The 72089-nt window shown below is 35.8% G+C and overlaps 1 protein-coding gene and 1 non-coding gene across 2 annotated transcripts; both read right to left on the bottom strand.

Annotated features, from left to right (window-relative positions):
- Nucleotides 1-26402: 26402 nt before the first annotated feature.
- On the bottom strand, nucleotides 26403-26509 carry LOC112534303. The gene has a single exon (XR_003078599.1). It is a non-coding gene; the product is annotated as a small nucleolar RNA R71 (small nucleolar RNA).
- A 3662-nt stretch (nucleotides 26510-30171) lies between these two features.
- Nucleotides 30172-31308, bottom strand: LOC125369768. Its single transcript, XM_048372833.1, has 4 exons — nucleotides 31050-31308; nucleotides 30735-30995; nucleotides 30411-30622; nucleotides 30172-30366 (listed from the first exon to the last, which is right to left on the bottom strand). Exons 1-4 carry the CDS (start codon nucleotides 31306-31308, stop codon nucleotides 30172-30174), a joined length of 927 nt encoding a protein of 308 aa, XP_048228790.1.
- Between the last annotated feature and the right edge of the window lie 40781 nt (nucleotides 31309-72089).

Genomic DNA, 72089 nt, shown 5'->3' with positions numbered 1-72089 from the left:
TCCACCAATAGTTCTCTCGCAATGTCCTATTCATCTTTGTACTCCCTAGGTGCATTGAATAAGTAGAGGAATAAGCTTCTTCTATGATTTTCCAGTTTAAAGCTTCTTATTTGGTACGCAAAGCATGTTCCCAAATATAAGGGTACCATTTTCAAAAACCAAGAAGTCTATTCAAGCATTATTTTTCACTTCCTCTACAACCTTTTTAAACTCATCATCTTGTTCTCGAGCCTTTTAATCCTATCCACCAACACTGATCATATTTTCAGGTGGCCAGTAATACTCCTTGATTATCATATGTTAACTTTACATTCATAGTACGAAGATCAAGAAGCAATGGAAGCTTACAATTCTGATGTAAGATAGAGTACCAAAGGATTTATAACTAAGGGCATTTGCCACTGCATTCGCCTTGCCTGGGTGATATTCAATAGTAAGGTCATAATCCTTGAGTAATTCTACCCATCTTTACTGCTTGAGATTTAATTCCTTTTGGCTGAGGATATATTTTAGGCTTTTATGATCTGTAAAGAATTGACATGTCACTCCGAATAAGTAATGCCCCCAAATCTTTAAGGCAAACACAACTGCTGCAAGCTCCAAGTCATGTGTTAGGTAGTTAAGTTCATGAAGGCGTAATTGCCTTGAGGCATAGGAAATTACTTTACCTTGTTGCATAAATACACACCCTAAGCCATTTTTAGATGCGTCACTATACACAACAAACCCATAATCATCTCTTAAAAGAGTCAAAACTGGGGTTCAAATTAAACATGCCTTCAGAGGACCTAATTGTGAGTACTACATTCAATCATACACTAATGTTTAGCAATCAAAATGTTGTCTGGGTGTAATTATATTTAAAAGTAAAACAATCTTGAGAACAAAGATTAAAACAATTGGTAAGTTTATCAAGAATAAAAGTCTATTTAGATAGTGAATCCCCCTAATAAGTTAATTATTTCATAAAAGAAACAATAATTAATTCAAATCAAAAGTTGAGTTAGCATTCCATAAAATTAGGTTTAAACCTTTCTTAAGTAATTAAACCTCTAATTCCTAAGAGAAGGAGAGGAATCTCTTCTTAAACCCATCCACTTAGGTCATGCAATAAGATTAAGGAACTATTAAACCAAAGGATCTTGTAGATCTATCTCTAGTATCCTAATCAGTCCTCAATCCTTAAGATGTGATCAATTCATAAAAAGTTATCTCTAATCAGTTTATGAAAACAAATGCCAATCAATACGTCGACTTATCAATTGAAATAGATAATTAAGAAATCAAAGGAATAAAACAACTCGTAGAAAAGATTAATTTCATTAACTTTGAATCATTATATATAAAACAAATTAAGGTTCATCAAAACCTAAATAGCAAGAAAATTAGTTCCTAGACATTACAATAAAGAAATGAAGATTAGGATAAGAAGATCTCAAACTAGTCATGGAAGAGTAGGGATGAAAATCTTCAATCTTAGATAATAATGAAGGAATTGATTTTCTTCCTTGAGAAATACCAATTAAAACTATCAAAATGAAAGGAAAAGTGAAGTTTCTAAATGTTTCTCTCTCTAGAAAAAAATATGTCGGAGCTCTTTAAAACAATCCTAAAATTCCCTTTAGATATTATATTTTTATAATTGATAGTGGGACCACATACGCACCACATGATTGTGTGATGTCCTTAGCTTTTTGTAGCTTAAATATGTGTCTCTGTCTATTCTTTCCTTTTCAGGCTATTTTAGGGCATCTTCAAAATTGAATTGAGGCTTAATTTCTTCATCAAATTGTAGCTTTTGAATAGTAGTTCATTTTAGGATTTTGAATCACCTCAATCAGACCTCTATAGCTCTAGATAAGGCCCAAACATTGAAACTCACGCAAATAAAAACAGACTGCATAACATCTGACTTCGACCCAAGTTTTATCATCCTTTGAAACCTAATATGGAGTTGAGCTATTCATAATGATTATAGCTTAGGTTTTCCTCTACAAATTTGATGAAGATCACTTTTTAATTCTAGACCTGTAAGATCATAAAAAACTGCATTGAAGCTAATGCGATCAAATTTGCGGAATGTTGAAATTCGCTTATCAATCTGACACGGGAAGCACACGGCCGTGTGGGCTTCTCGTGTGGACCCTTCATGCAATCTGCCATTTATAACTCACACAGAAGGCCACACACCTGTGTGGCTTCCTGTGTCAAACTCAACTTTGGATAAATATGCCTTTTCTTTGCCCGATTCTCAAGCTTTTCGATTCTATTTAACTCCTTGACATGTATTATCTTCAAAGTGCCTAAAAGAACTAAACATCAAGCTTGAATAAACAAATTAAACTCAATTGAAGGCAAAGTTAATATAAATGAAAGCTCAAAAGTAACTGCCTTTAGCACTTATCAAATTCTCCCATATTTGAGCAATTGCTTATTCTCAAGCAAATTGAATAGAATTAAAAACAGAGAAATGATGAACTCTCACTTCAATAAATAGATATCAAATAATATTAAAGCTAATCATTCATATCATCACAACCTAGAAGCCAATAATCGATCCTTAAACAAAATACCAACATATAAGGCAATCTCATAATAGGAAGCAATGAAAAATTGAAACCTTGATATCTAAAGTTAGGGGAATGAGCATTCCTTCCAAACAACCTAAAATTTCAAAAAAAATTGAGATAAACATTTCCCCCTGAGTACAAAAGAAATTCTCATAAAAAGTAATTACTTATGTCTCTTTTTTTTCCAATGATCTATGCATATTCGAAATTGTCATTCTAGCCTTTTGACGTGAGTGTAGACATTGGTGATGCCAACCCCCGGTTACTCAACTAGAGTCATAAATCTAAATAAACTACTCATATTCTCGGGTTTCCTTAAATCTTTTTCTTTTTATTTCAAGCCCTTTTGTGAATAGCGGAAAAGAGCGAAAAACTCTTAGCATTGTACTTTTTTACATTCATTTCTTTGACATCTCAAAAGAATAAAAGAGTACAAAGAGGTATTGGATGTGTCTACTCGACAAAATTAAGAGAAACTTGAAAACTTAATGCTCTTAAACATAACTAAAGTTTGAAGATATAAAAGATAATGTGACGCTATGAGTCAAAAACCTAGCATGCATACCAAGTTCAATTCACAATTCAAAGCCAAATCAACTAAATCGCAATTCAATAAACAACTAACCAAATTCATTATTTTGAATCTACAAATTTGAGAGAGATAAAATCATAATAAGTAATTAATTAAACTCATTAAACTTATAGGAAATCAATCGCAAAAGACAAAAAATAACCCTTCCCCCACACTTAATCGACACATTGTCCCCAATGTGTTTGGCATATAACGTATAATAAAATAAAAGGAGGAAGTGACTTCCCTGAACTGAATGATTTTCATTTTTTTTGAATCCAAAATCCATTTTAATTCACAAGTCATCTGTTTATCTATCGAACAACTAGGAAAAAAAGGTAAATGTGATAGCATACACAGTCATCCAATAATAAGGGAAAACAAAAACACCAAAATCAGAAAATCGCAAATATCCTAATTAAGTACAATCATCTAAAATAATATAAAAGACATAAAAAAATCAAAAATTCCAACTCAAGTACTAGAACAAAGGGGAGGTTCGGTCCTCCATACTACCATCTTCATCATCCCTCATTAAGGAGCTTAACATCTTCACCAAAAATGTATATTTAAATGAGATAGGAACTGCTTAAGCTTCAAAGTTGGCAGGTATTTAATAGGAGGCTTCATTCTTTCTTTGTTGGGCATCTCAATAGCTTTCGATGTTCTCAGTTTTTCCTTTTTTGCATAAGACACAATTCAAGAGGATCCTTAGCAACAATAGATGAAATTAAATTAACAGTTTCATACTCTATCATATCATCACTAGAATCCATATCATTAAGTGCAAGTGGGTGTTTTATACCATTGAAGGTTTGAAAGGTCAATTGTTCATCCCCTACCCTAAAAATGAGCTAACCATCATGAACATTGATAGTCTATTTATGCAACCTACACCTAAGGTAGTGAACCTACCGATGCAGCCTAGCACTAGTGAGTATCAAGGTCGTATCCTTGGAGATCGGGTGAACCTAGAGTTACTACTGTTTGCTATGTTATCTAGTCTGAAATAGGGTGTGAAAGTTCTAACGTTACCAGCTAATGGTTATGAGTGCAAATAAGTAAATGAAGGACAACGAACAATCAAAAAAACAATTGCAAAGAGAGAAACAAACCCAAAAGGGGGCCTAAGTGATGGAATTCTAAAGATGGATTTTATGGATTGCCGATGTTGCTTACCCGTGCCTAAATCCTGAATTGAACCCGGTTCCTCTCTCGAGCTTACCGAGTTCCTAAACCTGCACTAACCTAATGGAATCTCTTCCTATCGGATTACTACAGATTAGCATTAAGCATGATTTAAAACTATTAAGAGTTATTAATTCTTAATTCGGTGAGTAAATCAACCTTATCTCTAAGTGTTAACTACCAGTTCTTACTATTCAATGTCCAGTTGTAACAAGCATTTCTCAATGTCAAGAAACAACCCACAAACAATTAATTCAACGTCTCAAATTAACTGAATCAAACTTTTATTACTAAATAGCAAGAAGATTGCAAGAATGACAATTACAAATCTAACAATTAAGCATAATCCATCAACAAAGGTGAACCTCAATGGGTTCCAAAGATCTCGCTACTCATGTTCATGGTTAAAGCAATTAAGGAACAAAATAAGGAAAAGAAAATTAAAGGCATGTACACCCTTCTCTTTCAAGTTGAATGAGAAACCCTAAATTAGCAAATTCGAAATCTCAAACCCTAGTTGCCTCTTGAATGCTCCCAAAGTTTGTCTTGATCTTCAATTCGATGTTGGAACAAGTGAAATCCCTCCTTCAATTGATGAATTTGATCTCTCAAGGTCTACAATTGAGGTATAGGAAACAATTGATTAAGTGTGTGTCTTGGAATTGAGTCCAAAATTCGTGTCTTTTCCAAAAGAACTCAAAATTGCCTATATAGTTGATTCAAGGCATGCATTTGAGTCTAAGTGTGACGATTCACCTTGCGGAGTTCGAGCAAGGTCTTGAATCTGTGGAATCTATTGTGCCGACTCATTCCAAGCCGTGCCTGGCCGAGCCACCACAGCCGTATTGGAGGCCGTGGTGGCCGGCCGTCTTGAAATGGCACAATTGGGGATAGCTTCTTGGCAATCCAAAGGCCGTGAGGTCTAGGTCATGCTCAACCCTCGGGGTGCTAGTCCTCGCCCAATTTGATGGATTTTGGTCCGTAATCACACGTATTTCCCTCGATTATTGATGGTGTCCTTCGAAAATGACCTGAAATGAGAAAGGAACAAAAGACAGGTGATTCTAGCATAAAACGGGATAATCATGCATAAAAATGTAAACAATCGGGCATGAAAACATGTGTAGTATGATGCTTATCAAACATCAATAATGGCTCTAGCTGTAGCAAGAAAGGGTCTAGCAAGGATAAGGAAAACATCAACATCCTCATCCATTTCCATGATCATAAAATCCACAGAAAAAATAAACTCTTGAACCTTTACCAACACATCTTCAATGATAGCTCTAGGGTATACAACAGATTTATCAGCTAGCTGAACACTCATGAGTATTGGTTTTGGTTCTCCTAGTCCTAGTTTCTTAAACAATTTATAAGGCATAACACTAATGCTAGCCCCTAAATAAGCCAATGCATTATCAACATTTAGATTAATAAAACAAGGAATAATGAAACTCCCTGAGTCTTTTAGCTTCTTTGGTAATCGCCTCTGAATGATCGTCGAACTCTTCTCAGGCAGTTGTACTATTGATACTTCCTAAAGCTTCCTCTTGTTAGAGAAGAGTTCCTTTAAGAACTTAGCATACTTGGGCATCTACGATAGAGCTTCTACAAAAGTTATGTTAATATGAAATTGTTTAAAGAGTTAAAAAAACTTACCAAATTATGTATCCAATTTGTCCTTCAGAAGACGGGCTGAAATGGTACCCTTGGTTTATACTTCTTCATAAAAGGGGTAAGCTTTGGTGTTGCTTCTACTTTTTTTTTTTCATTTTAGCCTATATACCCTTCTCTTCTTCAGGTACCTCTTTAACTGCATCAAATTTCTTTTCTGCTTGCTTTCTTCTGGTTCCTAATTGTTTTCCACTTCTCAAGGTAATGACCTTGAGTTTCTCTCTAGGATTTGTCTTTGTGTTGCTAGGCAAGCTTTCTTGGGGCCTTTCACTCAAAAGCTTTGCAATCTACCCCACTTGATTCTCTAAATTTTGAATCAAAGCTTGTTGGCTCCTAAGAGCAGTTTCTGGAGATTGAAACCTTAATTCAAAAGCTAAGATGAATTTCTTCATCATCTCCTATAAATTACTCCTTTTAGGAGGAGCCTGCTATTGTTTTTGTTGTTGAAATCCTGGTGGTGGAGGTCTCTGCTAATTCTGATTTTCCTAAAAGAGATTCGAATGATTTCTCCACCTTGGATTATAAGTACTGCTGTAGGGATTGTTCTATAGGCCTGAAGCATTACCCACATAATCAATATGCTCCGGCTCAAAAAGTATTGCCATTTTGGCAATCTTAACTTTGATGACCACCCCACACCAATCACAAGTCATAACTTGTGCTTATCTTCTAGATGAAGACATTGTGAAAGCATCCATCATTTTACTCATGGCCTCAAGCTATGCATTTACAACTACCATAGGGTCTATCGCATGAATTCCAATCCTTTTGACTCGAACTTGCTCTCTTGGATTCTGCCATTGATAGTTTGTGATTGCCATATCCTCAATAAGATCCATAGCTTGCTCAGGTGTCTTATTGTTATTGATCCACCTACTATAACATTAATAGACTATTTACTTGTGTAACTTAATCCATTAAAGAATGTCTAAATTTGCAGCCATAAAGGTAAACTATAGTGTGGATAGCTCCTTAGTAAATCCTTAAAATGTTCCCAACAATCATATAGAGTCTCATTCTCTTGTTGAAGAAATCTTGCTATGTCATTCCTCAACTTGGCTGTCTTAAAAGGTAGAAAATATCTCTCCAAGAATTTCTCAGTCAACTGATTCCAGGTTGTAAATGTCCCAGCTAAAAATGACTTTAACCACTTTTTTTGGCTTATCCCTCCATGAGAATGGAAAGAGCCTCAATCGAATAGCATCATCCGATACACCATTAATCTAGAAGGCATCACAAATTTCTAGAAAATCATCTAAATGGGTGTTTGGATCCTCATTAGGAAAACCATCAAACATGCAATTGTTTTGTACCATTTGAATAATGTTGGGCTTGAGCTCAAAGTTGTTTGCCGTAACATTTGGTCTCATAACATTTAATGTAGTTCCATTAAGAGTTGGATGTGCATACTCTTGCATGGTTTCCTCCCTGGGTGGAGCTGCCATTTTTAACTGTTTCCTTTATTGGTTTAGCTCTCCTTTTTGATTCTGATTCTGTAACTCCACCATCATTTCGTCTACAGCTCATTCTCATTCTTCTTTTTGCTGCTTTCTTAAAGTTTTTTCTAACTCTAGTTCATAATTGAATAGTTCTGTCGAACTAGCTCGAGTCATACATAGATTTAGGTACCTAAAGCAAATACAAACACAACAAAGATAAATCAAATGAAAAATAAAAATATTAAATCAATAGCTTTTGAATTACTAATAATATCACAATAGAAAAGAATCCCCAACAAAGGCGCCAAAAACTTGATGCGCACTATCCGCACACGACAAAGTGCACCGATCGTATCAAGTAATACAATGATGAATAAGAGTATTGTTCCACTAGGGACCAAATTGTGAGTACTAATTTCAATCATACACTAGTAATTAGCAATCAAAATGTTGTTTGAGTGTAATTATATTTAAAAAGTAAAACAATCTTGAAAACAAAGATTAAAACAATTAGTAAATTTATCAAGGAAAATAGTCTATTTAGGTAGTGAATCCCCCTAATAAGTTAAGTATTTCATGAAACAAACAACAATTAATTCAAATCAAGAGTTGAGTTTATATTCCACAAAATTAGGTTTTAAACCTTTCTCAAGTGATTAAACCCCTAATTCCTAAGAGGAGGAGGAGGAATCTCTTCTCAAACCCACTCACTTAGGTCATGCAATAAGATTAAGGAACTATTGAACCAAAGGATCTTGCAGATCTATATCTAGTATCCTAATCAATCCTCAATCCCTAAGATGTGATCAATCCATAAAAAGTTATCTCTAATCAGTTTATGAAAACAAATCCCAATCTATACGTCGAATTATCAATTGAAATAAATAATTAAGCAATCAAAGGAACAAATAACTCATTAAAAAGATTAATTGCATTAACTTTGAATCAATCCATACAAAATAAATTAGTGTTCATCAAAATCCAAAGCGCAAGAAAATTAGTTCCTAGACATTGCAAGAAAGAAATGAAGATTAGGGAAACAAGATCTCAAACTAGTTAAGAAAGAGTAGGGAGGAAAATCTTCAATCTTGAATTTTGAATCTTGGATACTAATGAAGGAATTGATGTTCTTCCTTGAAAAATACCAATCAAGAACCTAAAAATGAAAGGAAAAATGAAGTTTCTAAATGTTTCTCTCTTTAGAAATGAAAATATGATGGAGCTCCTTAAAACAACCCTAAAAGTTCCTTTAAATAGTCTATTTTTATGATTGACACGGGCACCATATGGTAGTGTAATGTCCTTAGCTTTTCGTTGCTTGAATATGTGTCTCCGTCCGTTCTTTACCTTACAGAATATTTTAGGGCATCGCCAAAATCGAATTGAGGCTTACATTCTTCATCAACGTTGTAGCTCTTGAAAATTAGTTCATTTTAGGATTTTTGATTGCCTTAATCAGACCTCTATAGCTCTAGATAAGGACCAAATACTAAGACTCACCCAAATAGAAACAGATTGCACAATATCTGAATTCGATCCAAGTTTTCTCATCTTTAGAAACCTAATATGGAGTTGAGACATTCATAATAATTATATCTTAGGAAGTCCTCTACAAATTTGATGAAGACCACTTTTCAATTCTAGACCTAAGATCATGAAAAACTGCATTAAAGCTAATCCAATTAAATCTGCGTAATGCTGAAATTCGCGTGTCAATCTGACATGGGAAGCACACGGCCGTGTGGGCTTCCTGTGTGGACCCCTTCATGCAATCTGCCAATTTTCACAACTCACACGGGAAGGCCACACACCCGTGTGGCTTCCCGTGTCAGACTGAACTTTGGATAAATATGCCTTTTCTTTATGTGATTCTCAAGCTTTTCGATTCCATTTGACTTCTTGACATGTATTATCTTGAAAGTGCCTAAAAGAATTGAAAATAAAGCTTAAACTAACAAATCAAACTCACTGAAGGTAAAATTAATATAAAATAAAGCTCAAAAGTAAGTGCCTTTAGTGCTTATCAACATTCCTCACTCCAAACAAAGTGCATATTTTAATGAAGTAATCTTGCTAACGGTGAAGCAATGATGGAGAAATTTTGCAAAAACCATTTGTAGTACCTAGCTATGCCAAGGAAACTTTGCACTTCATGCGTCGTTTTAGGAGGTTCCCACTTTACTATTGCTTCTATCTTCTTAGGATCGATAAATACTCCTTCGGCCAAAATTACATGTCCTAGAAATATCACTTGGTCTAACAAAAATTCATACTTGCTGAACTTAGCATACAATTTCTTCTCCCACAAAATTTGCAACACAATCTTCAAGTGCTCAACATGGTTTTCCCTATTATGAGAGTATACAAGGATATCTTCAATAAAACAATCACAAAACTATCTAGATAAGGCTTAAACACCCTGTTTATCAAATCCATAAAGGCTGCAGGTGCATTAGTTAACCCAAAATGAAATACTGAGTAAGTAGACTTAACATTAATGAAAAGAATAATAATAATATTAACCAATAAATATTTCCTTATGTTCTTGGAATATACATTTTCAAAATAACTTTAATAAATAAGAATTTAAGAACTCATTTCTTAAATCATATCATAGCATAAAAATACTCATATTTAATGAGTTATAAACTCAGGATATAAACAATGTACATCATCTTGGCATTAACCCATCTAGTGTGTTAATCCACTAAGAAGTCATATCATAACATAGGCGGTAACCCATTTGACATGTTACTCAACCTTGACTTCTGTTCATACATGCATGTAGAATTACCCCTGAATGGTAACAACCAAGTAAATACCGCAAAGGCATCATGTGTATCCCAACACTATCCTAAAGATAGTATATCATATATCATATTTACTCACCACATCATCATTAATTCATTATCATAATAAGAGTGTGCACCATAAAAATAATATTCTGCATACTTGCTACTTAAACATTTTAGTAAGATATACTTACTCTCAATAATTAGAAAATCTATATTCAAAATGTACACAAATCTATGTGTATAACTTATATAACATCGCAGGGAAAGCTTTTAACAAATTTTAGTCCTTCAAATTCATAATCATAAATCAAGATAATTTTATAAAAATTTGCATTTGAACAAAAATTTATTTATATATTTATTTTAACTGAAATTTTAATAACAAGTCTACTTATCTCGGTGACGAAAGCCAACATAACAAGCAAAAAACATATGTACAATGCCTAACACTCAAATTCCTTGGCTTAAACCTTCATCCTTACGAGGCTCACTTTGATTAACTCTTAAATTATCATTAAATTCACAACTAAGAAGCTAACTTAGGTGAAATGAGGAAATGATGTGATCCTATGCATGTTATGCATTTGAATACACATATAAATCCATTTTAATAAATTTAATGGTAAGAGGATTATAAGAACCTTTGGGAAGTCCCGAAACTTATCTTATTTACCTTACTAAATAGTTATACTTTGGCCTGAAATTTTACCATGATTTTAGCAGCATATTGAACTAATTTTACACCAAAAATGAGAGTAAAATACCAAGAATAAGGGCCTCAAACAAGACTAAATATGTTGTTGTCCTGGAGCAGGTTTAACTTGAACAACATGCATAAATTAGTCCATAGGTCAGATTTTACACATCAATATATTATGCCATTTTATACACATATAATATACATATAAGGCTACAACATATTCGAAATCTAGCTTAAAAGGAGGTCTCTAACCCCTTCAAAGGAAAAAATCTTCTGACAGGTGTAAATCAACCTGTTTATACCAAACTTGCTTCTTTCATGTTCATAGTAAAAGAAAGTTAAAATATCATAAATTTTATAGCTTAAACTCATTTGAGCAAGAGATAGATCATGTAATAGACTTATGAAAATGAAAGATTAAAACTTAGCTTTAGCCCTTTTTAAAGCATTTGGGTTTAGGGGCATTACTGCATGTGGATAGCTAGAAGAGTATGGAGGAGAGAGGAGAAAGACTTGAAGGGTATAATGCAGGATCTTATTCAAAAGACCTAGGAGCTATAGTGTAAAGAGGAAGTCCTTCAACTTACTTCTAAGCCTATAATATATAACAGTTTATATGAGAAGATCTTAGTTGGTAAAGTCATGACCTTTATTTAAGAATCTTTCTGCCGTTACGATCAAAAGTATTCTCTCCATGCTCTAACAACTTTTTAGGGAGCTATTGGTTCAAAAGCATAATTGGTTCATATTTCAGTTTCACTCTAAACAAGATAAGGAATGGGTTATGGATGGAGCTCTATGGCTGATCTCTAACCTGTGAATGGTGCTGGATGAGTAGCCTTTTGATACCTCTTTGAATTGGTTAGACTGTAAGAAGTGTCCTTTTTGGGTGGAGGTCCATTATTTAGCTCCTGATGAGTTCAACCAATGAAATGCCTATGATGTTGTTAGGGGACTTTATTAAAATGGAGCAACCTCCAAGTAGGATAGGGTACCTAAATATTATGCGGCTTCATCTCTCTGTTGATGTAGAGCAACCTTTGGCCCTAGACTTCTTTAACAACAGGAGTAGGAAGAGGTTGGGGTTCCATGAACAGACTAGATTCCTTTCTGCTATGCAATGCTCCCTGAGTTTTGTTTCTTATGCGGGCGACTTGGGCATGTGCTAATGATGTGGCCACATCAAGATTACGAGGCTTATCAAAGGTTTCAAAATCTGAAAAGTTCAAATGTGGAGCCTGGATTAAGAGCTTAGCTAGTCCAGGCCTTTTGAAGGACTTAAAATCCAGTTCTTGGAGTGAAGACCAAGACTAGATCTAGGAGAAATGAAAATAGTAACTCTACTAAGGTCCCTAATAGTTCGAGTGTAGTCGTGTCACATCCTAATCTCAATATCATAGCCAATTTAACTAAACTACTGTAAACATTTTGTATTTTACATAACCATCATTCTTGTTGACAAATATATACATGTAAACTCCATAAAAACTTAGTTTATATATATTCACATAATCCTAACTCCAAAATATTTTAAAGAAATACAAACTATTAAGTTAATGTTGGCACAACCTTTAAATCTACATGTAGAAGGGAGTTGGAAAAGATGTCTCCAAACTATCTCACTCCTGCTAATTCAAAGTTTAAAATTTGAAAACGTGAGTATGAAAACATTCAGTAAGTAGATTTAACATCAACAAAAGAAATAATTATTATATTTACCAATAAATCTTTCCTTATTTCTTGCAATTTACATTTCCAAAATAATTGTAATAAATAAGACTTTAAGAATTCATTTCTTAAATCACATCATAGCATGAAAATACTCATATAAAATTAGGTACATACTTAGGATATTAACAATGTATATCATCTTGGGGTTAACCCATATAATATGTTGATCCACCAAGAAGTCATATCATAGCATAGGTGGTAAACCATCTAATATGTTACTCAGCCTAGCCTTCATGTTATACATGCATGTAGAACTACTCTCGAATGGTAACCACTAGTTACATGTTGCAAAGGTATCATGTGTATCCCAATGCTGTCCCAAAAATAGTATAACATATATCACATTTTTCACACCACATCATCATCAATTCATTATCAATAACAAAAGTGTGCACGTAAAAATAATATTCTGCATATTTGCTACTTTAAACATTTTAGTAAAATATAATTACTCTCAATTAATTAGAAAATCTATATTCAAAGCGTACTGAAATTTATTTATTGAACTCATATAAAATTGCAGGAAAAGCGTTTAACGACTTGCAGTCCTTTGAACTCATAATCATTAATTAAGATATTCTTATAAGCATTTGCATTTGAATGAAAATTCATTTAGATATATTATTTAAGTTAAAATATTAATAATAAGTCTACTTACCTCGATGATGAAAGCTAACATAACAGGCAAAAAGATATGTACAACCCCTAGCACTTAAGTTCCTTAGCTTGAACCTTCGACCTTACGAGACTGGCGTTGATTAACTCCTAAATCATAATAAATTCTCAACTAAGAAGCTAACTTAAGTGAAATGAGAAAATGATGTAATGCTGTGCATGTTATGCACATGAACACACACACAAATATATTTTAATAAATTTACTTATAAAAGAATTATACGAGCAGTCCTAAAACATAGTTAATTCACTCTACTAAATATTTATAGTTTGGCTTGAAATTTTACCATAACTTTAGCAACACATTTAACTAATCTTTCACCAGAAATGAGAGTAAAATACCAACTATAAGGGCCTCAAACAAGACCAAATATGTTGTTGTCCTGCAACAGGTTTAACTTGAACAGTAGACATAAAGTAGTCCCTAAATTAGGTTTTACACATTAGAAAATTATATTATTTTATAAACATATTGTACACATAGAAGGCTAAAATCATAATTCTTAATACACGCCTTTTCCACATAAAAGGAAATATTTTGTTATAATAGAACCAGAACTGATGAAGATTATTCAAGGATCGAAGTTGATTTGCTATATATAAAGAAGATACCACAACATATACAAAATCCAACACAAAAGGAGGTCTCTAACCCCTTCAAAAGGAACAATCTTTAGAGAGGTGTAAATCAACCTACTTGTAACAATCTTGCCTTTTTCATTATTTTCAGTAATTGAATATGATATTGTGATATTATTGGGTTTTGAGTTCGATTAGTTTAATGATTAGGGATATTTAATTAATTTGTGTTTGTTTGAATTAGGTTTTTTGGTTTATATAATTGAAATTGGAATGTGCTTTACAATACCATATTTGCTGCTGTCAAGTTTGATATTTAGAGTTCATATATTTTTAGTTTTCTTTGTTAAATTTTATGTTTTTTATGTTTCTTATTGCATTTTACATGTTTTAATCATTCTTTTATCCTTTCTACATGTAAAAGTTAGCTTCTAAGTGTGGAAAATTGAGAAAACTTACGAAAAGACCTTTCAAGCCTCCTAGAGCTAATCGACTCAATGCAGAGCTGATTCGACTCTGCATTGAGTTGATTGACTCTATGCCCTTATCCAAATTTTTGAGTTTTGATGTATTTTCAATGATTTTATGTTATGTATTCAGTATTTAGGTGTTTTTCCCTTGTTTTAGTTGTAGAGAAAGGTTGTAATAGGTAGGATTTACTTTCTACACTTTTATTTTTTACTTTATGTTTGATGAATGTCAAATAACTGTAAAGTGATTACTTAATTAAAATTTGGACACATAAACCTAAGGTTAAAATTAGTATAATAGGCCTAATGGGTCTTGCCATGCTTTAGTTATTATAATTGGGTTATAATTAAGTTTAAAATCACATACTTAGGTCTTTGCATAAAAAGTAGCCCATATAGGCTTAAAGCCTTGGAACTAAAACATAACTCGTAAATTGGACTAGACTAGGAAGGTCTTATACATAATTAATTAGTATAATAGGTAAATTAAATTTGGGTGGGCTTAATAAAATGGGCTAGACTTAGGTGCACCTCACATGTTATAGTGCTTAATCTGTAGAAATATGATTGTTGCATTTATAGGGAATAGCCTATTAAACAATAAAATGAAAGACAAAAATATATAATTAAGGAAGTTGCCTTTCGGATCCATCTGTGGATGTGGTAAAGTTTTCTTATGGAATCAAGAAAGACCACTCAGTTAGAAAAAGTGTCCCGAAGATTTACCTGGGTGGTGACTCCCACCTCTATGCTAGTCTTTGTGACTAGTTAGCGTGATTCCAATTAGGTTGAAAAGCCTTTACAATGCTGTAGTCGTTAAAGATACTTGGGTGTGCATCCAAAAGTTTCGCCCTATAGTGACGACTCCACTAGGGATAAGAGAAGCTCATTTTAGTGTATGTTTGTCTTTAATTTTATTGTTTAACTGATTCTTGCATCATTACCCCATTATCACACATTGTGCACTTGGTCCCTATAGCCCTGATGGTGTCAGTTAGTGGTTCTTTAGTTCCACTTGAACCTTATAATTGCGACACTAGGCAACAATCACTCATAAGTAATGAGTGACTTTTCTTTGTTACATGGACCTTTGAGTGGGGAGATGAGCCAAGGAAGAACACTTTTATTTATAGGGGCCTTTTATCCTTCCTTAAGACTTAGCTCACAGTAATGATAATAGTAATCTCCTTTAGGAACTCTATTGCTTGCTACTTGAGATGTTTCTCTTTATAAGTACTTTAGCCCACATATTAAAAAGCCTTGGCCCAAGAACATGTGCAATTAGGCTCTAGGCAAAAAATATGCAGACTTACACTTACAATGAGAAATATTGCTTTGTTTGTTTACATTTGTTTGAAGAGTTTATGGAATGCACCTCGGGCCTACTATCCCTTATTCATAGGAATCCCAATCCCAAATCCTAGGGAAGAAAGACCCACCATGAATCATGTGTGAGAGAAATAAGGTCATAAGGATGCTTTCTATAATAACTTTATGTATGCTAACCCTTTTTCTTTGTGTATATCATGTGCATCATGCATCACATACACCATAAGAAACCTTTTATTTTTTAGCTATATAGACATCCTTTTGGTTGGAAGAGGAAAGATAGTGGGAGGCTGGAGAGAATACCTATCTTATTAAGAGTCCAAACTGTACTAGAGCTCCTTTGAAAAATCAAGATTCAAGCTTGCACAAGTGAGACTAAAGCTACATCTGAAATGTCCAATAAAAGAGCTGATTTGAAGGGTGTGATTCAAGAAGAGCTCTAACAACTTTTGGCTGGGATGGCTGAAAATCAAGCCCCACTTGCTACTCCAATTGCCTCAGTTGCTCCGTTAGCTAATCCTCCTATAGTTAATCCAACTGTGGTTGCCAGTGAAACTGCTGCTGCTACTACTGTCCCTATTGCAGCTATTGCCAATGCTAATACTAAAGACCCTACTAGAAAGGGAATGCCCCAAAACTTCTAGGATTTTGATAAGTTTGTGTTGGACCAAACTAAGAAAGAGACTGCCATTACCACTAATGAGGCTGTGAATGGCTTAAGTGCTAGACTTGACAAGATGCAAGGCATGCTTAACATTAAGATAGAGAAGCATCTTAAGCCTTATAAGCTAGCTTGGTTTAAGAAGGCTGGTGAGATAACAGTTTTAAAATATGCTCTTGTTTCATTTTTCTATTAGTATGAAATATAGAGAAGTTGTTTAGTGTTAAGTGCTGGTTATGGATACATGCCATTTGTTGTTAGGCAGACCTTGGCGGTATGATAGAAAAGTAGTTCATGATGGATTGAATTACGTAAGTAAACAATCTATTAATGCAACATCAAGTGCATCATTGAATAATAAGACTCTAGAGCAAGCTATAGATCTTATTGAAGACATGGCAGTCACGAACTATCAATGGAAAAATCGAAGAGAGTAGGTTCAATTCAAAGGAAATGGGATCCATGCCCTATGGTAGCTGTAAATGCACAGTTAGAGGCCATAAGCAAAAAGATGGATGTTTTGACTATGACTTTATTTAGAAGACAAGCATAACTTATGACTTGTTATTGACATGGGGCAGTTATCAAAGTCGAGATTGCCAAAATGACAATGTTTTTGCTAAGCCGGAGTAAGTAAATTATGTGGAAAATGCTTCTAGGCAGCATAACAACCCCTACAACAATACTTATAATGAATAATGGAGAAACCATCCAAATTTCTCTTGGGGAAGTCAGAACCAGTAGAGACTTCCATCACTAGGATCTCAACAATAAAACCAACAACACGCTCTTCCTAGGAAGAGTAACCTAGAGGAGATGATGGATATGTTTGTATCAGCTTCTAAAACTTGATTTCAATCTACAAAAACTACTCTGAGGAACTAGTAGGCTTTGATTCACAAAGAATCAAGTGGGGCAGATTGTTAAATTATGGGCTGAAAGGCCTCAAGTAAGTTTTTCGGTAACATAGAAGTTAATTCTAAAGAGCAACTTAAAGTTATTACATTGAGAAGTGGTAAGGAACTAGGAACTAAGGTCAGAGAAGTAGAAGAGAGTTCAACTACAGTTGAAGAGGTAGTTAAAGAAAAGAAGGGGAAGAGGTTGAAGTGGAAGAAAAAGTAGAAGTATCACCAAAGCCTACCCTTTCAATATCCATTTTCTGAATCTAAATATCGAGGGAATTACGTAAAATCTTATGATGAAAGTTACTGCCTTCTCAGGTCTCGAAACATGAAGGATGGGCGAATATGAGGTTAGGGTTAAGGTTAATCTAAAAAAATAAAGTTAGAGTTAATTGTCAAAAAATAAAGTTTTAGGGTCAAAACAATGAATTTCGCAAGTTGAGTAACTTAATTACAAATTTTTATCAAACTTACCATGTATAAAGCCGATCGGCTTTACATAATGCCGATTGAGATTTTCTCACTTCGACGTCATTTTTTCTTGATACTTTTACGTCTAGATACAAATTCTAGAAGGTATTTGACGATAATCATGGATTTTATTGATATTTATTCAAATTCTAAAAAATCAATATTGGATATTTACTAATTCATTCTTTGAAAGACTGAAGATTATCTGATTCCTTTATGGTTTTCTTTGAAACCCTATCTCTATAAATAGAAAGAGATGCATAGGGTTGAGGGGGTTGACAACAAGAAAGAAAATATTAATAGAAGCTAATATCTATTTGGGGAAAGAGAAAAACATTGACGTTCATTACTAGGCAGAAGAGTTTTGGTCACTAAGAAAGAAGGTCACTAAATAAAGAACTGATTTTTGGGAACTTCTTTTTGAAGTCGACAGAAGCTTTCCCAATACCATGATGCGTGCAAAACATGACTAGCAGTCTATAGGCAAGTGCACTTATTGAATGTAATCTAGCTATGGCAAGTATTAATATCGTATCCCACGGGAACTAAGAAACTACTACTACTACACTATTCCTATTACCTAACTGATCAATAGGTGGTGAAGATTGTTAACTAAAAATGATTGAGAATGCAATTGAAAGCTAAATTTTAACAAAGAAAATGAGAGTTGAAGAAGGACAATAAGATGAGTTAACCCAATTGGGGATCACTTAATTAGCCGGCTTACAAATAATAAATTATGAATTAATTGATTAAGAATTGCGATCTGTGGATAATTTCTTGAATGAATTGGCTTCTCTCTCGAGTTAACCAATTCCTAACTCTAAAGATCTAAAGTCGGAATCTCTTCCTAACAATCAATTTTAGAATATCATTAATCTCTAAATTACCGCTAATAAGAGGGTCTAGTTCTTATTCCAATAAGCTATTACACTTATCTCTAGGATGCAAATCACCTAATCACACAAGTAGTTGTTCAAACTCAATCGAATTTCTCAATTACAAAGGGGTTCTCAAATTGATTCAACAATGAAAAAGAAACAATAAATTTTATTATACTTAAATGAAAACTACAATCTTAAATTAATAATCCAATCATTTAAGCACATAACAAGCCTAGCATGGCTAAACATCACCGCAAATGGGTTTAATAGAATTAGTTACACATGTTCATGACTAAACTAAAATTGGAATTGAATACAAAGTAGACAAGAATCGAAAAGAACATGAACACCATTTTCTCAAATGGTGGGATGTTATCCCCTCTTGAATAACTTTGTATCAAAACTCTACAGCTTAAGATCTCTTTCTTCTTTCCTCTGATTCTTCGATCCAATCCTCAAGAGCAGCTATCTTGATGATATTGAAGTGGAATTCTTCTCCGTTTTCCTCTTCTTGATCCTCTGAAAGTTAGCTCTCAGGGTCTATCTTGAGTACTCTAAAGTTCTCTTCTTCTTTTCTCCGCAGCTCCTTCTCTCTTTCTTTTTCTTTTCTTTTAACTTAGGTTTTGGGATTCAACACAGCCTAGATTTGGTGTCGTGTTGATCTAAAAGTGTACACTCGGCCTTCTTCAACACAGCTTGGATTTGGGTCGTGCTACTCAGCACGAACATGCTCCTAGGCTGTGTCACTCTTGGAAACCATGTTGCAAATCGCTTCTTTTCGCATAGGTAAGGCATTTCAGCATGCCTTTTGACCCTGACTGTGCTCCTCAGCACGGGCATGTTGGCAGGATGTGTTGAACAGTCTAACACACCCGATTCATTCGTTTCTTCCCGATTCTGGTATGATTTCTCTCTAACTTTGATAATGTGCCTAGAAAAGCACTTGAGACAAAGAAAACTAAAACATGGTGATTCTAATACAAAAACACATAAATTGTTATAAAAATAACTCAAAATCAAGCATGCGAACATGTATAATATCAAGGATATCAAATCACTCCATACTTAAGCTTTTGCTTGTCCTTAAGCAATCAACAGTTTAGATCATAAGCTTGTAACCAACCCTCCTTAAAATTCATGAATTGGATTGCAATTAAGCAACATTCAATCTATCCCAAATCAAAGCTCAACTAAAAACTAAACTAGCAATCTAAACAAAAGTAATTATCATGTTAGTGTATGAAGAAATTAAATAGTACATTCAATATCAAATATTCAAGAAACCATATGCCTCACAAGGAATCACTCTATGCACTCAGTGTTTAAAAGGTAGTCATCAATCCCTCAATGCAATTACATTCAACCTACTCACCATAGGCTTGCTCATAAATCCCATTTCTGCTACTTCAAACAATCAAATATCATAATCAAAGGGTCTTCATAAGGGTTGTAATGGGGCTTAGGTTTAAGTATAGAGATTGGAAGTGAGGTGTAAATAATTTTAGGACTTTTGCAATGCCTTACCCATAATTTCAGCTAAAAAATGACTAAATGCCAAACAAATATAATTAAATTCACTATAGTTCCTAATTCTCTAAAACAAGATGCTCAAAGAGTGAAAAATGAATAAAAACTCAATAAAAGAATGTTTTTCTTTTCAGAAATAAATAATGTAACAGAATTATTTTGGATTGAAGGGAGCATCTAAACCAAATTTTTTTTAAAGGACTTAGTGAATTCGAAGTATAAATAAAATTGGCATTTTATTCAACAACTCAATGAGCATATTGCAAAAATTCCAGAAATAGGGTAGGGATGGACCAATGAAAGGCTTACCGAAGTGTGATGATAAAACAAAAATGATAAAAATGGCTCAACTTGGCTAACTAATGGAAAATATTTACAGGTTGGTGCTTGGCTACAATAGTGAATCCTAAGTGCTCTTATCATTTCACCACATTTGATTATTCATGTGACCTCAACAAGCATTACCGAGCAAGTTCTACAAATAAGAAGAGTACAATGCACACTTAAAAAAGAAAAAAAGGAGCATTTATGATGTATGCTCAATTAGGTTCAAAAACTCACAATTTAAGTGTGTACATTTGCATAAGGTGTCCAAACACCATCAATCAAATCATCATTTAATCAATTTATACACAATAACTAATCAAATCCAAATTAACTAACTTAAAGAATGGTAAAGTAACACTAGTTTAACCCAACCACTATGATAAACTAAAAATTGCTCAATAATATTCCAAAAGCAACAAACAACAAGGAGGAAAAATCTCATGCTCATAATTGTAACTATCAATCTTTCGAAGATAAACAAGAAGCTAATAAACAGCCTAAGTATCCTAAATATTTACATCATCAATAATACAATAAATAATAATAAAAAAACATAAGAAAAAGAAAAGCCAAAACAATAGCTTACCTACCCGACACTTGAAGGACACACTGTCCATAGTGTATACAAGAGTTGGGAAGCAACATATTAAGTACTCAAAAAGAAAGAAAAATAGATATTGCCCTATTCATCTTGTCGGGCTGCTGATGGTGGCGGAGGTGCATCATCGGCAGCTAGAGGTGGAAAGAATTCGTCAAAATCAGCGAAGTCAAAATTGTCCATCCTATTCTGCTGCAAGGCTGCCAATTTAACAAAAGTGACAAATTAGAGAAATAACAAAATTAACAAAGACATTAAAAATAAGAAACAATATCAATAATCTTAGAAATAATGAACTAAATTACATAAAATAGTAAAATAACATACCAAAATGGAGTATTGAACAAAGTTAAGGAAGAAACTTACTTGATTTGCCGGAAAAACACTTGAAAATTAAAGGAAAAGAGGGAGAGGATATCAGCCTATACATGTGAAAAGAGAGGAGAGTGAAAATTTTGCTACTTGCGATATAGCGCAGCTTATATAGACGTTGAGGCTAGCACGCTCGTGTTCCAACCCGTGCTGATCAGCAGGCCAATCTCCCAGCACGTGTTAGTCGCGAAAAACGTGCTAAAGTCCATTTTTTTCAGTCAACATGGTTTGGGTGCCCAAAACATGGATGTGTTGCCTCATATGACCCGTGTTCATAACTCATGTTACTCTCAGAAGACGTGCTGAATTCCCATTTCAGCTCAACACGGTTTGGTTGCTCACAACACGGGCGTGTTGTTTGGCACGATCATTTCCACAAATCGTGCTATTCCCGGAAGACGTGCTGAAATTACATGTTTCTCTCAACACAGTTTGGTTGCCCACAACACGTCCGTGTTGACCAGCACAGGTGTGGTCACAGCTGTGTTGAGCCACCAAGACCGTGCTGAAACCCAGAATTCATTTTAGGCACTTTTTCACGTGCAATTTCCTACAATTCTTAACAGTTAAACATTCAAGTTACCTTCCACATATCTCTAAACATTTAAATGGCATATAAAACTTGAAAAGAAAACTAAATGAAAATGAAGACTAAACTAGAAACAATAATGTTCCAAAATCAATGATCAAAATGTTTAAATAAACATAAAATAAAAGTTGGGGTGCCTCCCAAAAGCGCTTCTTTTTCTCCCGGAGTCATTTAGCTGGACTCATAATGCTTAAGCTACTCTTGTTGATACAGCACAAGGTTGACTCGCTTCTCGAGCTCTAATGAGTCACCATATTAATGCTTCCACCTATGCCCATTGACCTTGAAGTTTTCCTTATTTGGATAGTGCAATTCCATTGTGCTATACAGGAAAACTTGTTGGATGGTGAATAGTCTTGACCAATGGTTCTTTAGCTTCCTAGGAAAGAGCCGGAGTCATGAGTTATATAATAACACATTGGAACTCCTTTGGTGCTCCTTAGCCTCTTATCAAGTGTAGATTAAGGAGTTGCCATATGCTTGGTTACGCCACTCTTCCAACTCATTAAGCGGCCACTGTCTATATTTACCTACATTAACAATATCAAAATTGCAAGTTTTCAAAGCCCACAATGCTTTATGCTCAAGTTCAACAGGCAAATGGCATGCTTTCCCATAAACTAGCCTATATGATGTAAAACTAGTTGTAAGTACAATAGGCCGTCCTAAATGCCCACAAGGCATCATCTAGCTTCTCTGCCCTGTCCTTCCTACTCACTCCTACAGTTTTCTCTAAAATCCATTTCAAACCCTTATTAGTGCACTCCACTTGCTCACTAGTTTGTGGGTTATAGGGTGTAGAAACCTGTGAAATACATCACAGCGTTTAGGCACCTTTTCTAACTAGGCATTACATAAATGAGTCCCCCTGTCACTAATAAGAGCTCTAGGTGTCCCGAACCTAGCAAATAGTCTTTTGAGGAATCTTGTAACTACCCTGGCATTATCAGTGGGAAGATCTTGCACTTCGGCCCACTTAGAAAAGTATTCAATGACAACCAAAATGTATTTATTGCAATAGGAGGAAGGGAAAGGTCCTATGAAGTCGATGCCCTAAACATCAAAAATCTCAACAGCTTCAATGTTTGTTTAGGGCATCTCATTGCGAGTAGAGATGTTACTTGATCTTTGGCATGCATCACAGACCTGAATAAATGCTCTAGCATCCCTAAAGATCATCGGCGAGTAGAATCCAAAGTCTAACACCTTCCTAGTTGTGTGATTGGCAGCTTAATGACCTCCTGTTGGTCTTTCATGGCAATGCTTCAAAATCTGGAGGATCTTCTCCCCATGTACACATTGCCGAATAACCTTATCTGCACAAACTATGAACAAGAAAGGGTCCTCCCAAATGTAGTATTTCAATTCAGAAAAGAATTTCTTCTTTTGCTGAAATTTCATATCCTTTGGAAGGACTTTAGCAACTAGATCGTTTGCAGAATTAGAAAACCAAGGGATATCAGAATTAACCTGAACTGAGCATAGGAACTCATTCGTAAATTTGTCATCAATTGCACTTTTATCAAGCACCTCCAAAGTCAGGTTTTCTAGCCTAAAAAGGTGGTCTGCCACTAAGTTCTCAGCACCTTTCTTATCCTTGATCTCAATATTGAACTCATGCAATAATAGAATCTAATGAATAAGTCTAGGCTTTGCATCATTCTTGTTAAGCAAGTACCTGAGTGCTGAATGGTCCGTGTAGACCATAGTCTTTGATAGCACCAAATTAGATATGAACTTGTCAAATGCAAAAACAATAGCCATAACCTCCTTTTTAATGGTGGCGTAGTGCTCCTAGGCATCAGTCAATGTCTTGCTAGCATAGTAAATTAGTTGGAACTTCTTATCTTTCCTCTGTCCTAAAATAGCTCCAACTACAAAATCACTAGCATCGCATATAAGCTCAAATGACAGTTTCCAATTAGGTGAAACCATAATCGGGGCTGTGGTTAGTTTCTCTTTCAATAACTCAAAATCCTATAAACAATCATCAAAAAATACAAAAGGTACATCCTTTACAAGCAATTGAGTTAAAGGTCTAGCAATCTTAGATAAGTTCTTAATGAACCTCCTATAGAATCCTGCATGACCTAAGAAGCTCTTAATAGCCTTAACTGAACTAGGTGGGGTAATTTAGCAATAGTATTGATATCCTTGATATTACATATGTTTGCATGCTTGATTTTGAGTTATTTTTAGAGCAACTTATGTGTTTTTGTATTAGAATCACCTTATTTTAGTTTTTTTTGTGTCTCAAGTGTTTTTCTAGGCACATTATCAAAGTTGGAGAGAAATCGAACCGGAATCTGGAAGAAATGGATGAATCGGGCGCGTTATACTATTCAACAAACCCTGCCCACACGTGCGTACTGAGGAGCACGGTCAAGGTCAGAAGGCATGCTGAAATGCCTTACTTATGCGTAAAGAAGCGATTTGCAACATGATTTCCGAGAGTGAAACGGCCTAGGAGCATGTTCGTGCTGAGGAGCACAGCCCCTGAATAAGTTCGAAAGTACACTTTTAGATCAACACAGCATGGATTTGGGCCATGCTGACCAACACGCCCAAATCCAGGCCGTGTTGAATCCCGAAACCTAAGTTAAAAGAAAAGAAAAAGAAAGAGAGGAAGAGGCCACGCAAACAGAAAAAGAGAACTTTGGAGTATTCAAGATAGACCCTAAAAGCTAACTTCGGGACGATCAAGAAGAGAAAAACAGAGATGAATTCCACTTCAACATCATCAAGATAGCTGCCCTTGAGGATTGGATCGAAGACTCAAAGGAAAGAAGAAAGAGATTTTGAGCTGTAGAGTTTTGTTACAGTGTTATTCAAGAGGGGATAGCATCTCGCCATATGAGAAAAGGGTGTTCATGTTCTTTTCAATTCTTGTCTACTTTGTATTCAATTCTTGTTTTAGTTTAATCATGAACTTGTGTAACTAATTCTATCAAACCCATTTGGGGGCGATCTTTAGCCATGCTAGGCTTCTTTTGTGCTTAAATGATTCGATTATTGATTTAAAATTGTATTTTTCATTCAAGTATAATAAAATTTATTGTTTCTTCTTCATTATTGAATCAGTTTAAGAATTCTTTTGTAATTGAGAAATTCAATTGAGTTTGGACAACTGCTTGTGTGATTAGGTGATTTGCATCCGAGATATAAGTGTAATAGCTTACTAGAATAAGAACTAGACACTCTTATTAGCAGTAATTTAGAGATTAATGCTATTCTAAAATCGACTGTTAGGAAGAGATTCCAACTTTAGATCTTTAGGGTTAGGAATTGGTTAACTCGAGAGAGAAGCCAATTCAGTCAAGAAATTATCCACAGATTGCAATTCTTAATCAATCAATTCATAATTTATTGTTTGTAAGCCAGCTAACTAAAGTGATCCCCAATTGGGTTAACTCATCTTATTGTCCTTCTTCAACTCTCATTCTCTTTGTTAAAATTTAGCTTTCAATTGCATTCTCAATCATTTTTAGTTAATAATCTTCACCACCTTTTGATCGGTTAGATAATAGGAATAGTGTAGTAGCAGTAGTTTCTCAGTTCCCGTGGGATATGATATTGGTACTTACCAAAGCTAGATGACATTCGATAGGTGCACTTGCCTGTAGACTGCTAGTCGTGTTTAACATGCATCAAGTTGTTGGCGCCATTGCTGGGGACTTTGTTTTGAGAAATATTGTGAACTGTGTGTTCTTGTTAATTTAGCCATTTATTCTTTATTCTTTATTTATTTTTGTTCAATTTTATTCTTTTATTCATTTGTGTTGTTGGTTATTCTTTGTTTCAGGTAGTGTATGACCAGGAGGTCCAATCCTGATCGAGTAGACCCTCTACTAGAACCAGAGCGATCCCTCAAGCAGATGAGGGAGCGAATGAACATAGAGGAGGAAGAGATCCAGGTTGGGAAAGCAGTACACGAGAGTGAATCAGAAAACATTACAGTAAAGATGGCAGATGCCAATGATAACAATGAGAATAACCGAACAATGTATGATTTTGTGAAACCATTACTGGAGGGGATACGAATATGCATTATGAGACTAGCTGTTGCCGCGAATAATTTTGAAATAAAGCTTAATGCGATTCAGATGGTGTAGTAAACGGTTTAGTTCAGAGCTTGCTAGATGAGGATCCTAACGCGCAAATATCGAGTTTCTTTGAGATTTGTGATACCTTCAAGATTAATAGGACAACAGATGATGCAATTCGTCTCCGCTTGTTTCCATTTTCTTTTAGAGCAAAACGATGGCTACAGTTGCTACCTCCAAACACTATCACTACTTGGGATTCTTTGGCAGAGAAATTTATGTTTAAGTACTTTCCTCTAAAATAACTGAACTTAGAAATGACATATCTACTTTTGTGCAGTTTGACGATGAGTCAATGTACGACACCTGGGAGAGGTATAAGGACTTACTGTGATGCTGCCCACACCATGGACTACCAATCTGGTTACAGGTACAAACTTTTTATAATGGTTTGAGTTTGGCTACTAGGCAGATGGTAAATGCAGCTGCAAGTGGTTCTTTGAGCAGCAAGACACTAAAGCAAGCCCAAAGCTTGATAGAGGAGATGGCCACAAACAATTACTAGTGGCAGACTACTAGGAGCATGACGAGACGTCAAAGGAGTGTACACCAGTTGGATGCCACTGTAGCCTTGGCGGTTCAAGTGGAGTTATTATCCAAGAAACTTGATTAACTCCAGATGCCTGTCCAAGCAACTTAAGCAAGTTATGAGTTTTCTGGTGGCCCGCATTTTAGTAATAACTATTTTTCGAGAGGTATGTTTGCTTCTTCTTCATCTAACCATGAAAAGGTGGAGTATATGGGGAGTCAGCCTACGCAACAGAACAACCCGTATAGCAACACTTATAAACCGGGATGGAGAAATCATCCGAACTTCGGATGGAGGAACAACAACAGCCAGGGGCCACTAGGGTTTCAGCAGCTACATCAGCAACTGCAATAATTTATTCTCCCACCTCAGTCTCCTCAGACTTAAGAGAAGAATCCTAACTTAGAGGAGCTGATGATGAAGTTTGTGTCCACTTCAAACACCAGATTCCAGTAAACGGACACAACTCTTAGAAATCAATAGGCCTCCTTTTATAACTTAGAGAATCAAATAGGCCAGGTTTCTAAGATGATGGCTGAGAGGCAACTAGGGACTTTCCCTAGCAATATAGAGTCCAACCCAAGAGAGCATGTGAACGCAATCACTTTACGGTCAGGTAATTATATTCCTGGTTCTTCTCCTATTTCTAATAATGATGTTGATGCATAGGTAGAATTAAGCAGAAAGGTTGAAGATAACAAGGTGAAGGAACTAGAGAAGGAAGAGGCAAAGAAGATTCCACTAAGGGAATACCAGCCCAAAATTATGTACCCTGTTAGGTTGAAGCAAGCGCAAGTCGAGCAGCAGTTTGGTAAATTTCTTGATGTATTTAAGCAACTGAACATAAACTTACCTTTTGTTGAAGCTATTTCGTAGATGCCTAGATATGCGAAGTTCTTAAAGGAAATCCTTAGCAATAAAAGGTAGTTTAAGGACTTGGCATTCATGACGCTTAACGAGGAACGTTCGGCGATTTTCCAAAACAAGTTACTGGAAAATCTAGGGAGTTTTACTATCCCTTGTGTTATAGGTGACTTAATTATTAGTGATGCTTTAGCTGATTTAGGAGCTAGCATTAATGTAATGTCGTACAACTTATTTGCTAAGTTGGGGCTGGGAGAGACAAAACCTACTAAGATGAGTATACAACTAGCTGATAGGTTAGTCAAGTATCCTATGGTATTGTAGAGAATGTGCTTGTTAAGGTGGATAAATTCATATTTCCTGTTAACTTTATGATCTTAGACATGGATGGTGAGAGTAGTGTACTTTTGATTCTAGGTAGACCTTTCCTTGCAACATTTAGGGCAATTATAGATGCTTGTGATGAAAAACTTGAACTTAGGGTAGGGAATGAGACTGTCACCTTTGACTTGAATAATTCCATGCAATAGAATTTAGATCATGATGATGTTGTGTATTTTATTAATGTACTTGATGATGTTGTTGAGATACAGTTGCAGGAAATATAGGTTGAAGACCCTCTACAAGTTACTTTGCCAATGGAAGATGAGCATGAGCTATCAAATAAGAAAGTGTTAGAGCAGCTTGAATTTTTGTTAGCAAATGAGCCAAGCGAAGAAGATAATAAGTTTATTGTATTTGACAGGGTAGGTGTGCAGAAGTTGAGACCATCAATTGAGGCACCACTAGTTCTTGAGTTGAAAGAGCTCCTAAAGCATATCGACTATGCATATCTAGACAAAGACAACAGTTTGCTTGACATTTCAGCAGCAGTCTTGACACCTGAGGTGCGGGAGATGACATTGCCCTCTCTAAGGAAGTACCAAAAGGCATTTCTTAGAAGAATGCTGACATTCCAGGGATTAGCCACACTTATTGCTCACCCAATATTCTTATAGACGATATCCATAACCTGACACTTCAACCGCAGTGCAAGGTAAACCTGCACATGAAAAGAGTGGTCAACGGGTCTAGCTAAATGACTCGGGGAAAAAAGAAGCGCTTTTGGAAGGCATCCTAACTTTTATTTTATATTTTTAACATCCTGATCATTGATTTTGGAACATTTTATAGTTTTAGTCTTCATTTTTATTTAATTTTTAAGTTTTATATGCCATTTCCTCTAGCACCACCACCTCCATCACTAGCCCAGCAGGATGAGTAGGGCAGTATTTCTTCGTATTTATCTCTTTTCCTTTTTATAATTATTATGTTGCTTCCCAACTCTTTTATACACTGCGGACAGTGTGTCCTTCAAGTGTGGGATGGGTAAGTCATTGTTTTAGCTTTTCTTTTGCTTATGTTTTTCGATTGTTATGTATTGTATTATTGATGATGTATATATTTAGGATACTTAGGATGTTTATTAGCCTTTTGTTTATCTTCCCAACTCTTATATACTTAGGATGTTTATCAATTCTCATTCTCTTTGTTAAAATTTAGCTTTCAATTGCATTCTCATCATTTTTAGTTAATAATCTTCACCACCTTTTGATCGGATAGATAAGAGAAATAGCCAGGTAGTAGTAGTTTCTCAGTTCCTATGGGATACGATATTGATACTTGCCATAGCTAGACTACATTCGATAGGTGCACTTGCCTGTAGACTGCTAGTTGTGTTTAGCATGCATCAAGTATCCACCTTGGCCCTATCGACTTCCATCCCCTCATGCGAAATTTTGTGTCCTAGCACTATACCTTCCCTAACTATAAAATGACACTTTTCCCAATTAAGAACTAGGTTAATATCCACACAACGCTCAAGCATGCATTTTAGATTGTGTAAACAGTGAGTAAAAGAGTTACCAAATACAGAAAAATCATCCATAAAGACCTCCATGGACTCCTAAATCATATTGTGGAAGACTGCCATCATACACCTTTGAAAAGTTACAGGTGCATTGCACAATCCGAATGGCATCATCCTATAAGCAAACGTACCATAGGGGCACGTAAAGGTTGTCTTCTTCTGTTCTTCAGGTGCAATGGAAATCTGGAAGTAACTTGAAAAACCATCTAGAAAATAATAAAACATATGCCTAGACAACCTTTCCAACATTTGGTCAATAAAAGGAAAGGGAAAATGGTCCTTCCGAGTGGCATCATTTAGCCTCCTGTAATCTATACACACTCGAAAGCCTGTTACCATTTTGGTTAGTATAAGCTTGTCCTTCTCATTTTTAACCACAATCATCCCTCCCTTCTTGGGAACTACCTGCATAGGACTAACCCAGGAACTATCAGATACAGGGTAAATCAAACTTGCATCAAGAAGTTTAATTACCTTCTTTTTAACCACTTCTTTCATGTTCGAGTTCAGTCTACACTGTGGTTGCACCACTGGCCTGTGACTATCCTCCATAAGGATCTTGTGCGAGCAGTAGCTAGGACTAATCCCAGGAATGTTAGAAATTTTTCAAGCAAATGCCTTCTAGTACTTCCTAAGAGAGGCCAAAGTCATCTCCCTCTCTTCAAGTGTCAAGTTTGCTGCTAGGATGATAGGCAACCTATTATCCTCACATAATTATGCGTAATTGAGGTGTTTTGGGAGCTCTTTCAACTCAAGGACTGGTGGTTCCTCAAGTGATGGCCTCAATTTCTGCACACCTTCCCTATCAATCTCAATAAACTTATTAGGATTCTTGCCTGGTTCATTAGCTAACAAAAATGCAAGCTGCTCCAACACACTCTCATTAGATAGGTCATGCTCATCCTCTACCTGCAATCATCAAGCAATATCTCTTGTAACTGTGTATCAATAACATCATCAAGTAAATCAACAGAAAACACAACATCATGATCTAAGGACTGTCTCATAGAATTATTAAAATCAAAAGTGACAGTTTCATCTCCTTCCCTAAGTTCAAGCTTCCCATCACAAACATCTATAATAGCCCTAGACGTTGCAAGGAAAGGTCGACCTAGAATTAAAAGTACGTTACTCTCACTATCCATGTCCATGATCATAAAGTCAACTGGAAATGTAAATTTGTCAACCTTTATAAGTACATCTTCCACAATACCCCTAGAATACTTAACAGTCCTATTTAGCTAACTGTATGCTCATCTTAGTGGATTTTGTCTCACCCAGCCCTAACTTGGTAAACAGACTGTACGGCATTAAATTAATGCTAGCTCCTAAATCAGCTAAAGAATTGCTAATTGGTAAATTACCAAATACACAAGGGACATTAAAACTCCCTGGATCACGCTTCTTCTCTGGCAATTTATTTTGAAGTATAACCGAACACTCCCCATTTAAGTTCACGATCACCAAGTCCTTTGACTTCCTTTTGTTGCTAAGAATTTCCTTTAAGAACTTTGCATACCTAGGCATTTGTGAAATAGCTTCAACAAAAGGTAAGTTAATCCATAATTATTTAAACAAGTCAAGAAACTTACCAAATTGCTGATCGACTTTCTCCTGCTTCAACCTAGCAGGATATGGAGGACTTTTCTTCCTGCCCTCTATCTTCTCTGGCTCCATCACCTTGCTATCTCCATCTTTGCTACCTGAATCTTCTTGCACAACATCATCATCATTAGAAATAGGAATAGAACTAGATAGTTGTTTACCTGATTCTAAAGTGATAGCCTTCACGTGCTCTCGAGGGTTGGACTTTATATTACTAGGCAAAGTCCTTGGCTGTCTCTCAGTCATCATCTTAGAAATCTAGCCTATCTGATTCTCCAAGTTCTGAATAGAGGCCTGTTGATTTCTAAGAGCTGCGTCCATCTATTGGAATCTAGTCTCTGAAGTGGATACAAACTTCATCATCAGCTCCTCTAAGTTAAGCTTTTTCTCTTGAGTCTAAGGAGATTGAGGCACGAGAACAGATTATTGTAGCTACTGATGTAGTCGCTAAAACCCTAGTTGCCCCTGGTTGTTTTTGTTCCTCCATCCGAAATTCGGATGATTTTTCCATACCGGATTATAGGTGTTGTTGTACGGGTTGTTCTGTTGCCTAGACTGACTTCCCAAATAGTCCACCTATTAATGGTTAGATGAAGAAGAGGAAGCAAACATACCTCCCAATATACAATTACTACTGTTGTGCGGGCCACCATAAAACTCACAGCTTGCTTGAGCTGCTTGGACAAGCATCTAGAGTTGATCAAGTTTCTTGGATAATAACTCCACCTGCCAAAGCTGTAATGGCATCCAACTGATGTATATTCCCTTGACGTCCCGTCCTGTTCCTAGTAGTGTGCCACTAGTAATTGTTTGTGGCCATCTCCTTAATCAAGCTTTAGGCTTGCTCTGGTGTCTTGCTGCTCAAAGAACCACCTGCAGCTACATCTACCATCTGCTTAGTAGCCAAATTCAAACCATTATAAAAAGTTTGTACCTATAACCAGATTGGTAGTCCATGGTGTGGCAGCATCGCAGTAGGTCCTTATGCCTATCCCAAGTATCATATATCGACTCATCGTCAAACTGCACAAAAGAAGATATGTCATTTCTAAGTTTAGCAGTTTTAAAGGGAGGAAAGTACTTAAACAGAAATTTCTCCGCCAAAGAATCCCAAGTATTGATAGTGTTAGGAGGTAATGACTGTAGCCACCGATTTGCTCTATCCCTCGAAAAAAATGGGAACAAGCAGAGACGAATTGCGTCATATGATGTCCCATTAATCTTGAAAGTATCACAAATCTCTAAGAAACTTGCTATATGTGAATTAGGATCATCATCTGGCAAGCCTTTGAATTGAACCGTTTACTACACCATCTGAATCACATTAGGCTTTATTTTAAAATGTTGGTGGCAACATCTGGTCTCGTAATGCGTGTTCGCGTCCCCTCGAGTGATGGTTTCGCAAGATCATACATTTTCCGGTTATTGTCATTTTGTCATTGGCGTTTGCAATTTATATTGTAATATTTCCTGATTCACTCTCATGTACGGCTTTTCGGACTTGAATCTCTTCCTCCTATATGTTCAATTGCTTCCTCAATTGCCTCCTCAATCGCTTGAGGGATCGGTCTAGTTCTAGTAGAGGGTCTACTCGATCAGGATTGGACCTTTTGGTCATACACTACCTGAAATAACAAATAACTAACAACAAAAATGAATAAAGAATAAAATTGAACTAAAACAAATAAAGAATAAATAATAAATGGCTAAATTAACAAGAACACGCAGTTCATAATATTTCTCAAAACAAAAGTTAGGTCCCCGACAACGGTGCTAAAAACCCAATTGAAAAATGATTCAGAATGCAATTGAAAGCTAAATTTTAACAAAGCGAATGAGAGTTGAAGAAGGACAATAAGATGAGTTAATCCAATTGGGGATCACTTTAGTTAGATGGCTTACAAACAATAAATTATGAATTGATTGATTAAGAATTACGATCTGTGGTTAATTTCTTGAATGAATTGGTTTCCCTCTCGAGTTAACTAATTCCTAACCCTAAAGATCTAAAGTTGGAATCTCTTCCTAACAATCGATTTTAGAATAGCATTAATCTCTAAATTACCGCTAATAAGATTGTCTAGTTCTTATTCCAGTAAGCTATTACACTTATCTCTAGGATGCAAATCACCTAATCACACAAGCAGTGGTCCAAACTCAATTGAATTTCTCAATTACAAAAGAGTTCTTAAATTGATTCAACAATGAAGAAGAAACAATAAATTTTATTATACTTGAATGAAAACTACAATCTTAAATCAATAATCCAATCATTTAAGCAAAGAATAAGCCTATCATGGCTAAAGATTGCCCCTAAATGGGTTTAATAGAATTAGTTATACATGTTCATGATTAAACTAAAAGATGAATTGATTACATAGTAGACAAGAATCGAAAAGAAGATGAACACTATTTTCTCAAACGGTGAGATGCTATTGATGTGCATAGTTTTACATATATTTGCTTGCATATTATTGCGTATGTTCTTAGCAATTATTGTGCTTTTATTCCCAGATCACCCGTGTTTTGTGTTCTTTTGCATTTCAGGAACATATATAGGACCATCATCGGTGTTTAAGTAATTATAGATCAATACGTGCGGAAACGGATGAGAATTCATCAAGATCGGACAAGAGCCTGCAATGCATACATTGAGCACGGCCTGGACTCTAGCCGTGCTCAACCATTGGCTTTGATTCTTGAAATTTGCACTTTGGGCACGGTTTCCGTAGCCACCACGACCTTGGCCGGCGTGGTGGCCAACACGGGGGCTGCGGTAGTGGTGAAACCCTACTTGGTGAGATCCACAGTTTCAACATGGCCTGGACTTCGGCCGTGCTGACCAGCACGGCCTTGAACACGGCCATGCTGAGTTAAATATATAAGAAAAATGAATTTTTCTTAGAAAGGAGGGAGGGGGAAGAAGTGACATAAAGCCTGGCGGTGGTTGGTTTCTGCGATGTGAGTGCGAGAGAGAGAGTTGCGGGGAGTAAGAATCCCGGAATCGCAAGGTTCCGAGTGCAAAACCGTAGTGGAAGCAATTCAAGAGGCAGTTTGGGAGATTAATCAAAGTGTAGATCCAGATTTGGAGCTGTTCATCCAATTCGAGAAAAAAGGGTGTACATGTTTTATTTTCATTATTCTTTCATTGTAATTGATTTCCTAGATTGTTTTAAACATGAACATGTTTAGCTAGACTGATTTAATCCATTGGGATTTCTTTACTATGTTGGCTTGATATTATATTGTTGGATTGTTTGAGTTGGTTTTGTATTCTTCTTATTTTCAGTATTAATAAGATTATGCATTATTCATGAGACGTTGTGAATTGTGATGTTTAGATTGCTTTATGAGATTGAGAAATCTATTTGGCAATTGGAATTTTGAATAACAAGAACTGGTTAATAATCGCTTAGAGATAAGGATAATTAACTAGCCGGATTAAGAATTAACAAAGCTTAATAGAGGCGGATTAAAGCTTAATGCTAATTTAAGAATCAATCGTTAGGAAGAGATTCCAACTTTAGGTTATTAGGTTTAGGAATTCGATTATCTCGAGAGAAACCGGAATTCGGTTAAGAGATAAATCACGGGTAGCATAATTAGACTCACCGATCCTTTATCTTTTGTTCGGTTGCCAACTAGTTTAGATTCCCTTTGGGTTTGTCTTCTTGTCTTGATTATTTCATTTATCAATTACTCCTGCATCTCCCTCAGAACTTAGCTTGTAGTTAATAGTTAGTTTAGAATTTATTCATTATCCATTTTAGGTTAATATAACAAAGAACAAAGGAATAACTCTGGGCTTTCACTTTCCCGAGGAATACGACCTTGATACTCGCCATTAGTGCTAGACTGCATCGGTAGGTTCACTGCCTTAGGTGTAGGTTGCATAAAGAGCCCATCAAGTTTTTGCGAGGAATGTTTGAAAACTAGAGTGAAATTTGCTATTTGTTAATTTAGCCATTTTTTTTCTTTCTTATTATTTTTTGATTTTTATTTTTATTTGTTTAATTATTTTATTTTATTTGTACATATTTATTTAGTTTAAGTTTATGATTCAGATAGTGAATGATAAGGAGGTTCAATGCTAAATTCAAACTCTTTGTATGACACATTGGAAAATGGGATCAGGAACCAAGAGAGTGCTAAAAATTGGGATGCCCATGCATCTTTAGATGCTCGAGTAGAATCGTTTTGCAGGGCTATCGATCAACTCTCTTCTCCTATCCTTTCATCTCAAGTCTTTTGTGAATTTTGTTGTGGTTTACATGTGTGTAATGATTGTCCATTGTATAGTGATGTTGCTCATTGTTCTTATAGCGTGAGCGAATTGAATTATACGGAAGTTGGCCAAATGACTCGTATGGAAGCACCTACAATCAAGAGTGGAGCACTCATTCACCCTTTGGATGGAGCTTAGATGGCCAAGAACCACTAGGAATTCGTGACTACATCAGTGACCCTAATCTTGCACCTTCAACTCAAGATGAAGAGTTAGTGTCGGAGGAGCGATGATGAGGTTCATAACAAGTATTGAGGAAATATTCCAACAAACGGAGAGGGTACTTAAAGGTCAACAAGCCTCAATTAAGAACATAGAGCATCAAGTAGGCTTGATCTTTCGATTCTGTGGCGAGAACAATGGGGAACTCCATTCGCGCTACTAAATCCGAGGAGCATTTGAGCGCCATCACTTTGCATTCAGGTAAGAATTTTTCTGGTTTATCTACTATGTTTGACGATAATGCTTCTGTGCAGGACGATTTCTTGAATATGGAGATGGAACCGGAAAGGAAAACAAACATAATCCTCCGAAAGACTACCAACTGGAATGTCGATTGATGATGTTGAGTTGTGCAATTAGAGGAATTATTGGTAGATTTTCCACAAGTCCCTTCGATGATGGAAGATGAGCACGAGTTATCCAATGAAGAAGTCTTGGAGGAGCTCGAGTTTCTCCTAGCAAGTGAACCAAGCCAAGGACTGAAGAAAACCCTCAACACTCCTGAAGAAATTGCCCAACTATCAATCTTTCCAATTGTTGAAACTCTAGCTTTCAAATTGGAAGAGCCCTGAAACATCATGACTACGTGCAAATATATGAGGAGCGAGTTTTGCCCATCATCTTGGCGGCCTTGCTTGGTCGGGAAGAGGAAGTTGACGATTATCCCTCTAGCGGATATTTGAAGCCATTTGCTTGGAAGAAGGATGGATGGTCGCCAATCCCCAACGTTTGCTTTTCACCATGAGTCCAAATTTGAAGACTCATCACGTAAAGAAGCGCTTTTGGGAGGCACCCCAAACTTTATCTTTAATCTTTAATATTTTAACCTTTTGTTTTAAAGCATTTTATTAGTTTTAGTTTTCATATTTTCAGTTTCGATTTTATTTCTTTATTTTATTATTTTCAGGATTCTGAGGATGCACCTTTGAATTTCCACAACATCGGCCTCGATGGATGATCAGGCGATCCCCTAGATCTTTTTATTTTTCTACATTTATTTACTTTATTTTTCATACATGTCATGCACTTAGATTGTCGCCTTTGTTTTCTTAGTTGAGCATTCCATGTGGGGTATCCATAACATTTTACACCGAGACGATGTGTTCTTCAAGTGTGGGGTGCTTATGGGTAAACCTTAATCTCTTATATGGATTTTTAATATATCTGAAATTGCTATGGCTAGGTGTTGTGTATTTTTAAGGGATGTTAGGACACCGTGTTTTTATGCACTTGAGTATGCTATTTTTGAGCCGATTGATGACTTGATTTATAGAATTGTAGTTACTTTTCTTTCTTTGTTCATTGTCCTTAGAAAACAATTTATGGTGTTTTACACATCAACCTACTTAGGGTTAAACCGGTATTATTTAATTGTTTTTCGAATTGTCGAATTTTAACTTAGAACGTTGATAATATCATATGCATGTGTTTCTTAAGTAATGATTCAATTAATGATGTTGCGAACCAACTGCACCTAATACCACACCGAAAGTGAGATTTTGAGCCGGTTGAGCATTCATTATACTTATGCTCTTTATATTTCTTGTTTGAGTGTGCATTGTACTTAACTTTGCTTCTAGAACTTGTTTTGTAATGCGTGTTGAAGTTACATGAATATTGTGAATACCATGAGATGATTTGGGCGATTTAGGATTCACCACATTTGACCAAAAGCCTATCACCTTATATTTCCATTAGTTAGCCAGTTTTGAGCCTTAACCTTTTCTTCATAATCTACACCTATACACTTCAATTATACCATTCTTTACATTTATCTTTCCTTTACCCTTATGTTTGGAATTTCTTTCCGTGATTTATTCAACTTTATGTGGGATTAAAATGCTAGTTGCTATGTTGGTAAATTCACTAAATCTTTTGATATTTTAAATGCTCCCTTTGATCCAATTTGTATTTGTTATTCTTTATGTTTATTCGAGTTGTATGCGTGATGCATTAATAATTTGCTAGTTCATTATTATAAAAAAAAAAACCAAAAAAAAGAGAAAAAAAAGAAGAAGAAAAAAAAGAATATATAATAAACAAATCTCTTTAATTATTTATCTTTTATTGGATTTAGAGCATTTGCGGCGTTATTCTATGAAGTAGGGATTTTAGTGAATGATTCTTTTTGTGATCTTAGGCATTTAATCCTTTGAGCATATACTATTGTTTATCATGCAATTCCAGCCTTTCACACTTCTATCAAATCTCAGTACCTTTACCTTAGCCCCATTTCAACCTTGGTAAAGACCCTTTGATTTTGGTATTTACTTATTCACGATGGCGAAGATATGATTTATGAGCAAGCTTATGGTGGCGGGCCTTGTGCATTTGCTGAGGATTTGTTATTCACCTAATATACACTTTGAGCGACTTGAGTGATCCCTGTGAGGCATTGGTTCATGATGTTTGTGTTGAGTTGTCATTAAGTTACTCATGCATTAATATTATTTCCATTCTTTGTTAATGATTTGTAATTTGATTTATGATTGAGTATCCTTTGAGATGTGTTGAATACTCTCTGTTGTGGACTAGGGCATAAACCGAAGAATTGCTAACTCTAGTTTTATGGGGTGAGTTGTTAATTGCTTGAGGACAAGCAATAGCTTAAGTGTGGGGTAATTTGATGAGCATAGTTTTACACATATTTGCTTGCATATTATTGCGTATGTTCTTAGAAATTATTGTGCTTTTATTCCCAGATCACCCATGTTTTGTGTTCTTTTGCATTTCAGGAACATTTATAGGACCATCATCGGTGTTTAAGCAATTATAGATCAATACGTGCGGAAGCGGACGAGAATTCATCAAGATCGGACAAGAGCCCGCGTACGCCATTGAGCACGGCCTGGACTACGGTCGTGCTTAACCATTAAGCTTTGATTCTTGAAATTTGCACTTTGGGCACGGTTTTTGTAGCCAACACGGCCTTGGCCGCGGCTGGTGGCCAACGAGGGCTCTGGTAGTGGTGAAACCATGAGTGAGATCACGGTTTCGGCCGGCTGGACTTGACGTCTTGACAGCTACCACTTGAACACGGCCGTCTTGAGTTAAATATATAAGAAAAATGAATTTTTCTTAGAAAGGAGGGAGGGGGAAGAAGTGACATAAAGCCTTGGCGGCTGGTTCGGTTTCTGCACAGTATTGAGTGCGAGAGAGAGTTACGAGGAGTAAGAATCCCGGAATCGCAGGTTCCGAGTGCAAACTTCGTGGTGAAGCAATTCAAGAAGCGGTTTGGGAGATTAATCAAAGTGTAGATCCAGTTTGGAGCTGTTCATCCAATTCGAGAAAAAGGGTGTACATGTTTTATTTTCATTATTCTTTCATTGTAATTGATTTCCTAAATTGTTTTAAACATGAACATGTTTAGCTAGACTGATTTAATCCATTGGGATTTCTTTACTATGTTGGCTTGATATTATATTGTTGGATTGTTTGAGTTGGTTTTGTATTCTTCTTGTTTTCGGTGATTAATAAGATTATGCATTATTCATGAGACGTTGTGAATTGTGATGTTTAGATTGCTTTATGAGATTGAGAAATCCGTTTGGCAATTGGAATTTTGAATAACAAGAGCTGGTTAATAATCGCTTAGAGATAAGGATAATTAACTAGCCGGATTAAGAATTAACAAAGCTTAATAGAAGTGATTAAAGCTTAATGCTAATTTAAGAATCAATCGTTAGGAAGAGATTCCAACTTTAGGTTATTAGGTTTAGGAATTCGGTTATCTCGAGAGAGAAACCGAATTGATTAAGAATAAATCCACGGGTAGCATAATTAGACTCACCGATCCTTTATCTTTTGTTCGGTTGCCAACTAGTTTAGATTCCCTTTGGGTTTGTCTTCTTGTCTTGATTATTTCATTTATCAATTACTCCTGCATCTCCCTCAGAACTTAGCTTGTAGTTAATAGTTAGTTTAGAATTTATTCATTATCCATTTTAGGTTAATATAACAAAGAACAAAGGAGTAACTCGGGCTTTCACTTTCCGAGGAATCGACCTTGATACTCGCCATTAGTGCTAGGCGCATCAGTGAGTTCAACGCCTTGGAATTGTAGGTTGCATAAAGAGCCCGTCAGATGCTATCCCCTCTTGAATAACTCTGTATCAAAACTCTACAGCTCAAGGTGTCTTTCTTCTTTCCTCTGAATATTCTATCCAATCCTCCAGAGCAGCTATCTTGATGATGTTGAAGTGAAATTCGTCTCCGTTTTCCTCTTCTTGATCATCCCGAAGTTAGCTTTTAGGGTATGTCTTGATACTCCAAAGTTCTCTTTTTTCTTTCTGCGTGGCCTCTTCCTTTCTTTCCTTTTCTGTTCTTTTAACTTAGGTTTTGGGATTCAACACGGCCGAGAGTGTACTTCCAGCCTTCTTATTGCGACTTGGATTTGGTACATGCTCCTCAGCGGACATGCTCTAGGCCGTGTCATTCTATGCGGCCGTCTTTAAAATCGCTTCTTTTTGCCATAAGTAAGGCGTTTTAGCACGCCCTTTGACCCTGATTGTGCTCCTCAACACGGGCGTGTTAAACAGTCTAATGTCGTGTTGAACAGTCTAATGTGCTTGATTCGTCTGTTTCTTCCCGATTCTAGTCCGATTTCTCTCTAACATTGATGATGTGCCTAGAAAAACACTTGAGACACAAAGGAAATTAAAACAGGGTGATTCTAATATAAAAACACATAAATTGCTCTAAAAATAACTCAAAATCAAGCATGCGAACATGTGTAATATCAAGGATATCATACCACATCTAGCATTAGATTTCTAACCAATCTTCGATTTAACTGCTTCTTCATCTTTTAAGACTCGCAGAACCATCAACTATAGTGACAACTTGAGGGTTTCTCCAACATGCATCCATCATCATCAACATCACTCTAAACTGGTTTTCTTATTTTTTCCCTAGAAACATGATTAGGGTTATCTTTTTATTTTATTTTTATGATTAATATGATTAGATTACTGTTTCCTATGAATTTGCATGTTGTTAATTTATTGGGTTTTAAAATTTGATAACAAGAATATTAGGGTTTTGAATCTAATAATATGTCAACATTAGGGTATTAAATCTAATTAATCACATGCATAGGATTATATGATTAGATTTCTATTTTGATTATGATTTTGTTACCAAATTAGTTTTTTAGAGTTATATAGTTAATCTGCAATTCTTATTCACTATGTTTTTAGTTTCTAGGGTTTGCATTAGCTTTTAGGGTTTTTAGTTATATTAATTGATATTTATTATTTTTATTTTATTTCTTTCATATCCTAATCGTTTTCTACCTTCTGTGCATGTTAAAATCGGCTCTAGGACGTAAGGCATACACAGAAAGTCGAAGAAAATAGTCTGGATGCCCTAGAGCTGATCGGCTCAATGTAGAGCCAATTGGGTTTACATTGAGCCATTCGGTTCTGTTGTTATAGCCAATCGGCTCTATACTTCCTTGCCCCATTTTTTGTGTTGTGCGAATTTTTATGGCTTTTATTCGCAACTTTAGTTGTAGGCTGGATTGTAATAGTTAGATTTATTATAATAGTTAGATTTATTTTTTTGCTCTATATTTTTGTTTATTTCTTAGTTTAATTTATGATAAATAATTGTAACATGACTGGCTAATTAAAAAAATGGACATATAGACTTTAGGTTAAAAGTGGACCTAGCATGAAAACTGTAGTCCAATAGGCTAATTAATATTAATCAAGCTTAAACTTTAAAATTAAAGTGGATTTAGTAAGCCTTACTATGTTTTAGTTAGGATTGGGCTATATTAGAATTAGGTTCGCACAAAATTGGCCTTATCATAATACATAGTCCATCTAGGATTAAAGGTTTGGAAAGACATAACTGGTAATTGGGCTAGACCAGAAAAGCCTCGTAAATAATTAACTAGCACGCTAGGTTAACAACTTCAATATGGGTTGGGCTTAATAAAATGGGCTAGACCTAGGCAGATAATATGCGTTATTTGATATGCCTATGTATAAATTGATGTGTTTATAGGGAATGATTTATTAAACAATAAAATTAAAGACTAATATACACAAATAAGAAAGTTGGCTTTGATATGCATAGTTTTACACATGTTTACTTACATATTATTGTGCATTTTCTTAGCATTTATTGTGTTTTTATTCCAAAATCACCCGTGTTTTATATCCTTCCGTATTCCAGGAGATTTTATAGGTCCATTATTAGTGCTTGAGCAATTTTAGTTCAATTTCAGGTGAAAGCGGAAGGAATCAGAAGCGTTTAACCTTAGGTTGACTTTTGGGAAGTCAACACAGCCCGTGTAGAATTTCCAGGCCGTGTAGCTTTAGCACTGTGAAGCAGCATGATTTTTGAGTGTACCACGCCCTAGAGCATGGCCTGTGTTGGCTAAAATGGGCAAGAACACATCCAGAACACAACGTGTGTTGGTAACACGGGCCAGAACAGAGCCTTGCTCGATTGAGTTCATTCTGTCATTTGGAGACCAATACGGCCCGCGTTGAGGGACACAGGCTAAGAACACTACTGTATTTGCGCAATGTATAACAGGAGCGAGCCAAAAAGAAAAAAGGGAGTTCCGGATCAGCGATTTTGACTCTTCATCTTCCTTTGTAATTTTGTTATACGTGTCTCAGGCATTTCAAGCACCTTCCAGAAGACTAATTCCACCTTTTAACATCAGATTCGTGATTCTGGGGATTGGGATTGAAGATTGAAGAGGAGTTTTGGAGTAAATCAAGAGGAAATTTTGGAGATCATTTACAGCGCAGATCAAGGCTTTGAGTTGTTCATCCAATTCTAGGAAAAGGGTGTATATGTTTCAATTTATTTATTCTTTCATTGTAATTGAATTCCTATTTATTTTAGACATGAACATGTGTAGCTAGATTGATTGAATCCATTGGGGTTCCTTGCTATGTTGGCTTTGTACTGAATTGTTAAGATTGTTTGAGTTTCTTTTCTTGTATTCTTTTTGCAATTAATAATAAAATTCTAGTTTTCGTTACATTTAATATATTGATAAATGTTTATAGAATTCTTTTAGCAATTGAGAAATTCTAATTGAGTTTGGAAATTTGGTTGCAAGAACAAGTTAATTTTCGCTTAGAGATAAGGTTAATTAAATTGTCGGGTTAAGAATTAACAAAGCTTAATATAGGTGATTAAAGCTTAAGGCTAACTTAATAATCAATTATTAGAAAAAGATTCCAACTTTAGGTTCTTAGGTTTAGGTATGTTTGCTTCTTCTTCATCTTCTTCTGCTGACTATGAACATGTTAATTTCTCGGTATTTGGTAACTCTTTCTCCTATTGTTTGCTTAATTTAGAGTGTATGCTTGCGCACTATGTAGAAGCTAACCTTATGCTGAATTGGAAAAGTGTCATTTTATGGTGAGAGAAGGTATTGTGCTAGGGAATAAGATTTCACATGCAGGGATGGAGGTAGATAGAGCTAAGGTAGAGACCATTGCTAAGTTGACACCCCCTAGCTCGGTTAAGGCTGTTAGGAGTTTCCTTGGTCATGTAGGTTTTTATAGAGGGTTCATTAAGGGATTTTCTAAGACTGCTAGACCTTTGACTCAATTGCTTGTAAAAGATGTTTCATTTATATTTTCTGATGACTGTTTGCAGGCCTTTGAGTTACTTAAAGAGAAGCTAACTACACCCCCTATTATGGTTTCACCTAACTAGGGGCTGCCTTTTGAGCTAACGTGTGATGCTAGTGATTTTGCAGTTGGAGCTGTTTTAGGATAGAGGATTAACAATAAATTCCAACCAATTTATTATGCTAGCAAGACATTGACAGATGCCTAGGAGCGCTATACCACTATTGAGAAGGAGTTGCTTGTGGTATACACTTTCGACAAGTTCCGCACATACTTGGTGCTATCCAAGAACATGGTCTGCACGGATCATTCGGTGTTGAGATACTTGTTTGGAAAGCATGACGCTAAGCTGAGACTCATTCGTTGGATTTTGCTTTTGCAGGAATTCAACATTGAGATCAAGGAAAAGAAGGGTGCGGAGAACTTAGCCGCAGATCACCTTTCGAGATTGGAGAAACCGAGCATAGATGCACTTGATGAGAGGGCTATTAAGGATATTTTCCAGATGAGTACATGTGCTCTGTTGCAAAGGTCTTACCAAAGGGTATGACATTTCAGCAAAAGAAGAAATTTTTTGCTGATTTGAAGCACTACATTTGGGAAGACCATTTTCGGTTTTGAGTTTGTGCAGACTAGGTGATTCGGCGATGCGTGTATGGGGAGGAGATCCTCCAGAATTTGAGGCATTGCCATGAGGGACTAGAGGGAGGTCATCAAGCAGCTAACCACATTGCTAGAAAGGTTCTTGATGCTGGGTTCTATTAGCCGACCATCTTTTACGATGCTAGAGCATTCGTGCAGGTTTGTGATGCATGCCAAAGGTTAGGAATATTGCATCCCTATCATTAACACTAGTTCTAGGCATATACTCTGTAAACGCATAATCTCTTTAACAAATAAATCAACAATGTCTTATGACAAGGAATAAAATGTGCCATCTTAGAAAAATGATCTACAACCATAAAAATAGAATCATGCCCATGTTTTGACATAGGAAACCCAAAATAAAATCCACATAAGCATACTAGGTATAGGCAGTGGCATATATAACCCATGAGGCTTAGGTTTAGACTTAGCTTGTCTACACACAATGCACTTATCATAAATTTTTTGCACATCTATGCACCTGTTAGCCAATAAAAGTGATAATGTAACACATCTAAATTCTTAGCAGCTCTAAAATGCCCCATAAGTCCATCCTCATCCGCTTTCCTTACCAAAAGTTTACGCAAGCTACTCTTTAGTACATACCATTTATTATCCTTAATAAGAATACATTATGCCTATAGTACTTCTTCAAACGCAATCTTTTCACATGCATGATATAACTTGCTGAAATCAGGGTCATCAACATATAATTCTTTAGTACACTTAAAACCAAGCAATTTAGCATCAAGAATGTTAAGAAGAATATACCTTTGAGACAATGCATCATCAACTATATTTTCCTTACCTTGTTTATACCTTATAACATATGGAAAGGATTCCATAAATTCACTCCACTTTGCGTGATGCTTGTTAAGCTTTTGTTGACCCTTCAAATACATGATTGATGTGAATCACAAATTCTTTAGGCCAAAGATAATGTTGGCATGTCTGCAAAGCTCTCACTAATGCATACATCTTCTTATTCTAAGTTGGATACTTCAAGGCTGCCCTGTTTAGTTTTTCACTAAAGTAAGTAATTTGCTTTCATTCTTACATATGAACGGTCCAATCTCTAAACCTAACGCATCACATTCAATTTTAAAAGTATTAGTAAAGTTTGGCAAAGAAAGTAAAAGGGCAGAAATCAACTTATCTTTAAGTGTGTTAAACGCTTTCTCTTGAACTAAGAAAGGGGGTTGAATTGGAGAGTTGAAGGAAGGATAGGAAATTAAGATTTTGCTAAAGGATAGAGAATAAGTATAGAGAGAAGAACACATGAGTTTATAGTGGTTTGGTGTTAACAAACTCTACGTCCACTCCCTAATTCTTAATTAGGTATTCACTATACTTTCACTCTTTGCAAATGGAGTTTTCCCAAGCACACACCCAACTTAGTGTTTTAGGGCTCACACAAAACCTTACAACTTGTGTTTAAATGTGACACCTGTAAAGGATGTCAGGCATACATTGTATGCAAAAGACTGATACAAAACATGTTCCTTAACTACTAACTTTTAACTCATAAATTAATATGTATAACAAAAACTATTTATATGAGTCATACATATCACACACCAAAAAGCACACACATCAAATAGTACACTCTTTTTTTTATATACACATAAAATGCTCCAGTTTTATACATGATAATAAAATCCACTAGACATGTCACGTCCAAGAAAAACTAAAGGGCGACCTCCTGCTGACCTACCTGACACAATGCTAGTGCGACAGATGCAAATGTTTCGTCAAAACCAATTATAATTCTTCTAATCCTATAAAAGAAATAACGCAGAGGAGTGAGCCTGCAACTCAGCAAAAGAATAACATAATTTTCTATGAAAAATAACACAATCAAACATGTAGTATTATCAAGCATCAAATCACTCGATTTTTAATTATGACTTTATAGTGTGTATGACTTTAAAAGGCAAGTTCTGTTCATTTTATGCTTGATGTAAGTCCCGACGGACGAGGATAAAAAAATGAGAGGCATGGTCGGGCTTGTCTAGAAAGTTATTTTGGTTTAGGTTAAAATGAATTTAGAACCTTTCTTCCGTAGATCTTCTTCTTTCTCAAATTCTTCCGCCTCTCAGATCATCGAGGTACAAAGGTCTAGTAAATAGTGAAGAAATCACTATTGAAGATTTTTCAAAGCATATTGACGATTGGGAAATACCCAAAGTCCAAAAGAAACAAATTTATGAGTTTTCAAAGTTCCCTCTCTTCAAGGTGATTTTACAATCAAGATTGAAGAAAGAGATATCCAAATTTCAAAACCTTTTGAAGAGATTTATCTCTTAAATCCAAAGACCCTCCAAAAGCATATGGAAAAGGATTATAAGTATATCCACATAGGTCTAGTCCAGGTAGGTATTAAGCCCCTTACCAGAGAAGGTCTAGATACTTCCATATTAGCCGTCCTTAGGGATGCTAGGTTTACAAATTTCTATGATTCCCTGTTAGAGTCTTGTTGAGTCGAGCCTTAATAAAGGACCTATTTCTTTCAATTGTTTTCCAAATATCACGATTTCTTTAAACGATAAAAATGTTTTAAAGAGCATCGTTCTTCAAATCAAAACTCACAATTACAAAATGCTTGAAGGATCTATTCCGATAGCATTAATTTTCAAAATTCATTACAAAGCTATGATTTTTGCCTTTGGTTCCAAACACAAGCTACACTCACCAAAAGGAGAAACCCTGTTCCTTCAAACAGATCTATCCAAATCAAATACAACCATTCCAAAGACCATTCAATGGAAAGACATTACACTTCCAGAAGAATGGATCCTTGAAGGTGCAACCCAACCTACTTCTCCAAAGCAAACAGAACCAAACCTGAACCTTAAACACATAGCCCAATATCCGGATGGAAAGGTAAAGATCACATTCAACAGAAAGTCAACTTCCTCTAGATTTTCATTGATGGTTCTTCAACCTCGACCATAGATATTGGAAGGGTATCCAAAATTCATACATTATCTATGCTCCCACAAGAACCAATTCCATCTCAAACTCAACCCAGTTTTCAACATCCGATATTCCAAAAACACTCCAGAATGTTGATTACCAAAGCAACATCCCGACCCGATCTACACTGATCCAAAGAATGATGACGAAGATATAGAGATAACCTCTACCCCATCTTCACCATCACTTGACCATTACCCAAAACCTTGGGCGAGAGATCAACATGATTTCAAAGAGTTTGAAATTGATAAAAACTCTTGCATGAAGATTTCTATTCAAAGAAAAACCATCTTAAGAAACTTTGGTTTTTAAGAACTTTTTAAAAGAAAAAGATAGTATTCGGAAAGATACTATCAATTTTGTATTCAAAACAAAGCCCAAATCAAATTTTTGATTGGTTTCAAATTTATTACAAAGAGCATGGTCACTCATATCCTTTTAAAGATAAGAGTATTAGTCCCATCACGGTGAGAACAAAGCCCCCGAGTGGAAGGTAGGAGAAAACCTAACCGTCCGATCAGGGCATCCTCCACCAGGAAGATAACCATTCCTTATGGAGAGAGTGAGATAGAGGCTACACCTTACAAATTGGTAGGCGAAGACCTTGAAAAGAATGTCAAGAATATTGTTCAATGAACAATTATTCGAACACTGTCTAAACACTATAGGAAAGCAACTGGTTAGAATAGAAAACCGGATTCAAAAGCCCCCTGTAGTGGTGACATCACCAATCCACAATCTTGGTCAGCCAAAAGTCGAACCCGATCGGAAAAGCTTAAAACCAGTTTTAAGCCTTATCGGCTTCTACAAAGCCAAGCCAAGACCATTTCAAAAGCAAACCGGGTTTGCCAAAGCGATCGAGCATTAGAAAGTAGATTAGCAACCTGCAGGTCGTCCAAAACCTAGTACCAGATACTCCTCAAAGTAGTAGGAATATCAGTGCAATAGGACAAGCCCAAAGCGATGAATCAGATGATTCAGGGCTTGATAGCCCCATTCCAAAACCCTTCAACATCAACAGATTGGGAATCCAAGCCCCTAGATTAACTGGAATACTCCACAGATGCACTCGAGATCTAGGAATTGAGAATAGGAGCGACATCCTAACCCAGTCTAGATTCAATGCCTCCTCCGTCTATGAATGGAATATAGATGGAATGTCTGAATACAACATCCTTGGTCTCTTGCAACAGATGACCATGGCAGCCAATGCCTACAAAACCCAAAGTGGTACCTCCGATAGAGCCATTCTTTGAGCTCTTGATGCATTTGGATTTTCCGGCCGGTTAAAAGGATGGTGGGATTATCATCTCACAAAACGCAGCAGACTCCAAATCCAGGAGCTATCCAAACAACGATGAAGGAACTCCAATCCTAGATGAAATAGGAAATCCAATTGAGGATGCGGTTTCAACCCTAATCCTCACTATTTCCCTACATTTCATAGGAGACCCTTCTACCTTTCAAAGACAAAATCACAAGAGCTCCTTAGCAACCTCACTGTAAGAATTTCAAATTGATGAAATCAAAACCTCGTGATTGTTAAGGGCAGTTAGGAGAGCTCTTCTAAGAACATTAATATGCTCACTAGGCAACAAGAAGCTCTTCTTGAGGCCGTAAAGCATATTAGTGACCCTCTTATACAAAAGCAGGTTTTAAAAGAGATTTTAAAAACTGAATCTCAGTTCCTTCATCTAGTAAGAATACTTATGATCTTACTATGATATTGGACAAAGGGAAGAAGTTGAAAAACCCTCTTCCCTCGGGAACTCCGGAAGGAGATTAAAACCATCAAGCGAACTCAAAGAGTTGAAAGAAAACAACAAAATGATTGTTTTGCTCCAAAGCTTGATCCTTAAGCGGAATAGTGATTCCGATTCCGATGAGGAAAATGATTTTCAAAACCTTGAAGTTTCCGAAATGTTCTGAAAACTTTATCAATGTTTTAAAGGAAATTACTTCAAGAAAATATTTGATTCAAATAAAGCTTGTTTTCCTGGTGATTTCCGGATAGAAACCATCGCGTTGTTTGATCGAGAAGAGACCTCGATTATCAGCTATGACTGGTTCTAGAAGGTTTCATCAAGAAACCAAAGAAAGGCTGACTTGACCAATTCTTCAAAGATTAAGATTCTTTGGTAAAAGCTGAGCGCAATTTTAATAATAATAATATTGCTTTAAAAAATGTTTTTATTCTTACAAAAGATCTTCAGCAAACTGTTATCTTAGGGACTCCGTTTATCAATTTGATAACTCCCTTTAAAGTTACAACTGCTGGAATCATTTTCAAAGCTAAAGATTCAAAGATTGTTTTTCCTTTTATAGAAAAACCAAAAAAGAGAAATTTGAATCTTATCAAAGCACATTCCATTTACAATTTTGAAATCAATGCTTTGATCAAAGGTAAACAAACCCATCTTTCTCATCTTCAACAAGATGTGGGTTTGAAGAGAATCCTAGATCAACTGCAAAATGATTTTATTCAAAGAAAAATTTCTGATTTTCAAATGAAGATTGAGAATGAACTTTGTTATGATCTTCCAAATGCTTTTTGGAATCGAAAGCAACATATGGTAGATTTGCCATATGAAAACGATTTTTCAGATAAGCAAATCCCTACTAAAGCCAGACCCATTCAGATGAATGAGTCTTTAGAAAGCCATTACAGATTAGAGATTAAAGATCTTGAGTCTAAGGGTTTAATTACAAAGTCTAGATCACCTTGGTCTTGTGCAGCTTTCTATGTCAATAAGAATAGCGAAATAGAAAGAGGAACTCCTAGACTAGTGATCAACTATAAACCCCTGAACAAAGCTCTTAAGTGGATTAGGTATCCTATTCCAAATAAGAAAGATCTTTTACAAAAGCTGTATTCGCATTCATCTTTTCAAAGTTTGACATGAAATCGGGATTTTGGCAAATCCAGTTGATCCAAAGATCGTTACAAAGCGGCATTTCACAGTCCCATTCGGTCAATATGAGTGGAATGTCATGCCTTTTGGATTAAAAATGCCCTTCGAATTTGGGAAAATCATGAATGACATTTTTAATCCATTTTCAAAGTTCGCATTGTCTACATAGATGATGTTTTAATCTTTTCAAAATCCATTGAGCGGCATTTTAAACACCTAGAAACGTTTTTCTATGTTGTTAAGAAAAATGGTTTAGTGGTTTCAAAGTCTAAGATATCTCTTTTCAAACGAAATTAGATTTCTTGGTCATTACATCTCTCGGGGTACAATTACTCCAATTGAGAGATCCCTTGCATTCACTTCAAAGTTTCCGGATAAAATTTTGGAAAAACCCGACGAAGATTTCTTAGTAGTTTAAATTATGTCATGGATTTTTATCCTAATTTAAACTGTCTTGCAAAGCTCTCTGCATGATAGGCTAAGGAAAAACCCTCCTCCTTGAGTACGATCGGCATACAAAGATTGTCAAAGCATTAAAAACAAGTTTTAGAAATTCCCTGCATCTGGTGATCATACGCATTTAAGATTGTAGAAACGGATGCATCGGAGTTAGGATACGGTGGGATTCTAAAGCAAGTTCAAAATTCCAAGGAATGTATTGTCCGGTTTACTTACGCTCGCTGGGCGATACCCGAAAGAATTACTCTACTATCAAAAGGAAAATCCTTTCGATAGTTCTCTGTATTTCAAAATTTCAAAGCGATCTTTTAAATCAAAAATTTCTTTTAAGGATTGATTGCAAATCGCGAAAGAAGTTTTACAAAAGATGTCCAAAATATAGCTTCAAAACAGTTTAGTTGGCAAGCTATCTTATCTGTTTTTGATTTTGAGATTGAATTTATTCGAGGAGAATCAAATTCTATTCCGACTTTCTAACCGGAGAGTTCTTACAAAACTTGAGTGATACAAAATGCCAAGAAAGTCAAAATCCAAAGAAGAAAAGTCCACGGCCACTTCAAAGCGGCCCCGAATCAAAGCCAGTGAAGGAAGTTCTCCCTTCAACTTCAAAGCCCATCGGGACTTGGGTGAGATAATCCAAGAAGAAATTAATCAACCGGATCCGGTTCAACAACAAATGGATCCCTTCAAAGCCGATCAAGCCAAACAAATTCGGGGAATGGCTTGCCCGTGAACCGAATTCATTCAAAGAGTAGAAGAATACAAAGACAAATGGTTCAATCCTGTCGAACCATCTACAAAGCAAATTATTCAAAGCTAGAAGCAACTCCAAAGTCGTCATCTTCCTCCACAAAGGGTAAAGGTATATTATCTATCCCTTTTCAAAATACTGAGATAGAGATTTTCCCTCAAAATCTATCTCAAAACTCAAATAGTCTTTCAAAGCCAAACTCTCGGAGATTGTTTTGGCCTTAATCAAAACGTTTTAAATCAAATGAGTATTTGGAAAAACCTATTTTCAAAATGTTTTAACCATTGAGGAAGGATTACGCACGAAGCCCCTCAGGCGGTTTCAAAGATTTTCCCTCGAGTTGGTTTTAAACTGGAATATTTCAAAGCCTCGGGCTTATGCAGATCAATCCTTGAAGTTCTTGGTTCAATAAATTCAAGCATTTGAAAAAGACAAAGCCCATAAAGACCCTGCATATTCAACATGCACAATCCAAAGAATCCTTCACCCGTCCGATTGGGGTATGGATTTACACTCTCTTCGTTCCTTCCCTACTTCTCTAAAGAGAACCTACCCTTCAAATCTTAACACCTCTTTCTCCTATTGGGATTGCAAGCCTGGTTCAATACCTTTCTTATCCAAAACGAAGGAAGAAGCCACTCCCGGCTATTCTACTTGACACCAATATCCAAACCTCCAAAATCCCTTACTTGGTTTAAGCGGTGGTGGAATTACTACGGTAATGCCCTTGAGACTCTTATTCGAAGTCTTACCCTGTTCAACCTATTCAAAGCAAATTACAAACCAAATTCCATGGAAAGCGTTTTCCTCCGGCTTCTCCTTTTCCTGTTCAAATTTCTTTTTACCCTCGGGTATGTGTATGGTACTTTCACTTCAATCGCTTCCGGGATGGTGAGATTACACTTATCCGTCGATTCAAAGTAAAATGGTGGGATAAATTCAACCACCAAGACAAGCATCACCAAAGCCGTTCAAAACTTCTTGACCAAACATAGCTTCTTGCCTCCTGCAAAGAACAAACAACGTTCTTGGCATGAAGTCTTTTCTCCTTCCAAAGCTTCTGCTGCGGCCCAAATCAAGAAGATTTCCTACAACTTATAAAAGCAGGTTGTCTCAAGCAACTTCTAAAGGCAAATCAAAGCCTCATCATCATCCTCTTCGATTGCTAAGGTCTTCTTTGCATTCGATTTGGATGATCCAGCAGGAGACGATTGTTATGGGATACTCAAAATCTCATAAATATTATCTCCTCCTTTTAAAGCCCATAGGTTAAAAACCAGAAATGGTAGCCCAAGGTTATTTGTGTTGGGCCAAAAAGCCCACTCTAAAGCCCACAAAAAGAAAAAGAAAAAAAAAAAGAAAAAGAAAAAGAAAAGAAAAAGAAAAAGAAAAGAAAAGAAAAAGAAAAGAAAAGAAAAAGAAAAAGAAGAAGAAAAGAAAAGAAAAAGACAAAAACAAAAGTCAAAAAAGCAAAAGATTCTTTCAAAGCATGGCCGACAACTTTCTCAAAAGACGGTTGGCATTATCAAAAGACTCCAAAGCATGTGAAGAATCTCCACAAGACTCCAAAGACAAGTGGAATCATTTCTACTCCACTAAGCAAAGCATCCAAAGCCCGTGACAAGTATCCAAAGCTCCAAGACCTCTATATATAGAGGAGTCCTCCTTCTTCATCCCTCAGAATTTAGAATTCAGAAAACATTGAAGAGAGAAAGAAAGAAAGCTCTTCCTGAGTCTAATTCTCACAAAAGAAATTAGAGTGAAAAGAGTGAGTGAGAGAGAGAGAAATCTTGTAACTCCTCTTGTAAGTCTATATTCTTCTTGTTTCAAAGTTTTTCAAAGTTGTATGTTTGTTTAAAGCTTTCAAAGTTGTTTATATGTTTATGTTCAAAGCCTGTTATTATTAATAAAGCAATTCAAAGTTTATCTTCTTTATCTATCTTCTCCTTCTTTCCCCATCATCAAGCGTATGCTCTGTGCTTGCCTCGTAGGAGGATCCTGCACATCAGAAACTTGCTGATTGTTTCTGTTCAAATTTATTTTCAGATCTATAAGTTTATAGGCTGGAAAACAGATTCTGCAAGAGCATCTAAAGCTCCCACAGGCTACTTAAAGCGTGAATCTGGTTACAACGCCACGAACTTAGATCTAAATCTTCACTGCTTAATATTTCCTTCTATTTCCTAGATCTTGTTACTAATTTGGTATCAGAGCCTTATTTCTGATATCTATTCAAAGTTAATTCAAAGTGGATTTCTAATTTATTCCTAGATCTCGTTACTAATTTGGTATCAGAGCCTTATTTCTGATATCTATTCAAAGTTAATTCAAAGTGGATTTCTAATCTATTCCTAGATCTCGTTACTAATTTGGTATCAGAGCCTTATTTCTGATATCTATTCAAAGTTAATTCAAAGTGGATTTCTAATCTGCAATGGCTTTCTAAAGACTCATTCATCTGAATGGGTCTGGCTTTAGTAGGGATTTGCTTATCTGAAAAATCGTTTTCATATGGCAAATCTACCATATGTTGCTTTCGATTCCAAAAAGCATTTGGAAGATCAGAACAAAGTTCATTCTCAATCTTCATTTGAAAATCAGAAATTTTTCTTTGAATAAAATCATTTTGCAGTTGATCTAGGATTCTCTTCAAACCCACATCTTGTTGAAGATGAGAAAGATGGGTTTGTTTACCTTTGATCAAAGCATTGATTTCAAAATTGTAAATGGAATGTGCTTTGATAAGATTCAAATTTCTCTTTTTGGTTTTTCTATAAAAGGAAAAACAATCTTTGAATCTTTAGCTTTGAAAATGATTCCGTGAGTTGTCACTTTAAAGGGAGTTATCAAATTGATAAACGGAGTCCCTAAGATAACGATTTCTTTGAAGATCCTTTGTAAGAATAAAAACATTTTTTAAAGCAATATTATTATTAAGAATTGCGGCTTGGTTTACAAGAATCTTAATCTTTGAAGAATTGGTGAAGTCACCTTTCTTTAGTTTCTTGATGAAACCTTCTAGGAACCGATTCGCACAGTTGATACAATTGAGGTCTCCGCCTCCTCGTATCAAACAACGCGATGGTTTCTATCCGGAAATCACCAGGGAAAACAAGCTTTATTTGAATCAAATATTTTCTCAAGTAATTTCCTTTAAAACATTGATAAAGTTTTCGGGAACATTTTGGAAACTTCAAGGTTTTGAAAATCATTTTCCTCATCGGAATCGGAATCACTATTCGCTTGAGGATCGGGCTTTGAAGCAAAACAGAATCATTTTGTTGTTTTTCTTTCAACTCTTTGAGTTCTGTTTTGATGGTTTTAATCTCCTTCCTGGAGTTCCCGAATGGGAAGAGGGTTTTTCAACTTCTTCCCTTTGTCCAATATCATAGTAAGATCATAAGTATTCTTACTAGATGAAGGAACCAGAGATTGAGTTTTTAAAATCTCTTTTAAAACTACCTTTTTGAATAAGAGGGTCACTAATATGCTTTACGACTGAAGAAGAGCTTCTTGTTTGCTGGTGAGCATATTAATGTTCTTAGAAGAGCTCTCTGAATCTGTCTCAGAACAATCAGTTGAGGTTTTGATTTCATCAATTTGAAATTCTTCCTCACTGTTTGAGAACTCTGATTCAGATGAATCAACTAGAAGAGCAGAAATCTTTTGCAAAACTTCTTCTTCTATTTGAAGCTCTTGGAGTCTTTTGAAAATTTACAATACTTTGAAGTGTGGCCTTTCTTACCACATTTAAAGCATGTAATTTTTGAAAAATCTTTTTTAGAATCTTTCTTTGGAAATTTAGAATGAAATTTGGAAGAAGATGGCTTTTTATAGAAATTCTCCTTGCTTTTAGAAGGCTTTCTATATTTGGAAAATCGTTTCTTTTTGAAAGACTTTGAATAAGAATCAACTTTGCATTTCCTTTTGCAACTAGACACGGGCTCTATTGGGTTGTACTCAAGCTACGGGAAACTACCTAGTTCTGCCTAGTCTTTTTCATCTCCCATTTGAGTCATCTTTGGAAGCTTAAGGTCATGACAAATCTTTAAACCTTCTTTCTGGGTTAGACTAACTAACTCACCATAAGTGTAGAAATCATAAGGGATTTGACCGCTATGGGCTTCTCTTATGGTATTCCTAACTCTTTCACCTAAAATCTTAGGTAAACAGGGCTAAGAACTTTTCTTTCCGGAAGGTTGGCTAGAATCTTCCCTAAGCATGACTCACGGTTAGGAAAGTGTCTTTGTAACTTTGGAAATTGCTAAGCTTCTTACAGGTGAGGTTGCTAAGGAGCTCGGCATTTTTGTCTTTGAGCAGAGAAGGGTCTCCTATGAAATGTAGGGAAATAGTGAGGATTAGGGTTGAAACCGCATCCTCAATTGGATTTCCTATTTCATCTAGGATTGGAGTTCCTTCTACTGTTGTTTGGATAGCTCCTAGGATTTGGAGTTGCTGTGCTTGAGTGAGATGATAATCCCACCATCCTTTTAACTGGCTAGAAAATCCAGCTATCAGGAGCTCAGCAATGGCTCTATCGGAGGTACCACTTTGGGTTTTGTAGGCATTGGCTGCCATGGTCATCTGTTGCAAGAGACCAAGGATGTTGTATTCAGACATTCCATCTATATTCCATTCATAGACGGAGGAGGCATTGAATCTAGACTGGGTTAGGATGCTGTTCCTATTCTCAATTCCTAGATCTGGAGCAGTACTCCTAGGAGTATTCCAGGTTAATCTAGGGGCTTGGATTCCCAATCTATTGATGTTGAAGGGTTTTGGAATGGGGCTATCAAGCCCTGAATCATCTGATTCATCGCTTTGGGCTTGTCCTATTGCACTGATATTCCTACTACTTTGAGGAGTATCTGGTACTAGGTTTTTGGACGACTCAGAGGTTGCTAATCTACTTATTGTTCTCTCGACTGCTTTGCAAACTCGGTTTGCTTTTGGAAATGGTCTTGGCTTGGCTTTGTGGTGATAAGGCTTAAAGCGGGTTTTAAGCTTTTCCGTAGTTCGACTCTTTTGGTTGACCAATACTAGGGATTGGAGATGTCACCACTACAGGGGGCTTTTGAATCTGGTTTTCTATTCTAACCAGTTGCTTTCCTATAGTGTTTAGACAGGTGTTCGAATAATTGTTCTGTTGAACAATATTCTTGACATTCTTTTCAAGGTCTTCGCCTACCAATTTGTAAGGTGTAGCCTCTATCTCACTCTCTCCATAAGGAATGGTTATCTTCCTAAGGGGAGGATGTTCGGGACCGGAGCTTAGGTTTTCTCCTACCTTCCACTCAGGGGCTTTGTTCCTTACTGTGACAGGACTAATGGATTTATCCTTAAAGGGATAAAGGATGCCATTTTCTTTGCAGTAAATTTGAAACCAATCAAAAAATTTGATTTGGGCTTTGTTTTGAATACAAAATTGATAGTATCTTTCCTGAATACTATCTTTTTCTTTTAAAAAGTTCTTAAAAAACCAAAGTTTCTTAAGATGGTTTTTCTTTGAATAGAAATCTTCATGCAAGAGTTTTTTATCAATTTCAAACTCTTTTGAAATCATGTTGATCTCTGCTTCAAGGTTTTGGGTAATGGCTGAAGGTGATGGTGAAGATGGGGTAGAGGTTATCTCTATATCTTCGTCATCATTCTTTGGATCAGTGTAGATTGGTCTGGGGATGTTGCTTTGGTAATCAACATTCTGGAGTGTTTTTGGAATATCAGATGTTGAAAATCTGGGTTGAGTTTGAGATGGAATTGGTTCTTTGTAAGGAGCATAGATAACAGAAGGAATTTTGGATACCCTTCCAATATCTATGGTCGAGGTTGAAGAACCATCATCAGAAAATCTAGAGGAAGTTGACTTTCTGTTGAATGTGATCTTTACCTTTCCATCTGGATATTGGGCTATGTGTTTAAGGTTTGTGTTTGGTTCTGTTTGCTTTGGAGAAGTAGGTTGGGTTGCACCTTCAAGGATCCATTCTTCTGGAAGTGTAATGTCTTTCCATTGAATGGTCTTTGGAATGGTTGTATTTGATTTGGATAGATCTGTTTGAAGGAACAGGGTTTCTCCTTTTGGTGAGTGTAGCTTGTGTTTGGAACCAAAGGCAGAAATCATAGCTTTGTAATGAATTTTGAAAATTAATGCTATCGGAATAGATCCTTCAAGCATTTTATAATTGTGAGTTTTGATTTGAAGAACGATGCTCTTTAAAACATTTTTATCGTTTAAAGAAATCGTGATATTTGGAAAACAATTGAAAGAAATAGGTCCTTTATTGAGGCTCGACTCAACAGTACCTAACAGGGAATCATAGAAATTTGTAAACCTAGCATCCCTAAGGACGGCTAATATGGAAGTATCTAGACCTTCTCTGGTAAGGGGCTTAATACCTACCTGGACTAGACCTATGTGGATATACTTATAATCCTTTTCCATATGCTTTTGGAGGGTCTTTGGATTTAAGAGATAAATCTCTTCAAAAGGTTTTGAAATTTGGATATCTCTTTCTTCAGTCTTGATTGTAAAATCAGTCTTGAAGAGAGGGAACTTTGAAAACTCATAAATTTGTTTCTTTTGGACTTTGGGTATTTCCCAATCGTCAATATGCTTTGAAAAATCTTCAATAGTGATTTCTTCACTATTTACTAGACCTTCGTACCTCGATGATTCAGAGGCAGAAGAATTTGAGAAAGAAGAAGATCTACAGAAGAAAGGTTCTAAATTCATTTTAACCTAAACCAAAATAACTTTCTAGACAAGCCTGGACCACAGCTCTCAGCTTTACTGCCCTGTCCGTCGGGACTTACTACTGCGCATAAAATGAACAGAACTTGCCTATAGGAAACCTGATGCAGTCTAAAATGAATATAAAATCTTTGTAATGTAGATATGCTTCTAATCCCGGAACCCAATAGGCTCTGATACCAAATTAGTAACAAGATCTAGGAAATAGAAGGAAATATTAAGCAGTGAAGATTTAGATCTAAGTTCGTGGCGTTGTAACCAGATTCACGCTTTAAGCAGCCTGTGGGAGCTTTAGATGCTCTTGCAGAATCATTTTCCGACCCTATAAACTTATAGATCTGAAAATAAATTTGAGCAGAAACAATCAAAGAAGTTTCCGATGTGCGGGATCCTCCTACGAGGCAAGCACAGAGCATACGCTTGATGATGGGGAAAGAAGGAGAAGATAGATAAAGAAGATAAACTTTGAATTGCTTTATTAATAATAACAGGCTTTGAACATAAACATATAAACAACTTTGAAAGCTTTAAACAAACATACAACTTTGAAAAACTTTGAAACAAGAAGAATATAGACTTATGAGAGGAGTTACAAGATTTCTCTCTCTCACTCACTCTTTTCACTCTAATTTCTTCTGTGAGAATTAGACTCAGGAAGAGCTTTCTTTCTTTCTCTCTTCAATGTTTTCTGAATTCTAAATTCTGAGGGATGAAGAAGGAGGACTCCTCATATATGAGGTCTTGGAGCTTTGGATACTTGTCACGGGCTTTGGATGCTTTGCTTAGTGGAGTAGAAATGATTCCACTTGTCTTTGGAGTCTTGTGGAGATTCTTCACATGCTTTGGAGTCTTTTGATAATGCCAACCGTCTTTTGAGAAAGTTGTCGGCCATGCTTTGAAAGAATCTTTTGCTTTTTTGACTTTTGTTTTTGTCTTTTTCTTTTCTTTTCTTCTTCTTTTTCTTTTTCTTTTCTTTTCTTTTTCTTCTCTTTTCTTTTTCTTTTTCTTTTCTTTTTCTTTTTCTTTTTCTTTTTCTTTTTCTTTTTCTTTTTGTGGGCTTTAGAGTGGGCTTTTTGGCCCAACACAAATAACCTTGGGCTACCATTTTTGGTTTTTAACCTATGGGCTTTAAAAGGAGGAGATAATATTTATGAGATTTTGAGTATCCCATAACAATCGTCTCCTGCTGGATCATCCAAATCGAATGCAGCAGTACTAGCACTGGAAGAGGATGATGATGAGGCTTTGGATTTGCCTTTAGAAGAAGTCGCTTCGGACATAACCGCTTTTTATAAGTTGTAGGAAATCTTCTTCGGTTTGGGCTGCAGTAAGCTTTGGAAGGAGAAAAGACTTCTGTGCCAAGAACGTTGTTTGTTCTTTAGGAGGAGGCAAGAAGCTATGTTTGGTCAAGAAGTTTTGAACGGCTTTGAGGGACAGTTTGTCTTGGTGGTTGAATTTATCCCACCATTTTACTTTGAATCGACGGATAAGTGTAATCTCACCATCTGGAAGCAGATTGAAGTGAAAGTACCATACACATACCCAGGGTAAAAAGAAATTTGAACAGAAAAGGAGAAGCGGAGGAAAACGCTTTTCCATGGAATTTGGTTTGTAATTTGCTTTGAATAGGTTGAACAGGGGTAAGACTTGGAATAAGAGTCTCAGGGGCATTACTGGTAGTAATTCCACCTTGTTTAAACCGATAAGGGATTTTGGAGGTTTGGATATTGGTGTCGAAGTAGAATAGCCAGGAGTGGCTTCTTCCTTCGTTTTGGATAAGAAAGGTATTGAACCAGGCTTGCTGGTAATCCCAATAGGAGAAAGAGGTGTTAAGATTTGAAGGGTAGGTTCTCTTTAGAGAAGTAGGGAAGGAACGAAGAGAGTGTAAATCCATACCCCAATCAGACGGGTGAAGGATTCTTTGGATTGTGCATGTTGAATATGCAGGGTCTTTATGGGCTTTGTCTTTTTTGAAATGCTTGAATTTGGCTGAACCAGTAACTTCAAGGATTGACTGGTAATAAGCCTGAGGCTTTGAAATATTCCAGGGTTTAAAAAACCAACCTGGAGGGAAAATCTTTGAAACCAGTTTTGAGGGGCTTTCTGTGCAGAATCCTTCCTCAATGGTTAAAACATTTTGAAAAATAGGTTTTTCCAAATACTCATTTGATTTAAAACGTTTTGATTGCGTCAAAACAATCTCCTGAGAGTTTGGCTTTGAAAGACTATTTGAGTTTTGAGATAGATTTTGAGGGAAAATCTTTATCTCGGTATTTTGAAAAGGGATAGATAATATACCTTTACCCTTTGTGGAGGAAGATGACGACTTTGGAGTTGCTTCTAGCTTTGGAATAATTTGCTTTGTAGATGGTCTGCATGGGGGATTGAACCATTTGTCTTTTGTATTCTTCTACTCTTTGAATGAATTCAGGGTCTTGCTGGGCAAGCCATTCCTGAATTTGTTTGGCTTGATCGGCTTTGAAGGGATCCATTTGTTGTTGAACTGGATCCGGTTGATTAATTTCTTCTTGGATTATCTCAGTCCAAGTCCTGATGGGCTTTGAAGTTGAAGGGAGAACTTCCTTCACTGGGCTTTGGATTTGGTAGGCTTTGAAGTGGCTAGTGGACTTTTCTTCTTTGGATTTTGACTTTCTTGGCATTTTGTATCACTCAAGTTTTTGTAAGAACTCTCTGGTTAGAAAGTCAGGAATAGAATTTGATTCTCCTCGAATAAATTCAATCTCAAAATCAAAAACAGATAAGATAGCTTGCCAACGGGCGAAAATCTGTTTTGAAGCTATATTTTGGACATCTTTTTGTAAAACTTCTTTTGCAGATTTGCAATCAATCCTTAAAAGAAATTTTTGATTTAAAAGATCGCTTTGAAATTTTGAAATCTGAGAGAACTATCGAAAGGATTTCCTTTTGATAGTAGAGTAATTCTTTTGGGTATCGCGGAGCGTAAGTAAACTGGACAATACATTCTCTGGAATTTTGAACTTGCTTTAGAATCCCACCGTATCCTAACTCTGATGCATCTGTTTCTACAATCTTAAATGCAGAAGGATCAGCTAGATGCAGGCAAGGAATTTCTAAAACTTGTTTTTTAATGCTTTGGACTATCTTTGTATGCTGATCAGACCAAGGAGGAGGGTTTTTCCTTAGCCTATCATGCAGGGGCTTTGCAAGACAGTTTAAATTAGGATAAAAATCCATAACATAATTTAAACTACCAAGAAATCTTTGAAGCTGGGTTTTTTCCAAAATTTTATCTGGAAACTTTGAAGTGAATGCAAGGGATCTCTCAATTGTAGTAATTGTACCCCGAGAGATGTAATGACCAAGAAATCTAATTTTCATTTGAAAAAGAGATATCTTAGACTTTGAAACCACTAAACCATTTTTCTTAACAACATAGAAAAACGTTTCTAGGTGTTTAAAATGTTGTTCAATGGAATTTGAAAAGATTAAAACATCATCTATGTAGACAATGCAGAACTTTGAAAATGGATTAAAAATGTCATTCATGATTTTCTGAAATTCAGAAGGGGCATCTTTTAATCCAAAAGGCATGACATTCCACTCATATTGACCGAATGGGACTGTAAATGCCGTTTTGTAACGATCTTTTGGATCAATCTGGATTTGCCAAAATCCTGATTTCATGTCAAACTTTGAAAAGATGAATGCAGAATGCAGTTTTTGTAAAAGATCTTTCTTATTTGGAATAGGATACCTAATCCACTTAAGAGCTTTGTTCAAGGGTTTGAAGTTGATCACTAGCCTAGGAGTTCCTCTTTCTATCTCGCTATTCTTATTGACATAGAAAGCTGCACAAGACCAAGGTAATCTAGACTTTGAAATTAAACCTTTAGACTCAAGATCTTTAATCTCTATTCTACAATGGCTTTCTAAAGACTCATTCATCTGAATGGGTCTGGCTTTAGTAGGGATTTGCTTATCTGAAAAATCGTTTTCATATGGCAAATCTACCATATGTTGTTTTCGATTCCAAAAAGCATTTGGAAGATCAGAACAGAGTTCATTCTCAATCTTCATTTGAAAATTAGAAATTTTTCTTTGAACAAAATCATTTTGCAGTTGATCTAGGATTCTCTTCAAACCCACATCTTGCTGAAGATGAGAAAGATGGGTTTGTTTACCTTTGATCAAAGCATTGATTTCAAAATTGTAAATGGAATGAGCTTTGATAAGATTCAAATTTCTCTTTTTTGGTTTTTCTATAAAAGGAAAAACAATCTTTGAATCTTTAGCTTTGAAAATGATTCCAGCAGTTGTCACTTTAAAGGGAGTTATCAAATTGATAAACGGAGTCCCTAAGATAACAGTTTGCTGAAGATCCTTTGTAAGAATAAAAACATTTTTTAAAGCAATATTATTATTAAGAATTGCGGCTTCAGTTTTACCAGCAATCTTAATCTTTGAAGAATTGGCTGAAGTCAGCCTTTCTTTGGTTTCTTGATGAAACCTTCTAGGAACCGATTCAAAATTGATACAATCGAGGTTCTCACTATCAAACAACGCGATGGTTTCTATCCGGAAATCACCAGGGAAAACAAGCTTTATTTGAATCAAATATTTTCTCAAGTAATTTCCTTTAAAACATTGATAAAGTTTTCGGGAACATTTCGGAAACTTCAAGGTTTTGAAAATCATTTTCCTCATCGAATCGGAATCACTATTCGCTTGAGGATCGAGCTTTGAAGCAAAAGCAGAATCATTTTGTTGTTTTTCTTTCAACTCTTTGAGTTCTGTTTTGATGGTTTTAATCTCCTTCCGAGTTCCCGAACGATGGGAAGAGGGTTTTCAACTTCTTCCCTTTGTCCAATATCATAGTAAGATCATAAGTATTCTTACTAGATGAAGGAACCAGAGATTCAGTTTTTAAAATCTCTTTTAAAACCTGCTTTTGAATAAGAGGGTCACTAATATGCTTTACGGCTTCAAGAAGAGCTTCTTGTTGCCTAGTGAGCATATTAATGTTCTTAGAAGAGCTCTCTAAATCTGTCTCAGAACAATCAGTTGAGGTTTTGATTTCATCAATTTGAAATTCTTCCTCACTGTTTGAGAACTCTGATTCAGATGAATCAACTAGAAGAGCAGAAATCTTTTGTAAAACTTCTTCTTCTATTTGAAGCTCTTGGAGTCTTTTTGAAAATTTACAATACTTTGAAGTGTGGCCTTTCTTACCACATTTAAAGCATGTAATTTTTGAAAAATCTTTTTTAGAATCTTTCTTTGGAAATTTAGAATGAAATTTGGAAGAAGATGGCTTTTTATAGAAATTCTCCTTGCTTTTAGAAGGCTTTCTATATTTGGAAAATCGTTTCTTTTTGAAAGACTTTGAATAAGAATCAACTTTGCATTTCCTTTTGCAACTAGACACGGGCTCTATTGGGTTGTACTAAACCGGTTACGTTGAAACTACCTAGTTCTGCCTAGTCTTTTCATCTCCCATTTGAGCCGCTCTTTGAAGCTTAAGGTCATGACAAATCTTTAAACCTTCTTCCGGGTTAGACTAACTAACTCACCATAAGTGTAGAAATCATAAGGGATTTGACCGCTATGGGCTTCTCTTATGGTATTCCTAACTCTTTCACCTAAAATCTTAGGTAAACCGGCTAAGAACTTTTCTTTCCAGAAAGGTTGGCTAGAATCTTCCCTAAGCATGACTCTGGTTAGGAAAGTGTCTTTGTAACTTTGGAAATTGCTAAGCTTCTTACAGGTGAGGTTGCTAAGGAGCTCGGCATTTTTGTCTTTGAGCAGAGAAGGGTCTCCTATGAAATGTAGGGAAATAGTGAGGATTAGGGTTGAAACCGCATCCTCAATAGGATTTCCTATTTCATCTAGGATTGGAGTTCCTTCTACTGTTGTTTGGATAGCTCCTAGGATTTGGAGTTGCTGTGCTTGAGTGAGATGATAATCCCACCATCCTTTTAACTGGCCAGAAAATCCAGCTATCAGGAGCTCAGCAATGGCTCTATCGGAGGTACCACTTTGGGTTTTGTAGGCATTGGCTGCCATGGTCATCTGTTGCAAGAGACCAAGGATGTTGTATTCAGACATTCCATCTATATTCCATTCATAGACGGAGGAGGCATTGAATCTAGACTGGGTTAGGATGCTGTTCTATTCTCAATTCCTAGATGCAGGCGGTACTCCTGTGGAGGGTATTCCAGTTAATCTAGGGGCTTGGATTCCCAATCTGTTGATGTTGAAGGGTTTTGGAATGGGGCTATCAAGCCCTGAATCATCTGATTCATCGCTTTGGGCTTGTCCTATTGCACTGATATTCCTACTACTTTGAGGAGTATCTGGTACTAGGTTTTTGGACGACTCAGAGGTTGCTAATCTACTTAGCTGTTCTCTGACTGCTTTGGCAAACTCAGTTTGCTTTTGGAAATGGTCTTGGCTTGGCTTTGTAAGCTGATAAGGCTTAAAAACTGGGTTTTTAAGCTTTTCTGACTGGTTCGACTCTTTTGGTTGACCAGTACTAGGGATTGGAGATGTTACCACTACAGGGGGCTTTTGAATCTGGTTTTCTATTCTAACCAGTTGCTTTCCTATAGTGTTTAGACAGGTGTTCGAATAATTGTTCTGTTGAACAATATTCTTGACATTCTTTTCAAGGTCTTCACCTACCAATTTGTAAGGTGTAGCCTCTATCTCACTCTCTCCATAAGGAATGGTTATCTTCCTAAGGGAGGATGCTCGGACCGATTGCTAGGTTTTCTCCTACCTTCCACTCAGGGGCTTTGTTCCTTACTGTGACAGGACTAATACTCTTATCTTTAAAAGGATATGAGTGACCATGCTCTTTGCAATAAATTTGAAACCAATCAAAAAATTTGATTTGGGCTTTATTTTGAATACAAAATTGATAGTATCTTTCCTGAATACTATCTTTTTCTTTTAAAAAGTTCTTAAAAAACCAAAGTTTCTTAAGATGGTTTTTCTTTGAATAGAAATCTTCATGCAAGAGTTTTTTATCAATTTCAAACTCTTTTGAAATCATGTTGATCTCTGCTTCAAGGTTTTGGGTAATGGCTGAAGGTGATGGTGAAGATGGGGTAGAGGTTATCTCTATATCTTCGTCATCATTCTTTGGATCAGTGTAGACTGGTCTGGGGATGTTGCTTTGGTAATCAACATTCGGAGTGTTTTGGAATATCAGATGTTGAAAATCTGGGTTGAGTTTGAGATGGAATTGGTTCTTTGTAAGGAGCATAGATAACAGAAGGAATTTTGGATACCCTTCCAATATCTATGGTCGAGGTTGAAGAACCATCATCAGAAAATCTAGAGGAAGTTGACTTTCTGTTGAATGTGATCTTTACCTTTCCATCTGGATATTGGGCTATGTGTTTAAGGTTTGTGTTTGGTTCTGTTTGCTTTGGAGAAGTAGGTTGGGTTGCACCTTCAAGGATCCATTCTTCTGGAAGTGTAATGTCTTTCCATTGAATGGTCTTTGGAATGGTTGTATTTGATTTGGATAGATCTGTTTGAAGGAACAGGGTTTCTCCTTTTGGTGAGTGTAGCTTGTGTTTGGAACCAAAGGCAGAAATCATAGCTTTGTAATGAATTTTGAAAATTAATGCTATCGGAATAGATCCTTCAAGCATTTTGTAATTGTGAGTTTTGATTTGAAGAACGATGCTCTTTAAAACATTTTTATCGTTTAAAGAAATCGTGATATTTGGAAAACAATTGAAAGAAATAGGTCCTTTATTGAGGCTCGACTCAACAGTACCTAACAGGGAATCATAGAAATTTGTAAACCTAGCATCCCTAAGGACGGCTAATATGGAAGTATCTAGACCTTCTCTGGTAAGGGGCTTAATACCTACCTGGACTAGACCTATGTGGATATACTTATAATCCTTTTCCATATGCTTTTGGAGGGTCTTTGGATTTAAGAGATAAATCTCTTCAAAAGGTTTTGAAATTTGGATATCTCTTTCTTCAATCTTGATTGTAAAATCAGTCTTGAAGAGAGGGAACTTTGAAAACTCATAAATTTGTTTCTTTTGGACTTTGGGTATTTCCCAATCGTCAATATGCTTTGAAAAATCTTCAATAGTGATTTCTTCACTATTTACTGAACCTTGTACCTCGATGATTCAGAGGCAGAAGAATTTGAGAAAGAAGAAGATCTACAGAAGAAAGGTTCTAAATTCATTTTAACCTAAACCAAAATAACTTTCTAGACAAGCCTGGACCACAGCTCTCGACTTTTTACGTCGTCGGGGACTTACTCTGATAAAATGAATGAACTCGCACACGTACCAACCATAATCTTATGGGGAATTCCATATCGCACACAGCCTTGCCTCATTCACAAGTAGCATTGCATCCTTACAATCATCCAACCATAATTCTTATATTTATATATATATATATCATATACCACTCCATTTAAATAACTAACATCTCCATAATATATAAGAAACCATAATATACCTATGATATACCAAAAACATACCATATTTCAACATAGCAGATTTAATAATGTGCATTCAAAAATACACCAAAAATTTCACATTAGGAATTCCAAAACCATATTCTCGAGATCAGTAATGTTATAAGTCTAGATTAATTTGAAACTGATTTTACATCAATTGGATGTGTATAGAAAGAGAAACATCAAAAATAATCTACCATGGTCAAGCTGTCAATAAAATTAAGCAACAGAAAGTATGATCCAGATTGGCCATCAAAACAGCAAAATCAAGCTTCTTCTATTTCTATAACATTTGGAAATTACATCTCAAATTTTCTATAGCAATAAGTATCATTCCATTTGAAGTTATAAAACTCCAGATATGGCTAAATCAAATATATTGTTCACATTTTAACAAGACACTCGAATTCACCAATCAATATTCATATATACAGTCTCATTTCGAAAACAATCACCCATCAATACTATAATTAAAAATCACCATAAAAAAATTAACATCAATTAATATATTATATACATTTCCCTTAATCAATCAATTTAACAAATAAATTATAATTATCTATTTTGGGTTATATTCACATAGAACATTAAGTTATTCACTTACCTTTGTTGCTCCCTTCCCTTTGCTTGAATTTACTTGGGTGTCACCCTCATTGTAAATTGGTTTAGCTGAAATAGATCATAATTCACTTATTTTTAAACACCCAAAGTTAATAGAATTTCGTCTAGCATGATAACATCACTAAACTATCTACATATGTGTGGCTGCCAACTGTGACAGAATTAATAGGGTGAATTTAAAAATCCACCAAAACTTCTATACAACAAATTTCATGATGATACTTTCCAGATCACTAATTTTATGTGTCTAATATAATTTAAAACTAATTTTGTTTCAATTTGCGGTGTATAAAGAAATATCCCTACAAAAGATTCTACTTTACTTAGACCAAAGATGGAAACTGAACAATAAAACGTATTCTCTTATTATACTAACATAGAGCCTGATTCATATCGAGCCAAAGAAATAAAAGTTTTAGATAACTCTTCAAAGCTTCTATATCATTAAAGAACACTCGATTTAAAGCTTCCTAGCTCACGATATTGATCAAAACAATAAGACTGAAAAACTGGGTCTTTAGAACTCAAATTCTATGTCTTCTAAACCCTAACTCAATTCAACAAAATATTAAAATTACTTACCAAATAAACTTCTAAAGCCTTTGTAGATGAAGATTAAGATCTAAAACGGATTCTAAACCTCCAAATTCCACTTGAAAATTCAGTTTTCTTTTTTTTTAAGAAGAAGAAGAAGAAGAAAGAAAGAAGAAGAAGAAGGAAGAAGAACTACCACCTTTTCTTTCTTCTTCTTCTTTTCTGTCATATTAATTTTCTTTTTAGGTTTAATTAACCCCTTTATTTTTTCCATTAATCAATTCAATCTCTTAACTTTCTAATTCTTATTATGGACTTAATTGTAACATTTATAATCTTCTTCTATTTAATATTAGCATTAATACCATACATATCTCATGCATTTCTCATATCTATATGATACATGTTATAAAAATAAATGCAAATGCATTAGGTGGGCATTACATTTTCTCCCCACCTTAGAGAATTTCATCCCCGAAATTAAAGTGGCTCACCATTCTCAAAAAATAGGTAAGGGTATTGAATTCTCATGTCTTTTTGTACTTCCCATGTAGCTTCTTTTGGTGAATGTCGACTCTACTTAACCTTTACTATTGGAATTTCCTTGTTACGTAACTTCTTTATCTGCTTATCAAGAATTCCAACAGGTCTTCTTTATAACTTAAATCTTCGGTTAACTGTATTTCCGACTCTTGTACTATATGGCTAGGGTCAGATCTATATCTTTTTAACATGGAAACATGGAACACGTCATGTATCTGCAATAATTCCTGTGGAAGTGCTAACCAATAAGCTAAGGGACCAACTCTTTCTAATATCTCATAAGGGCCAATGAACCTCGGACTTAATATTCCTTGCCTGCCAAACCGTATAATGCCCTTCCATGGTGACACTCTCAAAAACACTTTTTCACCCACTTCATACTCCATCTCTCTTCTATGCTTTTCCACATTACTCTTTTGTCTGTCTTGTGCAGCCTTTAAGTAGTTTTTGACTATTTGAATCTTGTCTACAGTTTCTTGTATCAATTCAGGATCTTCTAATTGTCATAACCCATCCATATCCCAACAAACAGGACTTCTACATCTTCTGCCATATAGAGCTTCATATGGAGCCATACCGATACTCGAATGATAATTGTTATTATAAGCAAATTCAATCAATGGTGAGTGCTCATCCCAATTCCCTTTAAATTCAAGCATACAAGCTCTTAACATATCTTCTAATGTTTGGATTGTCCTCTTTGATTGTCCATCTGTCTAGGGGTGAAATGCTGTACTGAAATGTGATTTTGTCCCTAAAGCTCTTTGCAAACTTCCCCAAAAATGAGATGTAAACCGCGGATCTCTGTCTGACACAATTGATGTTGGCACTCCATGTAATCTTACAATTTCTGACACATATATTCCTGCCAATTTGTCTAGTGAATCACTTTGTTGCACAGGTAGAAAATGAGCTAATTTTGTAAGTCGATCAACTATTACCCATATGGCATCATGCTTCCTGAAGGTTCGAGGCAATCCCAGAACAAAATCCATCGTTATTTTTTCCCATTTCCACTCTAGAATAGAAGATGGATGAAGCTTACCAGCTGGTGCCTGATGTTCAGCTTTTACTTGTTGACATGTCAAACATTTTGCTACACATTCAGCTGTATCTTTCTTCATTGTAGGCCACTAATAAAAAGATCGTAAATCCCTGTACATTTTAGTGCTTCCCGGATGCATTGCGTACGGTGCATAATGGGCTTCATTTAGAATTTCTTCTTTCAATTCTCTTATATTTGGAACACAAATACGTCTATTAATCAACAGCATCCCATCGTGTCTCAATGCAAATTGTTCATTATTCCTTGTTGCACTTTATCCTTCATTTTTGTTAAATATGGATCATTCATCTACCTTTCTTGAATTTTACTGTCCAATAAAGGCTTGACATGCATACTTGCAAGATGTATATCATCCCGAAATGCAATTTCTACATGTAATGTTCTAAGCTCTACCAATGATTATACTGCATGACAAGTCATTCCAGCACTTTTCTCAATGGTTTTCCTACTCAAAGCATCAGCAACTTTGTTGGCTTTTCCCGGATGGTAATCTATAGTACAATCATAATCCTTTAACAACTCCATCCACCTTCTTTATCTTAAGTTTAACTCTTTTTGTGTTGGGATATATTTCAAACTTTTATGGTCAGTGAAAATCTGAAATGTTTCTCCATACAAATAATGCCTCCAAATTTTTAGAGCATGCACAATTGCTGCCAATTCTAGATCATGAGTCGGATAATTCAGTTCATGACTCCTTAACTGTCGAGAAGCATAAGCAATGACTTTTCCATTTTACATTAACACACACCCTAATCCCTGTTGTGATGCATCTGTAAAAATTACATATCCACCACTTCCTGATGGTAAGGTTAGAACCGGTGCAAAAATAAGTCTTTTCTTCAATTCTTTAAAACTTTTCTCACATTTAGCATCCCATTTAAATATGACATTCTTCTTCAACAAGTTTGTTAATGGTTAACAATGATTAAAAATCCTTTAACAAATCTCCTATAATATCCAACTAATCCTAGAAAACTTCATACCTCTGATACATTTTTAGGGTATTCCCACTCCTTTACAGCTGCGATCTTCGAAGAATCAGGTTGTACACCATTTTCGGAAACAATATGCCCTAAGAATGTAATCTCTTCTAGCCAGAACTCACATTTATTAAATTTTGCATAAAGCTGCTTTTCTCTCAAAATCTGCAACACTATTCTCAAATGTTCTTCATGCTGTTCTCGAGTTTCAGAATAAATCAATATATCATTAATAAACACAATGACAAAATGATCTAGATACCTCTGGAATATTTTTTGTTCATTAAAGACATAAAAGCAGTAGGTGCATTTGTTAGTCCAAATGGCATCACAATAGATTCATAATGCCCATATCGCGTTCTAAACGCAGTCTTTGTTATGTGTGCCACTACAATTCTCAATTGCCAATATCCAGACCTTAAATCAATCTTGGAGAATACAGTTGCTCCTTTTAACTGGTCTAATAAGTCATCAATCCATGGCAAAGGATATTTGTTCTTTATGGTAAAACGATTAACTGCCTGTAATCAATACACAATCTTAAACTGCCATCCTTTTTCTTTACAAACAATACTGGAGTTCCCCAGGGTGATGTACTCGGTCTAATGAACCCCTTTTCTAATAATTCTTCCAGTTGCTTCTTTAATTCTTTCAACACCAAGGGTGCCATTTTATATGGTGCAATTGATATTGGTGCTTCTCCAGGTATAGTTTCTATCTCAAAGTCTGTCTCTCGATGTGGAGGTAAACCCAGTAGTTCTTATGGAAATACATCTGCATATTCCTTCACTATTGGGATATTCATTACTCCTAGACTAACTTTGGATACATCCACCACATTAGCCAAATAAGCTTCACAACCCTTTTTGATTAAATGGAAAGCAGCAGTAGCTGAAATTAAACAAGTTGAAACAATATTTCTTTCACCCACAAAAACTATTTTTCTCTGTTCTGAGGTCTCAATAACCACTTCTTTTGTGTGACAATCTACTATAGCATGATTCTTAGATAGCCAATCCATTCCCAAAATAACATCAAATTCCTTAAGTTTTATCACTACTAGATCCGTATACAGTGTGTTCCCATTTATGATCACAGGACAAGTTTTGACAACCTTATCTACAATTACAGTACCCCCAGCAGGCATTGATACACAAATGTTATCTATATCATTGTGGTTTTTCAATGCAAATTCATATGAAATGAATGAACATGTTGATCCTGGATCAATTAACGTATAAGCATCAAAACCATAAATAGAGATTTTATCAGTCACAATATCAGTTGTAGAAGGTGCTTCCTGTCTTGTCACTGCATACACTCTAGCTTGGGGCAGTGATTGCTGAGGTTGGCCTATCTGCCCAGCGTGTACCATGTTAGAACCTCCTCATCCCATTCCTCTACCTCTTCTTCTACTTACTCCTCCCTGAGTCATATTTTCACCTATGCTGCTCTGTCTTTGAAACTTGACTTTCACTAGCTCGATTTTTACTCCAATCTCTGGCTATATGTCCCGGCTTACCACAGTAAAAACAAAGTATCTGCCTTGGTCCCCAACACTCTCCACTGTGAAACCTATTACATCTAGCACATGGTGAACTATATCCTCGACTAACTGAAACACCTCCCTCACCTCTCTTACTCTCTACCCTACTCTGGCTGTAACCACTTCGTCTGCCTATATCCGATATCACTATAGCAGACTTACTCATATTTTGCTGGCTAACCCCTCTCCCATAATATCTACTCCCTTGAGACCTAGAACCTTTAAAAGAAATGTCTCTTCCTTTCCTTTCTGAACCACCAAATTCATTTATCATCTTTCTTTTCTTAGCTATCATTGCATCTTTCTCAATCAAACATTCTTCTACCCTCAATGCAACCTCTAATAAAGTACTATAACTTGGTGGCTTCAAAGAAATCTTTTCTCGAGTATCCGTTCTCAATCCTTTTTCAAACCGTCTTTGTTTTGCATCCTCTGTAGCCACTTCTTCTAATGCATATTTTGATAATCGAGAGAATTGCATTTCATATTCTGATACTGTCATGTATCCCTGTTCTAAGCTCAAAAACTCCATTTTCTTTCGATCTCTATACATTGGTGGTGTGTATTTATTTGCAAATGCCCTAAGGAAGTCATCCCAAGTTAAGGTCATAGGTCTATTTTTACTTCCTGGAATCAGATCCCACCAA

The sequence above is a fragment of the Ricinus communis genome, chromosome 4 (assembly GCF_019578655.1).
Source record: "Ricinus communis isolate WT05 ecotype wild-type chromosome 4, ASM1957865v1, whole genome shotgun sequence".
Taxonomy (NCBI): Eukaryota; Viridiplantae; Streptophyta; class Magnoliopsida; order Malpighiales; family Euphorbiaceae; genus Ricinus; species Ricinus communis.
Note: the sequence above shows the minus strand (reverse complement) of the source record. Positions and strands in the feature narration are given on the sequence as shown.

Bases quoted from the DNA above. Each gene is read 5' to 3' on its own strand.
- LOC125369768 (XM_048372833.1), bottom strand. From the start codon at position 31,308: ATGACTGAGAGACAGCCAAGGACTTTGCCTAGTAATATAAAGTCCAAC. The intron at 30,996-31,049 runs GTAAGTTTCTTG...CTTTTGTTGAAG, and splicing joins GAAAGTCGATCAGCAATTTG to CTATTTCACAAATGCCTAGG. The intron at 30,367-30,410 runs GTTATTGATACA...TGATGATTGCAG, and splicing joins CTGTTGATTTACTTGATGAT to GTAGAGGATGAGCATGACCT.